General features: G+C 45.6%; 4 protein-coding genes across 4 annotated transcripts in view; 2 read left to right on the top strand and 2 right to left on the bottom strand.

Annotated features, from left to right (window-relative positions):
* Nucleotides 1–3222, bottom strand: part of LOC138748094 (spectrin beta chain, non-erythrocytic 1-like) — a 13446-nt gene extending 10224 nt beyond the window's left edge. Inside the window, exons 1-3 of the mRNA XM_069907784.1 lie at nucleotides 3172–3222; nucleotides 2624–2817; nucleotides 543–694 (exon numbers count right to left, since the gene is read on the bottom strand). Coding sequence (XP_069763885.1) covers nucleotides 543–694; nucleotides 2624–2771 — 300 coding nt within the window. The 5' untranslated portion in view covers nucleotides 2772–2817; nucleotides 3172–3222. The remainder of the gene's footprint in view (nucleotides 1–542; nucleotides 695–2623; nucleotides 2818–3171) is intronic.
* Nucleotides 3223–22866: 19644 nt separating this feature from the next.
* Nucleotides 22867–32417, bottom strand: LOC138747945 (transmembrane protein 229B-like). Its single transcript, XM_069907603.1, has 2 exons — nucleotides 32253–32417; nucleotides 22867–25196 (listed from the first exon to the last, which is right to left on the bottom strand). The coding sequence occupies exons 1-2, from the start codon at nucleotides 32400–32402 to the stop codon at nucleotides 24651–24653; spliced, it is 696 nt and encodes a 231-aa protein (XP_069763704.1). The 5' UTR covers nucleotides 32403–32417; the 3' UTR covers nucleotides 22867–24650.
* Nucleotides 32418–36320: 3903 nt separating this feature from the next.
* On the top strand, nucleotides 36321–37361 carry LOC138748093 (uncharacterized). Its single transcript, XM_069907783.1, has one exon. It carries the CDS (start codon nucleotides 36321–36323, stop codon nucleotides 37359–37361), a length of 1041 nt encoding a protein of 346 aa, XP_069763884.1.
* A 12-nt stretch (nucleotides 37362–37373) lies between these two features.
* Nucleotides 37374–64345, top strand: paf1 (PAF1 homolog, Paf1/RNA polymerase II complex component). The gene is made up of 14 exons (XM_069907486.1): nucleotides 37374–37454; nucleotides 40487–40516; nucleotides 42804–42896; nucleotides 43992–44113; nucleotides 44882–44948; nucleotides 46190–46291; nucleotides 47801–47906; nucleotides 48965–49033; nucleotides 49527–49630; nucleotides 52331–52447; nucleotides 53853–53981; nucleotides 55745–55856; nucleotides 60657–60738; nucleotides 63459–64345. Exons 1-14 carry the CDS (start codon nucleotides 37411–37413, stop codon nucleotides 63869–63871), a joined length of 1590 nt encoding a protein of 529 aa, XP_069763587.1. The 5' UTR covers nucleotides 37374–37410; the 3' UTR covers nucleotides 63872–64345.
* The last annotated feature ends 7091 nt before the right edge of the window (nucleotides 64346–71436 follow it).

Here is a 71436-nt window from a genome sequence, read left to right as displayed (position 1 = left end):
TCTCCAACTCCATCTGCACCCCTTCTCCAACTCCATCTGCACCCCTTCTCCAACTCCATCTGCACCCCTTCTCCAACTCCATCTGCACCCCTTCTCCAACTCCATCTGCACCCCTTCTCCAACTCCATCTGCACCCCTTCTCCAACTCCATCTGCACCCCTTCTCCAACTCCATCTGCACCCCTTCTCCAACTCCATCTGCACCCCTTCTCCAACTCCATCTGCACCCCTTCTCCAACTCCATCTGCACCCCTTCTCCAACTCCATCTGCACCCCTTCTCCAACTCCATCTGCACCCCTTCTCCAACTCCATCTGCACCCCTTCTCCAACTCCATCTGCACCCCTTCTCCAACTCCATCTGCACCCCTTCTCCAACTCCATCTGCACCCTCCCCTTTTCCAGTTCTATCACTCCTGAGATCTGGGCCTTGTTTTCCTCCCAACTCTCTCCATACCCATTCTTTTCTTCCCCCAACCATCTCCTGCCTTCTTCAAGTGCTGCCCCAAGAAAGACACATACACGGAGTCTCAGCATCAACGCACCAGCTGTTCCCCTGATAGAACCTCCAGCAGTTTGGTCAGTGCACAGCCATCGCGGAGGTCCACATAGAGGTCCGTGATCTGGCACTGCACCCGCGCCAGGTGAGAATTCACCCACTTGGTGAAGGTCTTCTTCTGCACGGCGTCACGCTCATCTGTGAGGAAGAGGGACAGAAAGAGAGTGGTTAAAGCACTGGTGCTACACAGAGGGAGTGATCAGCAGCCGACACAGAAGCTGGAGCTTTGACGGTTCACAGAAGTTACCAGCCTCCTGCATATTTCTGGGACAACTGCATTGGTCCCAAACAACTCTGTCACATCCCTCCATTGTAGGCTGAGTGCACCCCAAGACACTGAGTGGCAACTTGAAGCCTGGGGAGAGTAGGTAAATTGGTCACATTGGTGAATATGGGCAGCACAGGCTCATGGGCCAGAAGGGCCTATTTCCATGTTGGATCTCCAAATTAAAATTAAATTAACTGGGACTTGTGTGCATATTTTCATGTTGAAATATTTGCAGTATTAATACCCATGAATCGTGGCGAAGCGAGAGGTGGAACGATCTTCAAAAGTGTTAGTCCAATTGAATGTTACAATTGGATGATAATAATAAACGAACTTGAATATATTGCAAAGAAAGATCAATTTTCACCATCATGTGGAATAACCAAGCAATCACTTCACACGATTAAATTTTCACAAAATAATCTACAGGAGATGATTGTGGACTTCAGAAGGAAGTCAGGGGAACACGATCCAGTCCTCATCGAGGGCTCAGTAGTGGAGAGGGTCAAGAATTTTGAATTTTTGGGAGTCAACATTTCTGAAAATCTGTCCTGGAGCCTCTATGTTGATGCAATCACAAAGGTTTGCTAGTGGCTAATACTCTGTGGGGTGTCTGAGGAGGTTCATTATTTCACCAAAACTTCTACAGGTGGACCGTGGAGAGCATTCTGGCTGGTTGCAACACTGCCTGGTATGGAGGCACCAACTCTCAGGACAAGAATAAGCTCCAGAATAACTAGGCCTGCGACATCACAGGCACCAGACCACTCCATCAAGGACTTGGCCTGCGACATCACAGGCACCAGACCACTCCATCAAGGACAACTACATGAGGCGGTGTCTCAAAAAACCAGCCTCTATCCTCAAAGACCCCCCCACATCCCAGGCCGCACCCTCTTCGTCCTGCTACCATTGGAGAAAAGGTATAGGAGCCAAAAGACGAGCACTCAGCTGTACAAGGACGGCTTATTCCCCTCCTCCATCAGATTCCTGAGAGAGTGCAGAGAAGGTTTACCAGAATGTTACCTGGGTTTAAGCATCTAGAGTATAGGGAGAGATTGGACAGATTAGGTCTTTATTCTTTGGAGCGTAGAAGGTTGAGAGGGGATTTGATAGAAGTATTTAAGATTATGAAAGGGATAGACAGAATGGATATGGATAGACTATTTCCGTTAAGAGGAGGAAAGATTAAAACAAGAGGACATGAGTTAAGAATTAAGGGGCAGAGGTTTAGAGGTAACATGAGGGGGAACTTCTTTACTCAGAGAGTGGTAGCCATGTGGAATGATTTTCCGGGAGAAATAGTGGCGGCGGAGTCAATTGTATTATTTAAGAAAAGGTTGGACAGGTATATGGATGAGAAGAAGATGGAGGGTTATGGGCATTGTGCAGGGAGGTGGGACTAGAAAGGGGTGTTTGGTTCGGTGCGGACTAGAAGGGCCTAATGGCCTGTTTCCATGCTGTAATTGTTATGTTAATAAACTAAAGATACTGCCTTACTTGACTTTTTCTTTTCCTTGCAGTACTTTTATTTATTTTATAAGGTGGTTTCTATAAATATTTGCTCTGTGACGCTGCCGCAAAACAATGAATTTTGTAACTCGTTCATGACAATAAATTCAGATTCTGAAACTGCATTTATATAACTGTAGCCAAGTTAAAAATCCAGTATTTAATGGGACTTAAAAAACTCAATTTTCCTTTCCCAAATATTGAGAATAAATTGACCTAAATGTACGTATTTGTACAGAATTCAAGTTTTACAGAACCAAGTTCTGATTGAATTCCATACAACTTACCAGCTAAGGTTTTTATCCTTGAGGATTCAAAAAGTTTGGAGGAACTGTGCTCCTCTTCCCGATGGCTCTCCGACGATTCCCTGCAACTGTTGACGTTATACTGTCGCTGGACCTCCATATTGTCCAGGTCCGTGGTGGTCGATGACATCTTGTCTGAGGTTCGATTTCTCAGAGTGGAAGGTAGAAATCAGAATCTGAGATTAAAAAGAAAAGACAGTAAAACCCCTGGTATCCGCCACCTCTGGAGATTGGTAGATGAAGACTAAGCGTATTTTCCGGTTGCTTGACACTCACTCTTACAAGGCCTAACTAATACACTTGCATTAGGAATAAACAGTTTAAAAGACAAAAATACTGCACTGTACTTACACTGAACAACTTAATTTGCCTGAATATATAAACTTTAAAGCTTGTTACTTTATTTTCAGTCACATTCTTTGAAAACATTTAACCGTCTCTGCATCTGCAGGTTCCTCCCCCTCCACGGAGCCGCCCGAAAGACAAACAATAACATTATAGATCATAATATAATATAACATTATACTAACCTTCCCCTCCCCCGTTTATGGATAAAGCCTCTGACCGGGGCCTCTCTTCCTAAGCAGGGATAAGGAAACACTTTAAAAGAGTCACCCCAGCGTCGAGCAGCATCAACCAGCTCTTCATCCCGAGTGACGCCATTGCTGTTTCACACAACTTTATTCAAACAGCTGCTATGAGCAAAGCATGAACAAGGCTAAATATTTGTCCCCATCTTCACTCAAGGTTTATGTGTTACTTCAGAGAACATTTACTCTTACAATTTAAAACATATGTGCATTTTTACCTGTTATTTTCTATCTCTATTTATTTGACATTTTTTATTTTCCCTGATTTTTTTTTACCAGTTGCTTGAATTCCAGATAATGGAGATGTTACTATATTTCAAGATATAGAAAGTATTTAAAACTTAGTGAACTCTGCCTTAAATTTACTCTCTGACTTATCCTCCCCCTCACTTCTACCCCTGTCGTCTTCCCCCATCTGTCTCTCTCCCCCTTTTCCCTGTCTCCTTTTGCACAGACATAACCAATTCACTTTTCTCCCCTTAACATATCCAATTATAACCCCTTTTATTGGTCTGGATTCCTCCCCCAGCTGGCATTATCTGTATTCTGTAACATATCCAATTATAACCCCTTTTATTGGTCTGGATTCCTCCCCCAGCTGGCATTATCTGTATTCTGAGATTTCTTGTTTTTTTGCTCATTCACCTTGTACCTGAAAGAAGGCCCAAATCATCGGCAATAAATCTTATGGACGCTGAAAGACCGGCTGAGGTATGTTTTTACTACAATCACAGTGTCAGAAGACTTTCATGTTTCATTCTTATCCAAAGATTCACTACTCTCTGGGCGAAGAAAATTTTGTCTCATTTCTGACTTGAACGGCTGGAATTTATCTTGAGACAAGGCACCAAGTGGAGCATGAACAGAGATCGAGGTCTCTGTTGGTACCAACGTCAAAGGTGGAGAATGACAAAGTAGACTACAGGTAGACTTTAGGGAGTGAAGAAAGGTCCTAATCTCAGGATTAATCTAGTCTCATGCAAAGAAATAGGAGCAAGAGCAGGTGAAGACAGGTTTGTCCCAAATGTCAGCAGACGCTGGAATTCAGGGCAGAAAACTAACTAGACGAAAACATTTGACATTAAACACAAAAATCTACAGTTGCTGCAAATGTAGTAAAAACACAGAAATGCTGGAGGCACCCAGCTGGTCTCGCAACGTCCATAGGATATTTCGGGCCTGTAGAGCTCATTGAAAGAATCAAAGACTTGTTGATCCAAACCAAGGCTTTTATTAGCAAAAGACAGGAGCTCTTCACAGGTGGCCGACCAGTCCGGAATGATCCGACCTGGCTAGGGACACAACCCTTTAAGGCCCAGACAGTAGACGTGGCTAAGCTCTCAGCCAATCGCTGTTAGCACAGTCTAGATACAGTAACTATATACACTATGTACATTGGTGATAAATCTGTACTATTCCAGGGCCTGAGCCCTTCCTCAAGCTATGGCCTATCTAAAGATATATTACCGACTCTTTGGGCGAGAGCTCTTCCACGAGGTATGGGATATCTTTACGCCCTATGCACACATCCTCCGCTCCATCCTCAACATCCATTGGAGCGCTCACACCCCTAACGTCGAGGTACTCGAGATGGCAGAGGTCGACAGCATCGAGTCCACGCTGCTGAAGATCCAGCTGCGCTGGATGGGTCACGTCTCCAGAATGGAGGACCATCGCCTTCCCAAGATCGTATTATATGGCGAGCTCTCCACTGGCCACCGTGACAGAGGTGCACCAAAGAAAAGGTACAAGGACTGCCTAAAGAAATCTCTTGGTGCCTGCCACATTGACCACCGCCAGTGGGCTGATAACGCCTCAAACCGTGCATCTTGGCGCCTCACAGTTTGGCGGGCAGCAGCCTCCTTTGAAGAAGACCGCAGAGCCCACCTCACTGACAAAAGGCAAAGGAGGAAAAACCCAACACCCAACCCCAACCAACCAATTTTCCCTTGCAACCGCTGCAATCGTGTCTGCCTGTCCCGCATCGGACTGGTCAGCCACAAACGAGCCTGCAGCTGACGTGGACTTTTTACCCCCTCCATAAATCTTCGTCCGCGAAGCCAAGCCAAAGAAGAAAGAAAGAAGAAGATGCACACAGTGAGATCTGCTGAGTTCCTCTGGCTTTTCTATGATTTTACAATGGGTAGATGACCTTTTGGATAAAAAGCCCTGCTACAGGAAGTGGCGGATTAACCATTGGGCTGAAGCCTAGGGGCCCGGAAGGGAAGGAGGCCCTGTCACAACCACTGGTACACCAATGTAACTGCTTGCCAATATGGGCTCGCGGAAATACTGTGTTCACCTGTCAATCAGCAGCGGGGTCTCAGTTCTGTCTATCAATTCGGGCACAGCCGGTCTCAATGCTACCTGTCAATGAATGCTCGCATTTGTATGCGCGGGTGAGTCTGAGGTCCGCCTTCTGCAGCAGAGCTCAGCTCATCCAGCGTCGCTCACGGGAGGTTTACTTTTTTAAAAAAAAGAATCTCCTTTATTATTTTGTATTGAGACTGTCTTTTTAGAACTGATTTCATTTATCCTTTTACAAATAACTTTTCAAATTATTCAGGGTGAACAGACGACTTCTGTAAGGTAAAGTTTTGTTTGATTTGAATGAAGTTTTTCCTCCTCTCCTCCAATCAAACACCAGCACATAGAATATGTGAGGACACAATGCCCAAAGGCTAACAAATGGAACAATTTCGCTTTATTTTATTCAACAAAGGGTGGGGGCCATGGGGCAGGGGGGAAAGGTGAGGGAGGCCTTACTAAAGTTCAGCCTAGGGCCCGGGTGGTAGTTAATCCGCCACTGGCTTCAGGCTGGTGCAGAGGGAGGGCTGCAGATTTTGGAGGCAGAGTGAAATGTTGACTAATACAAATTGGAAAGGGACCAATGCCCTTGCAGGGAGGGCTTTCTGGTGCTGTGGGGAGAGTTTCAAGCAGGGAATAGGAAACGTTAAAATGACAAGTAATAAGCTCTGAAGCTCAATGTTCACAACATTCACAGTGGGATAAATAGCAGGGCGTAAATAGAAATAAACAGGCATGATCTCATTGCAATTATGGAAATGTGACCATAGCTGTGAACAAATTATTCCAGGGAATTAGACCCTTAATAAGGACAAGGAACATGAAGGACATGTGTCACTAAAAATAAGGGAGGAGATCGGAGCAATGGTGAGAAATGATCTCGGCTCAGCAGATTGATATGTAGAACCAAGCATCAATCGGGGCTCAGCTTCGAAATAGCTAAGGGCAGAAATTGCACTTCTTGAGAAGAGTGAAGCAGGCAAGGCTAACGGTCACCATCGTGTCAACCTTCTACGGAGCTCTATCAAGAGCGCCCTGGCTGGCTACATCATGGTGTGGTACAGTTGTTGCATAGAATTGGATTGGAGGTCAATTCATAGGACCATAAGAGTGGCAGAGAGGATCACTGGAGTCTCCTTCCCTCCTCCCCTCCCCAATCGATGTGATCTTCTGGGATTGTTGTCTGAAGAGGGTACGCAAAATCATTGAGGACCCCTTCCACCCTGCACACAGCATCTTTCAGCTGCTCCCATCAGGAAAGAGATCCAGGAGGATCAGAGCCAGCCCCACCAGGCTGAGGAACAGCTTCTACCTACAAGCAGTGAGAACGCTGAACGACCAAAGGAATTGCTCACACTGACCCTCCGAGACTCTCATATTCACAAAACAATATTTATTTACTTATTTGTAGATATGAATACTTATTCTGCGTATGTACTGTTTGTGTGTATGTGTGTTGTGTCTGGTTGTGTGTCTGAGTGTTTTGCACTGAGGACCAGAGAACGCTGTTTCGTCGGATTGAACCTGTGCACTCACTTGACTTGACACATTAGTAGGAACTAATTGGAAAAGGCTACTTTGAATTTTGTTTTGTTCAGTGGGATAGGATTGATTGCTAATGTGTCTCCCAAGGGGCCAACATGAAAAGATTGAACACAATATTTACACTGAGCTAAGAGAGATGTACTTCAATGTGAAACCAAGGTCTTTTATCTAAACAAAGGAAGAGATTGAGAAGAGTTAGCAATGATTCTTTGGGAGAATATATTAAACAATGGTGGACACTCATTGCAATGCCAACCTCTGACCCTTCTTTCTTTTCCCCCCATTGATTCTGCGTGGCCTGCACTGTTCTTGTTCTCAACAATTCAGAAGATGCTGGACACACGAGTCTCCTCTGTCAAACCTCACTCATCTCCAAACTCTCAGCCTCCCTCACTCCCCAAACTTTCAGATACCCTCCTCTCCTCTGGTCCCGCTCTAACAGCTCTGGCTCTCTCCTACTGCGTCTCCTCAACCCCAATATATTTCTTCATACTTCTCCCTTCCACTCACCTTGCTAAACCCTGAGTCGCATAAGACGCGAGAATGGTGTTGAGATAGAAAAAAAATCGCAAGGAGCTACTCCCGCTTCTAATTCCCCAGCTCCTGGAGCATCTTTCACTCCACCTTCACGATCAAACCAGAGATTTAGGGCGACACGATTGGCGTAGCAGTTAGCACAACACCTTTACAGCGCAAGCCATCGGGACTGGGGTTCGAATCCCACGCCGACTGTAAGGAATTTGTACATTCTCCCCATGTCTGTGTGGGTCCGGTTTCCTCCCACCCTTCAAAAATGTACCGGGGGTGTAGGTCAATTGGGTGACATGGGTCAAAATGGCCTGTTTCCGTGCTGATTATCTAAATTTAATGAGGGCAGAAGGAGAAAGCAAAGAAATGGAGAGACTCAGTGGGTTAGGAAGTGTCCATGGAGAGAAGTGGACAGTCATCGTTTTAGGTTAGGACCCTTTATCGAATGCAGAGGAACATACCAGGTCCAACTAAGAACAAGCTGCCAGTTTTGAAAAGCCACAACATGGAATGCACGGCAGCCTTTCACATCCCCTAACTCTAGATATAATCTTCTTCCTTCCCGTGTGAGCAAGAATCTCTTCTACCTGCCCTTCTTTAACCCTTGTGGACAGTCTGTCTCGTTACACATCTCCCAGCAGATCTGAGCGACACTAGCCACAAATTCCACAGCCAGAGCACATTATCCCCTCACTGCATGTGTTCACTTTATCAGAAAAAAATCCCTTGCTTTTACCCTCATTCACTGCGACTCAGACTACCTCATTTCTCTCTCTTTCTCAGCTCTGATGAAGGATTCCACCCCTTGAAACTGTAGAAGTTTTTCAAGTTTGGATTGGTGTTGATGAATACATCAAATACATTAACACATTAATTAATTAACCAAAATATTTACACATAAATATAACTTGGTTAATGCTTATGGTGGGACAGTTGCAGATAACTAAGGGGAGGGGGAGGCGGTGCTAGGATGTGTGTTGCCAAGCTGAAATTCTACTCCCCCTGACCATAGGACACTACAACGCTGTACAGGCCCTTCGGCCCTCGATGCTGTGCTGACTCAAATATTGCTTAAAAAATTTAAACCCTCCCTACACCATAACCCTCTATTTTTCTTTCATCCATGTGTCTGTCTAAGAGTATCTTAAATGCCCCTGATGTAGCATCTTCCACTATCATTTCAGGCACCCAAAGCTCTCTTTGTAAATATACTTACCCCTGATGTTTCCCCTAAACTTCCCTCCCTTCACTTTGTACTCGTGTCCTCTGGTGTTTGCTATTCCTGCCCTGGGGAACAGGTGCTGACTGTCCACCCTATCTAGGCCTCTCATAATCTTGTAGATCTCTATTAAGTCTCCTCTCATCCTTCTACGGTCCAAAGAAAAAAGTCCCAGCTCCGCGAACCTTCCCTCATAAAGCTTGTTTTCCAATCCAGTCCACATCCTTCCTATAATGAGGTGACCAGAACTGAACACAATACTTTTTAAGAGTGGTTTTATCAGAGATTTGTAGAGTTTTTGTACTCAATTCCCCCTATTAATGAAGCCCAGCATCCCATAGGCCTAACCAAGGACAGCGCAGGGCTCTGGAATGTGGGTTACTGGCTCCTCGCTCATAACTTCCAACAGCCCCATTTCTCTCTGGAATCATGTGATTTACAGGAATCAGGGGAATCCTGAGATTTACAGGAATCAGGGGAATCCTGAGAGGAGAACACGTCTGTGTGACTGGTCCACAATACGGTGCATCACGTAGATGGACATTGCACAGCTTAATCTGGTGCAATATGCTCGATGCCCAGGAGACGATGGTTTTCAGATTGAGATTGTCAGATAGCATTGGAGAATTTAAATCCATTCAATTTTATGTTCGGACAGCTCCTGGATCCGTTACGGGGGGAGGGTAACGAAACTCCTGTCAAGCTTGCGTACAAATAAAGGAATACCGGGAAACTAAAGTGTCCAAGTCTTCCATTCCTTACATTACGTTTGCTGAAGAATAGAGCACACCCTGGACCGAGACAAACGACGTTGAAAAGCGACCATCTACAAAACATCAACTTTTCTACAGATGCTGTCTGACCTGCTTCACCCTTCCAGCACCCCTGGAACTAGTCAAGAGAAGCTTCAGCTCCGGCATGTCCAGACAAGTCCCTACAACTTTCTACACAAACATCGTAGCTTATGTGCTGTTAACTGGCCACGTAAAGTCATTTTTCACTCATTCAACCAAGAACACGGTTCCTATTTCTACAAATCCCTTCCCCACGTTCCCTCCTGTTGAAAACCTACTTACATCTCTCTCTCTCTCTCTCTCTCTCTCTCTCTCTCTCTCTTCTGATGAGGGACCCAAAATATTGACTCCCTCTTTCCTCAGATCCTGGCTGAGTTTTTTTTTAAACCACAGCATTACATGTTTTTGTTTCAGACGAACCTTCACGTGCGTGCTGAACTTCAAACATCGTCAGCAGTCTCAGATTTAAGATTAGACCAAAGGTTTTGCAATCCTACCACATCTGGTGCTGAGAGCAGGAGGCTTCAAATAGAACACTTCCAAACAATGGCAGGACAAGTGTAGTATCAATGTGCAGCGACTACACAGGATGGTCATAACACCTTTTATCGACAGCCTCATCTTCACCAAAGCCATTCTTCCACCTATTTGGTTCACCTTGATAGAGGAACATCTGAGAACAACAAAGGCTGCAGGACCAGATCTGTCTGCCAGCACTAGCTACATCACCAGCCACTGCTCCAGTGCAGTTACACCACTGGCATTAAGTATTAAGTCAAGTTTACTATATTCTGATTGCACAAGTACAACCTGATGAAACAATGTTCTCTGGTCCTATCTCCTTTAAACATTCAGGAGGATCTAGAACAGTGGTTCTCAAGCTTTTTCTTTCCACTCACATCCCACTTTAAGTATTCCCTGTGTCATCGGTGCTCTGTGATTAGTAAGGGATTGCTTAAGGTGGGATGTGAGTGGAAAGAAAAAGTTTGAAAACCACTGATTTAATCGTCCCTCATTGACTCACTATGTGCACCCTTCTCATTGTATGATGTGACAGATAAATTGCCATTGACAATGCATTCAACTGAACTTTCTGATGACCTGGTCACAGATGCTAAGTCTGGATTCTAACTCACCCACATGTCTCCAGTTGTCAGTGGGCTTTGGACCAAAAAGCTAGCTTCCATTGGTGAGGCAAGACCAACTGCTCTTGGTATGATGATGTCCTCACAAATCTCAAGGGGAACTAGAGGGGGGGGGGGGCGGGGTGTAAACAAATGCTACAGCACAGAAAGCAGGCCCTTCTGTCCATTCCGAACCATTATTCTGCCTAGTCCCACTGACCTGCACCCAGTGCATAGCTTTCCAGACTCTCATATCCATGTACCTGTCCAATTTTTCTTACTTATAATTAAGGCCACATCATCACTTTGGCTGGCAGCTTGTTCCACACTCCCACCATCCTAACCCTGAACTTTTCTAATGTCATCCTTAACCCATGTCCCCTGGTTTGTATCTCACCAAATCTCAGTGGAAAAATCCAACCTACATTTGCTCTATCACTACCCCTCATCATTTTGTATACCTCTATCAAATCTCTCCTCATACTCCAGGGGATAAAGCCCTAACCTGTAACTTAGTTCCTGAAGTCCTGGCAACATCCTAGCAAATCTTCTCTGCTCTCTTTCAATCTTATTGATTTCTTTCCTCCAGTTAGGTAACCAAAACTGCATGCAATACTCCAAATTTGGCCTCACCAATGTCTTATACAACTTCATAGTAAAAACATCCCAATTCCTGGACTCAATACTAAAGGCCAATATGCCAAAAGCTCTCTTTATAACCCCATCCACCCGTGACATCACTTTCAGGGAATTATGTATCTGTATTCCCAGATCCCTCGGTTCTACCGCACTCCTCAGTGCCCGACCATTTATGTCCTATCTTGGTGTGTCATTCAAAAATGCAACACTTCACACTCTTTTTTAATTTAGTAACAGATAACAGACATTTCAGCCCACGAGACTTTGCCACTCAATTACACGTACAACATCCAGTACATTTCGAACAATGGGTGGAACCAGAGCACAGAGGAAACGCATGCAGACATGGGAAGAACGTACAAACTATTGTGGGATTCAAACCCCGGTTCCAATTGCCGGTACTGTAACAGTGCTACACCAACCACCATTGAATACCATTTACCACTTTCAGCTGGTCCAGATCCCTCTACAAGCTTTGAAAGCCATTCTTGCTGTCTACTACACCTCCAATCTCTGTTGCGCCTGCACTGGTTGTGGGGAGGGGAAGGGGGTAGTGACTGGACAGCATTCAATTCCAATCACTATTCGGGCCTATAGAGAGACAAATAAGACCAAGGACATGAGTAATAACCAAGGTCTAGACAATAATAGGCTTGAATTCCCACTACCATCGAGATAAGGTACAAGAGCCTGAAGACAAGCACTCAGCGACACAAGGACGGCTTCTTCTTCTTTGCCATCAGATTCCTGAATGATCATTGAACCAAAGACACTGCCTTACTTTGACTTTTCACCCACCATTTTTTTGTATGGTTGTTTATATAAATGCCTGCACGGTGACGCTGCTGCGACACCAATGAATTTCACGACCTGCTCGTGATTCTGAATTCTGAGGAGAGGACTCTTCCTTGAGTATCGGAGACCAAGGGGTGCCCTTACAGAGGCTTATAAAACCAAGAGGGATACAGACAAAGTGAAGAGACAAGTCATTACCCTTTAACCCTGGGTCAGAGTCAAAAACTAGTGAGCGCAGATTTAAGAAGGGAGGGGAAAGATTTTAGAGGGATCCACGGGGTCTTCACAGAGAGGGTGGTGAGTATATGGAACGAGCTGACAGAGGAAGAAGAGGCAAGTCTGAATCAGACCCAGATTTTACTGCCAAGAACAAGTCACGAAATGTGGTGTTTTTCAGCAGCGTTACGGAGGAACATTGTGTAGACATTTCTACACAAAAAAATACTAGAGCACGACAAGTAAGGCAGTGTCTTTGGTTCATTGATTATTCAGGAATCTGATGGCAGAGGGGCAGAAGCTGAGTGCTTGGCTTTAGGCTCCTGTACCTTTCTTTCCCCCCCCCCCCCCCACCCCCCCCACCCGGCGAGGGTAGCAGAGTGAAGAGAGTGGCGGGGGTCCTTGAGGATAGAAGCTGCTTTTTTTTTTAAAGACACCGCCTCACGTCGACGTCCTTGACGGAGTGAAGTCTGGTGCCCGTGATACCGCGGGCTGAGTTAACGACCCTCTGTGGTTTATTCTCATCCCGAGAGTTGGTGCCTCCATACCAGGCAGTGATGCAACCATTTAGACAGGCAGGTGGCAGGTGGATAGGAAAGATTGAAAGGGATAGAGGCAGGCAAATGGAGCCAGCTCGCTGGGCTTGGTTCAGTGTTGGAGATGTCTGTAACTCGGTGATGGTCATGAGTATACTACCTGGTCGGGAGGTAGGCAAATGCATGTGTAGGGCCTGCATCTTGGTGTGAAGAGACGGAGCCATTCAGGTGTCCAGCATCGCCCTGCTCCAGAGCTTCTCCATAAATAGATGCATCTTCCCCGAATAAGATTCCAGCAACACGGGACAAAATAACAAGACCCAGGGATACTGCAAAGGGTGGGATTGAACGGGGAATAGGGAAAAGGGCAAAGTAAGACAGAGAAAATAAGGAAATGGAATATCTTCACATTACATGCAGGGGGAGGCGAGACCACAAGAGCAGCTCTCGCTATTTCCACCGCCCCAGCCTCCGTTATTATTGCCCATCGGGGGAGAGAGAGAGGCTCCAGCGCAAGATGCTGAACCACCGTGACCGGCTGCCCATTCGGGGGGAAAATTGCGGAGGATTGGATGCGGGGGCAGGGAGGGGGACGTGGGGGGGGGGGGGGGGGAGGGGAAGAGATAAGACCCCGCTTCACAATCCTCGCTGCTCCCGTCCCCTTTGCTTACCCGCTCCGTCCCGCAGCCGAAGATCACTGTGGATTCGCGACGCTCCGGACACGCAGGATTTTGCGGGGACGGCGCTGCAGAACTCGGGATCCGCCCCATCTGCAGCCGGCATTGGGGAGAGGGAGAGAGAGAGAGAGAGGGAGGGGAGAGGGGTGGGGTTTGGGGGGGGGGGAGAGAGGGGTGGGGTTTGGGGGGGGGGGAGAGAGGGAGGAGGGTTGGGGGGGAGAGAGGGAGGAGGGTTGGGGGGGAGAGAGGGAGGAGGGTTGGGGGGGAGAGAGGGAGGAGGGTTGGGGGGAGAGAGGAGGAGGGTTGGGGGGGAGAGAGGGAGGAGGGTTGGGGGGGGAGAGGAGGAGGGGGTTGGGGGGGGGAGAGGGAGGAGGGTTGGGGGGTGGAGAGAGGGAGGAGGGTTGGGGGGGGAGAGAGGGAGGAGGGTGGGGGGGGAGAGAGGGAGGAGGGTTGGGGGGGGAGAGAGGGAGGAGGGTTGGGGGGGAGAGAGGGAGGAGGGTTGGGGGGGAGAGAGGGAGGAGGGTTGGGGGGGAGAGAGGGAGGAGGGTTGGGGGGGAGAGAGGGAGGAGGGTTGGGGGGGAGAGAGGGAGGAGGGTTGGGGGGGAGAGAGGGAGGAGGGGTGCGGGTAGGGGGGAGAGGTAGGGGGGAGGGGGAGAGGGAGGAGGGGTGGGAGGGGGTGGGGGGAGAGAGTGATGGGGAGAGAAGGGTGGGGGAGAGAGGGGGGAGGGGTGGGGGGGGAGAGAGGGGGGAGGGGTGGGGGGGGAGAGAGGGGGGAGGGGTGGGGGGGGAGAGAGGGGGGAGGGGTGGGGGGGGAGAGAGGGGGGAGGGGTGGGGGGGGGAGAGAGGGGGGAGGGGTGGGGGGGGGAGAGAGGGGGGAGGGGTGGGGGGGGGAGAGAGGGGGGAGGGGTGGGGGGGGAGAGAGGGGGAGGGGTGGGGGGGAGAGAGGGGGGAGGGGTGAGAGAGGGTAGGGGTGGGGGGAGGGGTGGGGGTAGAGAGAGGGGAGGGGGAGAGAGAGAGGAAGGGTTGGGGGTAGAGAGAGGGGAGGGGGAGAGAGAGAGGAGGGGTTGGGGGAGAGAGAGGGGAGGGGTGGGGGGAGAGGGGAGGGGGTGGGGGTAGAGAAGGGGTGGCAAGAGAGGGAGAAAAGGGAGGGTAAACGTGCTAGATGGTTTGGAAATAAAAATAGGAAGAAAATAGATTGGGCAGTGACAACTTGAGTTTCTGTAGCACCTTTCCCATCACTGGTGGCAGCCCTGTGATTGTTGCCTTCTGAGACTTGAGTTTCTGTTGGACACTAAGGTTAATGCCCTGCCCCAGAAGCTAGGGGATTTAGTGTGTGGGTGTCATGGAGTGTGTTTCTTCTGCCAACTACACAGGGTTTGTGGCAGTGGCTGGTAACTCATGGTGTCACCACCACCCTCCTCCCAATGGGGGTGGGGTGGGGTGGGCTTGGACTTCTTAGATTATATGAATGCTAACAACAAAATTGTTTTGTAATACATTCAATTACAATGTTATTAGTGACAACAGTATTAGCAACTGAGTGTTTATTTTCTCCTCCTTTTCCTTTAATTACGACTTCATTATCAAAAAATGTTATTGATATTGATTCACAAACACTAATGACCACAATATTGTTCTAAAAGACTGTAAAATTTGAGAAAAGCAGTGACTATAAAAACACCAGCAGCAACAAAAACAACAGCGCTTGCTGATGGCGGGTGGAGACAGAACCACATGATTGAAAGCGTTGTTGTAATTGGCTCATAACGACTGCTCTGACCAGAGCCCATTACAAGGTTGAAAAAGCGAATGAGCATTCAGTTTTAGCCTTGTAGGTATATTGATACATGTAAAGTGGGCTTACAAAAATGTTTTTGTTGTTATAACTAACTACAGGGATATTTTAATTTAAAAAAATCATAAATTTCTGCACAAACATTTTATAGACAGTCATTTTGGTGTCACTCACCTCTGATGGTGTCACCTGGTGCAGTCTGCAACCCCTTTGTGAAGCCTTGTGGTTGGTGGAAAGCATACAGACTGGTTCCATTGCAACTTGGATTAGAAACTTGAGTGCCCAGAAATGCAGAAAATGACAAGTCCATCACCGACCTCCCACCCCCATGAAGACATCAATGCAAGGCATTGCCTCAAGAAGGCAGCCAACATCATAAAAGACACCTATCACCCTGGTCATAACCTCGCTGCTACGTTCAGGCAGAGGGACCACCAGCTCGAAGTGATTTCAGAACAGCCGTTTCTGCAACAGTTCTCAAAATCTTGAGCCTTCCCTTATCACCCAAAACATAAACTAATCCAGTAGCAAAGTTCTTAGAATCTATTGTCATGAACAAGTCACAAAATGCGTTGTTTTGCAATTTCTGTAAGTTCATTAACTTAATCCATGCAGTACAAGGAAACAAGACGCCAACAGTGGCGGTTGCCTTAGACGCAGAGAAAGCCTTTGACAGAGTAGAATGGAATTATTTATTCAAAGTACTACAGAGGTTCAACCTACCAGAGAAATATATTAATTGGATTAAAGGATTACATAATGGACCATTGGCGAAGGTAACAGTAAATGGATATGTATCGAACCAATTTAAATTAAGTAGGTCAACTAGGCAAGGATGTCCATTGTCTCCCTCACTGTTCACTTGAGCAATAGAACCATTGCAGAACTGATAAGAACAGAAAATAAAATAAAAAGGATAAAAATAAAGGAGTATAAAATCAGTTTATTTGCAGATGACATCATAGTATACTTAACAGAATCAGAAATATCAATAAAAGAATTACATAAGAAATTGAAGGAATATGGAGAAGTATCGGGGTACAAGATCAACGCAAATAAAAGTGAAGCGATGCCAATGAATAATGGGGATTTCACAAAGTTTAAGAAAGAATCACCATTTAAATGGCAAACACAAGCAATCCGATACCTAGGTATTCAACTAGATAATAATCTAGGCCATCTATACAAATTAAATTATCAGCCATTAATGAAGAAATTACAAGATGACTTAGAACATTGGAAAGATTTACCACTAACACTGATAGGAAGGGTAAATTGCATTTAAATGAATATCTTCCCAAGGATACAATACCTATTTCAATCGTTACCAATTCCCTTAACAGAGAAATTCTTCAAGGAGCTAAAGAAAATAATAAGGAAATTCTTATGGAAAGGGGGGAAACCGAGGATAGTGCTAGATAAATTAACAGAATGGTACAAACAAGGGGGCTTACAGCTACAAACTTTAAGAATTATTATAGAGCAGCACAATTAAGATATGTACCAGATTTTTATCAAACAAGGGAAAAACCAGATTGGACCAGATTAGAGCTAGATAAAATAGGGGAGAAGGTACCTGAACATATACTATATAAGTGGGATGAAAAGCTGGTGCAACATAGGAATTCACCAGTACTGCACCATCTGTTCAACATTTGGAAGAAGATTCACGTAGAAAGTAAAAAAAAACAAATTACCAACTACCAAAATTAATATTGATGCAAAATCAAGTACTCCCTTTCACAATAGATAACCTTTCCTTTAGAGATAGGAGAGAAAAGGGATAAAAAGAATAGAAAATTGTTTTTTGGGAAATAATTTATTATCTTTTGAACAAATGAAGTACAAATATGGTATAACTCACGGTACAATGTTTACATACCACCAACTGAAAACCTACTTGAAGAACAAATTGGGAAGCAGACTGAGGTTACCAGAAGGAACCAGCTTTGAATATGTGATTACAGACACAATGATAATTAAAAGATTTATTACAAACATGTACATCAAACTCCAAGAGAAAGAGAACGATGAAATAAGCTGTAAACCCAAACAAAAGTGGGAACAAGATCTAAACATAAAGATAAAGAATTAAATATGGGAAAAGTTATGCTCTGAAACTAAGAGAAATACAATAAACACAAGGTTACGCATGATACAATATAACTGGTTACACAGGTTATACACCACATCCCAAAAGTTAAATAAATGGGACCCAACAGTATCAGATAGATGTTTTCGCTGTAAAAACGAAATGGGAACGTGGGCATGTGAGAAAGTGGAAAAGTTTTGGGAAGATCTAAATCAGGTATTAAATAAAATCACAAAAAATAACATCTCAAAAACCCCAGAGATCTTTCTTCTAAGTAATATAAGAAGTAAAGAACTTGGCCTCGATTTGGATGAAGCACAAAAAAGATTTATTGTGATAGCCTTAGCTGTAGCAAAAAATGTATAACGTCAACCTGGAAATCGGAAGAGAGCCTGAGAATACAGCAATGGTACATAGAAATGAATAAATGTATTCCATTGGAAAAAATGACATATAATTTAAGAAATAACATCACAGTATTCGAACAAATTTAGGAACCGTCCTACCGCGGACCTCCACACCTAAAATGACAGAATGAGAAGAAGACGAAATGAAGTGACCCAGTGCGTAAAAGTAGATGACACAATTTTCTTGTTTATTTTCATTGTGTGATGACATTGTTTAATGGGTTTAATGTATCATATGTGTTGAACGTTTAGTGGGTGGGGAGGGGGGTGAAGGAGGGAGGGAAGGGAGGGGGGAAAAAGGGGAGAAAATGACACTGTGTATATCCAAGAGGGAAATGTTTGTGTGTATTTTGGTCAGCATGGTTCATAGTGTGAAAAATAAAAAAAATGTTAAAAAACAAATAAATAGAGAAAGAGATATTCAATCAACTAAGTGCAAAAAAAAAAGTCCCAGATTGAATTTATCATTGAGGAGTCTGATGGTGGAGGGGGAGCAGCTGTTCCTGAACCTGTTGGTGTGAGTCTTGTGGCACCGATACCTCCTTCCTGATGGCAGCAGCGAGAACAGAGCGTGTGCTGGGTGGTGTGGATCCTTGGTGATTGCTGCTGCTCTCCAATGGCTGCATTCCCTGCAGATGTTCTCAATGGTGGGGAGGGTTTTTCCTGTAATGTCCTGGGCTTTTTCAGGTCTATATTCTCAGGAGTATTGGTGTCCTCATACCAGACCATGATGCAGCCGGTCAGCACACTTTCAACCACACATCTGTTGATATTTGCCAGGGTTTCCGATGTCATACCAAACCTCCACAAACTCCTGAGGAAGTAGAGATACTGACGTGCTTTGTTCATGAAGCTATTAGTGTGCTGGGTCTAGGAAACATCCTCCGAGATAATAACTCCCAAAATCCCTCCACTTCTGAACCCTCCCCCCCAGTAATCATTGGATCGTTCACCTCTGGTTTTCCCTCTCTGAAGCCAACAATCATCTCTTGGAGTCACAACAGTGGGGAAGGTAGTGGAAGATGTGGGATCAAAGGGTAGAGGAGAGGCAGGGATGGGACCAAGGGAAGCATGGGGGAGTCAGACAATGGGGAGGGTGGATAAAAGGAAAATGGAAGGAAGGGAGCAAAGGACAAGAGATTGGCCAGATGACGAAGGGTAGGGGATGGTGGAAGAGAAGTAGGAAGGGGAACTGGGAACCAGGAGCTAAGCAGGACCTTATCCTGCAAGAGACGCAAATGACTACTGATGCAGGAAACTGGAGGATCTGTTGGTGGTACCCAATGGGCAAAGAGCATCAGTGGAGGGGAAAAGTACCGTCAATGTTTGGGTCAAATCATGAAGGAAATTGGATATCATGTTCGGCACTGGCAAGTGGGCCGACGGGCCTGTTCCTGTGCCACTTGGGTTTCGACCCAATACGTCAACAATTCCTCTTTCCTTTGTCGGCGCTGCCTGACCGCCTGGGTTCCTCCAGAAGATAGTAGGCTTGTCGAATGAAAGAGTTTCCATCCTGCAAGTTGTTCTCCTACCAGTCAGGGTACTGGGCTCTGTGACAGAACTGCAAGCAGTGTTATCTACCATCCGGAAAGAGGTATCGGTGCCACAAGACTCGCACCACCAGGTTCAGGATCAGCTGCTCCCCCTCCACCCTCAGACTCCTCAACAACAAACTCAGTCAGGGACACATTTATGGTCTCTTGCTTGTGCACTTTACTGATTTTCTTTTTGTTCTCTCTGTATTGCAAAGACAGTTTGTTTGCATGCTTTATCTGTTTGCAGTTCTTTTTTACTTGTTTAGACTGTGTACAGATTTTTTTGCATGACCAATTAGTTGTAATTCTTGCGTGCCAGTGGGAAAAAGAATCTCAGGGCTGTATGTGATGTCTTGTACAGTATGTACCCTGACAATAAATCTGAAGTCGGAGAAAGGAGTGGAGTTTTATCCTCTCCTCAAGTTGCTGTTGGGCCAAACTCCCTCATTCAGCTTAGACAGAACAGTTTAAAATGCCAATATTGATGTCAGCATCAAGTGTTAGTTTACTGATGAAGTTAGAGCCTAGATACAAATTAGAAGGAACATTGCTTAACAATACCAATACTAGCAACTGCTTACACAGTACCACCCAGTTACATTAGACTTAACACTACCAATACTGGCAATGTTTATACAGACTTACATCCAAGGATTACAATACACTATCCGCTGTTCCTTGTCTAACATGGCACAGCTCCAATGCTATCTACAATACTAATGTACAACAGCCCCGGTCCCTATGTGGTTCACAGCTTACCAACAACTCCTCCAATGTTGTCCACAGTTTGCATGCCCTCTTCATACAACGATCCCAGTAGATCACATCCCTTGGGGTGGGGGGGGGGGGGGGCGGGAGAGACTCCATTGATCCTCTCTGCCACTCTTATGGTCCTGTGGATTGACCTCTGATCCTTTTCTCTACAGTAACTGTACTACACTGTGATCCAGCCGGCCAGGACACCATCAATAGAGCTCCTGTAGAAGGTTGACATAATGGTGGCCGGTAGCCTTGCCCACTTCAGTCTTCTCAGCAAGTGCCGTCGATGTTGCATCTTCCTGACAAGTGAAGAGATGTTGTGTGTCTAAGATAAGTCATTAGTTAAGTGAACTCCAAGGAACTTGGTGCTCTCAACTGACTCCATTACAGATTTATTGATGTACAGTGGAGGGTGGTCGTTTATGGTCCTCCTGTACTCCACGATCATCTCCTTTGTCTTCTCCATGTTGAGGCTAAGGCTGCAACTCTCGCACCGTAACATGAGATTTTCCACCTCTCATTCACCTAGGAAAAGCCAGGATGAATTTGATGGTCTGTGAGGAGAATGTGGTTGAAATGGCGTGAATGGTCAGTGGTTGCCTGACATCAGGTCCTGCTCAAATATGGAAAAGATTTGTTATTCAATTAATAATTCAGATATAAGATTCCATAAGTTATGGGAGTCATTATTTATGACTCACTTATCTTACTTTATAATTTTACTCCAATGTATTGAAATTGTCTGACTTGTATCTTTTCCATGTTCCTTTTTTTTTAACCATTTTTCTTTTAAGACTAGTCATAAGTTTGGCTGTGCATTTAGGAAAGGGATTTGAGTTTTTATCCTCTACTATTTTCTTTCCTCTTTTTTTTAATATATTATTAGGTTCACACCCCCCCCCCCCCCCAAAAAGGTAAATACTATTTAGAATATGAATTGTGGATATGATTTACAATTTATGTGATATAAGGAGTATCTTATTTAAGTAACTGTCCACACTGTCTTATTGAATTGTCCTCTTCTTGTTTGTATGTTCTTTATTAAAATCAATAAAAATATTTTAAAAAGAAATGGCATGAATGAATTTCTAAAAGGATGTTGATGAAATATGCTGATGCGAACCAAAAAAAATCATGTTACTTTTGAATTTTATGCCAATTACCTTTGGAGTGCTTGCCCTGTTACTCCTCCAACAGTTTCCTTCTCTCGAGTCTAACTGTTTGACTTCAAGGTCAGGGCCAACAGATTTAGTTAATGCAGAGATGCAGAATTGGCTGAGGAATCGGATACTGGCATAGGGATGGTTTTCAAGTTAGAGGGAAGTGCAAGACTATCACGAATGGCATGTTTTTAAATCAAAACAGGACACAGAACTGTGAGGATTTCCGGAAGATACAGGTGGCCTGGGAGAACACTGTCATTGATTTGTAGGATTTTGTGGAGTTTGGTGATAGTTCAGTGAGTTGAGCTGTCCACTGTAGGTTCAGATTTCTTGTCAAGAGTATATACATGGCATTACATACAAACCAGACTCCTTTTTCCTGCGGGCGCGCCAGAATTACCACTAACTGGCAGTGCAACAAAAAAACTCTGCACAGCGTAAATAGAACTGTAAACAGATAACGAATGTAAACAAACTGAATATGCAATACAGAGAGAACAAAAAGAAAATCAATAAAGTGCACAAGTAAGTCTCTGAATGAGTTTGTCACTGAGGAATCGAGGGTAGAGGGGCAGCAGCTATAACCATATAACAATTACAGCACAGTTTGCAGGTGTGTCAGGTAATGAAAAAGGCAAATGGAATGTTGACTTAATTGCTGGAGGGATTGAATGTAAGAGCAGGGAGATTCTGCTGTAGCTGTGTATAGTGGGATGGCCCCTCCTGGAGAACTGTGTGCAATTCTGGTCTCCTTGCTTGAGGAAAGATATAATGGCTTTCGACGGGGTGAAGAGGAGATTCACCAGGTTTATTGCAGAGATAAAGTTAGTCTATGAGGAGAGACCTGGGACTATTCCCCCCCCCCCCACCCCCCGAGTCATCGAGTGTGCACGGATTCACCTCCAGCTCCAGATCCGAACCTCCAATACGATTACAAACACTTCAGCATGTGAATTGTTTGATTACAAATTTAAAACAGTCAAGAACAGGGGAAATAAAGAAAATATGTGTCTTTGTCCCAAACATTATGGAGGGCACTGTATATTGTTGCATAGTAAGGGAATTAAGGAGGAGGGGGTAAAAAAGAAGGTAAGTGAAGCTGAGGCCATGGCCAGATCAGCCATGATTTTATTGAATGGCAGGCTCGAAGGGCTGGACGGCTGACTCCTGCTCCTATGTTCTTCTATTACACTATTCAATTTATGAACTGATGGCGAGTTCGTGCAGAAGACATTTCCACCTCAATGGAACGAGTGCTAGTAAAACATGTACCCCACTGAGATTCAGTGACTGTGAAACCTGTACAACAATGAATGTAACAGAAGCAAGTGTAGGCTACTCGACCTTTCAAGTCTACCCAAACATTCAAGATGATCCCAGGTAATCTTCCCCTGGGTCATTATCTGGGAGACCTGTAAACTAGTGAAAGTCGAGGGGAGTAAAACGAGAAAGTCTGCAGACACCGTGATTGAAGTAGAAACACAACACTGGAGAACTCAGCGGATCAATCAGTATACTTTATATAGCAAAGATAAAGATACATAACCAATGCTTTGGGCTTGAGCTCTTTATCAGATATGGACAAAAAGTAGGCAGGAGCCCAATCAAAATGGTGGGGTGGTGAGGGGTACCACAGTCCCAAAGGCAGGAGAGTGGGAGGGCACACCAGCAAACAATAGAAGGGGTGGCTCTGTGAATGAAGAGGGAAGTGGATGGAGAGCTAGAGGGAAGAAGTCAGAGGGATGAAGGAGAGGGGAAGAATGGAGAGTAGGCTAGCAGAAAATGTAGAAGTCAACGTTAATGCAATCCAGTTAGAGAGGGCCAAGACGGAAAATTAGGTGTTGGTCCTCCATTTTAAGGGTGGTCTTGGTTTAAAAGTGCATGAGGCCATGGACAGACGTGTCATCATGGGAGTATGGTGCAGAATTGAAATAGTTGGCCACTGGGAGATCCCTATCACTGATACCGACAGAGCGAGGGTGCTCAGCGAAGTGATCTCTCATTCTGCGTCCAGTCTCTCCGATGTAGAGGAGACAACAACGGAAGCATCGGATGTATTAGATGACTCCTGTGGATACACAAGTAATGAGTTGCTTCACTTAGAAGGCCTGTTTAGGGCCCCAAATGGTGGTGAGGTAGGAGGTGTGGGCACAAGTATGGCACTTCCTTCAGCCGCAGGGGTAAGAGCCAAGGGGACGATTAATGGGAAAGGGTAAGTAGATGAGTGAGTCACGGAGAGAGCCAAAGAGGCGAGGAGAGGGGAGGATGTGTCTGATGGTGGGATCATGTTGTAGGTGGCAGAAATTATGGAGAATAATGTGTTGGATGCAGAGGCTGGTGGGCGAGGACAAGGGGAATCCTGTGTTTGTTATTTTAATCCAGTGAGAGTCAGTGTCTGAAGCTGATCTGTCTCTGACAGCCTATTTCAATGGGACCTGCACCCCAGCGAGAGCCAGTATCTACAAGATGCACCACACCAGTGATAACCAGTATATCGGAGACAATTCTATCCCCACCTTCTATGGGACCTGTACCCTAGTGGCCATATGTGCCTGTGGAATCTGCACGGGGAGTGAGATTGGAACCTTTTCCCCAGTACTTGCGGAAAGATGAGAGCTTGTGCTTTTAGAACAAGAGTAAATCCTGGAAACAGTCAGTGATGTCTTGATGGGTTTTATTGTAACAATTGCAGAAAATGTTAATTAGGATGTAGAACTGAAAGTCGCACTTGCACTACAATTGGTCACATGTGGATTCTTCAGAAGTTCACGATCCAAATACACACAATGTTCCATTTGTAATAAGATCTTCAGTTGTCCAGCGATGTAGCTTCAACCTAAATACTGAATAATGTGCATCTCCCAACAACTCTCTGGAACAGTTTGAGGTCATAATGCAAAGCACATGTTTGCAGTCAGTTCGATTTTTACTTTGTAAGAGTAACTTGTCAGGGAAAAGCAGAGCAACTTTCTGAAACAGTGCTTAGCTGGGGAAGGGGAATAGAAGAGATTTCAGGAAAGGAAATAAGTTAGGATAAATAACAGATCTTTTGGTGTTCTACTGGCTTGGCCATGGAATGTGATGATAGAATACTTGTTGATAATCAGTGCATGCACTGGTGGTGTGGACACCACACAGAGTAAATCATCCAGGTCATAGAGCACTGGAGTCTGAATTTGTGAAAAAGCTGTTCCCTTTGCGAGGAGAAGGTACAAAAATAAACGTTTAATGTCATAGTTGTCTCTTGGCCAGTTCTGGAAAACATTGACTGAGGTACAGAGATCTACTCTATTCTTCTTTCTTGAGCCTCAAGTGGTCCCACAGCGTAAATGGGGTAATGGCAAGGGATCGTGGCTCCCCATTTCCATCGAACCTCAAACGCAGGGTGTTCCTGATCACCAGCTTCTCCACGATAAAGGAAGCACAGAACCAGGGCACGGCATACTCCAGTGTAACTAATCCCATGAAGTCATAATCAAACTGGGAGTAATCCCAGGGGCAGGCATTGAACTGACGCAGGATGAATCCCGTCAAGAACTCCCAGATGTAGGTCCAGAGAGTGTAGATGAGGCATCTGACCACACCTGGGCAGCGGTCCTTGAGAGACAGGTACATTCGCTCCACCACCATGATGGATGTGCCATAGATGAACAGAGCCCACACACTGGTAACTCCTGGGAACTTCCAGTTGAAATTGATGACAAACTCCCAGGCAGCAGTAAACATCACCTCGCAGAAGTAACCATGGATGGCGTACAAGTACCAACGGGAGAAGGCACCCAGGGGTTCCAGTGCACCCACCATCCTCCTGCCTTCTCTAGGGTGTGTATTGACCTGAGCAAACAGAGATCAGAGCTTTCCAATAGTGTTCTCAGACCCACATAGTCTTTCATTCCACATCCCATGCAAGAGAGCTCCCTCCCAATGCCCCAAATCCATACAGCTCTCCCAAGCACACCATCACCCATATCCAATCCCCAAACCCAGAGTGGCCCATACTAATCCCTAAAATTCAATGGGAAGGGTTGATCTACCAAATCCAGTGACCAACATGTAACCCCTCAAAATTAGAATGTGTCCATCTAGCCAAACCAAAAGGGGTCGCTACCCATCCATCCATCCAAAACCTGGTGATCCCCACCCTTCCCAAACTCTGAGACAGATTTATCCCACCCCTAAACTCCAAATACTTCCTATCCAACCAACAAAACTCTGAAGAATCCCATCTAACCAAGGCACCAAGATGTTGGAATGGAATGTTTTGGCTATGAAGAGTAAATGGATAGGGTGGTGTAAACGTAAGGCTGGAGAAACTCAGAAAGTAAAACAGTATACATTAATTATGTAGCAAAAATAAAAGATACATAACCAATGTTTTCAGGCTTGACCACTTCATCAAGGTATATCTTTGCAACATAAAGGACTCTGTTTGACCTGCTGAGTTTCTCCAGCCTTGTGCTTTTATTTCAATCATGGTGCCTGCAGATTTTTGTGTTTTACAATTGGATAGGCTGGGTTAGTTACTCTTGGGAGTGGAGAGGACAGGGATGATGGGGGGTGGGGTTGGTGGGAGTGTTGGGAGCCTTAGCAGAAGCAAGACAGATGTTGGTGTCAACTAAATCCTGAGGGCCAAGGTTTAAGGTGAGGAGTAAGGGGGTTACAGGGAAAATATCTTCACTCTATGGTGTCAGCAATCTGGAAATCTCTGCCTGAGGAGCCAAAGACTCTCTCAATATTTGAAAAGCACCTGGATGAGCACTTGAATTGCCAAGTCATAAGAAGTATATTGATGAGTATTTGATGGCATGAACTTGGGGGTTGGGGGCAGCAATTAACCTCCCTCCAATGCCAGAGAGAACAACACCAAAACTAATGCAAGGGGACCAATAAAGGTAGGCCAGATACCCCATTATCCATCACGAGCTGGCCCTACACCTCGTATCCCCAATGTAGAGAGACACAATACCTCTCTCCAATTTGTGTGGTCAAGACCCAGAGTGTCCTATCCAGAGACCTAGCAAACACCCAAGACTATCAAAAATCTCTCTGCACTACTGAAACAGTATTTTTTTTGGCACTATTTGTAATTGTGAATGTTTATTCTTTAATATTCATCTTTTTCTCTCTTGACATATTCTGTTCATTTAATTTATATTTATTAATTTAATTTATATTTATTATTTGTTAGTACGTTTAATGCACCTGTATAGTTGCAGCAAGCAAGAATTTCTTTACACTGTAATCATGTACATGACAATCAAAGCTCATCATTATCCTTCAATTTTTTGTTGTTTCTCAAATCTACTGTTGGCAATGTGACCATACTAACACTAGGAGAGAGGATTAATCTAACCAATACTGAAGCGTCAGGGATTCGAACACCTAGTCCTATAAATCAAACTTGCCAGTGCATCTGAGTGTAACTGGGGCTTCAACACTGAGAATACAGGCCTGGGAGAAACATGGATGAAGGTTTGCTTCTTCTTCCAGTGAGTTTGCGGTGTTCTGTGGCACACACGTCCTCCTTAATTACAGACAATAGGACTTAGGCTTCTGTAACCAAAGTTTGCTAATGGTACAAAGTGGGAAAACAAGTTCTAAGAGGTTACGTGCACAAGGAAAAATAATAGGCAAATAGAGTGTTACGTGGAGAAAATTTAGGTCATCCACATCAGTCACAAAATAGAGAAGTCGCAACATGTGGATCATCGTAATAGGGCGGGAAAAGACTCACGAATTCAACTGAACCAGGCGGCCCAGTTAGCGCAACGCTATTTACAGTGCAGTGATTGGGTTCAAATACAGTCCCATCTGTACGGACTTTCTCCCCATGAGTTACTTCCGGGTACTATGATTTCCTCCCACCTTTCAAAACATTCATAGGTTGTAGGTTAATTGGTGTATTTTGGGTTGGGGCATGGACTCAGGGGTCTGAAGGCCCTGCTCCCATGCTCCGCGTATAAATTTACTAAAGGCTCTCGGAGTCCACATGGTTCAAACACCAAATGTTAGCACACAGATACGGCAGATTAGGAAATCAAATGGCTTCATTACACAGAGGGCAGAGTACAAAAGACGAGAACTCTTGCTTCAACATTAATGATGTGGGGACGTAGATCTCGATTCTCATCAATACAACGACTTGGAGGACAATGGAGTTAGCATGCTTAGTAAGTTCTAAAGCAGACATAGAGGTTTGGTGAACAGGGTAATTAGGTCTAGAGTAGGGCTCGCCAACCTTTTAATTTTACATTTTAAATTTAGACCTACAGCACGGTAACAGGCCATTTCGGCCTGTGTATCCGTGGCGCCCAATTAACCAATACTCCTGGTACGTACACGTGTCCTGTTACCGTGCTGTAGGTCTAAATTGAAAATGTAAAATTAAAAGGTTGGCTACCGCTGGTCGAGTATAATGTGAAAATGAGGTTATCCACGTCAGTTGTTAAAAAATAATGGTAGAATTTCCCTAGAATTGGTGGTATAGTGGACAGTGAAGAAGGTTATCTAAGATTACAACAGGATCTAGAAGATTAACTGGGAAAATGGGCCATGGATTGGAAGATTGAATTTAAAATTGAACAAGTATGAGGTGTTGCACTTAGGTAAATTAAACCGTGGCAGGACTCACATGGTGAATGGTTGGGCCCTGGGGAGTGTTGTATAACAAAGAGATTTGGAGGTACAGTTACATAGTTCTGTAAAACTGCAATAGCAGTAGACAAGGTGGAGAAGGTGGTGTTTGGCACTCTTACTTTAATTGGTCAGGGCATTAAGTACAGGAGCAGGGATGTTGTAACAGAAAACTATGTTACAAATGTTCAAGACTCTCGAAATTGAACAAGATATTATGTGTAGTTTTTGTCTGCCAGCTACAAGAAAGGTTGAAAAAAAATTCATGAGAATGTTGCTGGGAACGATGGGCTTGAATTGTAAGGAGAGGCTGGATAGACTGGAACTTTTCTCCTGGGACTTGGGAGGCTAAGGGGGGAGGGGCGGGGGAACCTTATAGAGGTTTATAACATCGTAAAAGGCACAGATGTGGTACATTTCCCAATAGATGTGGTACAGTTGAACCTAAAATGAGAGGCCATAGATTTAAGGCAAGAGGGAAATATTTAAAAGGAACCTGACTGGCACCTTCTTCACACAGCACATGATAGGTATGTGGAATGAGCTGCCAGAGGAAATGGTGGATGCAGGGACAGGTGGAACTTTCAAAACACATTTGAATAGGTACATGGAGGTAAGCTCCAGAGCAGTGGTTCTCAACCTTGTTTCTCCCTCCCCCCCCACCCCCACTGGCATCCTATGCCGTAGGTGCTCTGAGGTTAGTAAGGGATTACTTAAGGAGGTATGTGAGTGGGGAAAAAAAAGATTGAGAACCATTGGTATAGAGGGACATGTGCAGAACACAGGCAAGTTGAACTTGCTCGGCATGGACATTGGCTTGAAAGGCCTGTTTTCATGCCGTATGATTCTATGAATACTCTATACCGCCATTTTCTCTGGATAAAGAAGGTTGATTCTTGGAATGAAATTGTTCACCAAAATAAAAAGAGAAGATTGGAAGACAGGTCAAGCATCTTCTATACACGCAAAAGGTGCAAGTCGACATTCTGGGTTGAGGCCCTGCAATAGGGCCCAGAGCGAACAGGAAAACTTCCAGCATGCAGAGGAGAGGCAGTATACTGAGTGAGTTGATGCAAATATGGGAAGAACAGGTTACAGGGAAACAGGATTTTCCTGTGAGCTGGCATTGATTTTGTGGGCTGAATGGCCTCTTTCCATTGCAGAATGAACAGAGCAACCATGACCTTAGGACATAGAGCACTACAGCACAGAACAGCCCTTCAGCCCACAATGCTGTGCTAACCTATATAAACCAACTCAACAATCTAAACTTCCCTACTTCACACCCATAACCCTCTATTTTTGTTGCATCAATGTGCCTATGTAGGAGTCTTTTAAATACTCCCTATTGTACCAGCCTCCACCACCCCTGGCAATGCATTCCAGGCACACACTTTTCTCTGTGTAAAAAATAAAAGCTTTCCCCTGACTTCTCCCTTAAACTTTCTTCCCCTCACCTTATTTAAAATTGAATGTATGGCCAACTCTTCTTCCCATTTAACCTTGTAAATAGTCTACCCCTCCCATTTTTGGCCCAAAAATCAGCTGTTTTTGTATGACCCATGTAAAGGTCGACCTCCCCATATTTGGCCCTAACCGCCCACCCATCCGAGATCCCGACCACGGACTTACCACCTGGACCCCAGCCATCTGGGCTCCCAACACCTTGAATGATATAGGTACTAACCGAGATCAAAAGTTTGACCCCGCCCTCCCCCACTTTTTGGCCTGAAAAAGGGATCCAAAAATTTGATGATTACAAGTACATATGGTAGTTATTCTCTGTCCTCAGTCTTCCGATGCTCTCTCTTCACGATATTTCAGAGGTTTATCCCAATTCTGATATTATGAAAGTTTGCCAAATTGATTTTTTTTCAAGAATGAAGAGAGTGCACAGGAATTGAGTGCATTTTCTACCACATGGCTCAACTTTCACATCTTAAACAACGGCTCATTTCAGCTCTGGATAAAACATGCTGTCATGGGAACCCACGTGGCTTTAACCACATCACGATCTTTGTTCAGACTACTCACTAGCCACTTCCTCCATCTATGAGGATCCAGCTTCTCTCTCAGGGACGCCCCTGAACTTCCAGAAGCTTCTCTGAACCTGCTGAAATGTTTCTGTATAATTGGCGCGCCTCTGAACAAATGCAATGAATGGCTTTTGTGAAAATTTTCAATGTCGTTGAACCTTGAGGCCCAGAGTTTCCAATCCCTACAAAATTCTCACATTCCCTTCTCCATCTCTGAATATGAAGTCCATGAACCATTAAAAGATCATGTGCTCACTTTGGTGGTCTCTGCTATCGATCCTTACTCCTTCCCTGATCATTAAACCTGTAATACACTACCTTCCCTTCCATAATGGCCCCTTATGCTTAACTCTAATCCTGTCTGCCACAAAAAATTACCCCCTATCCTTAACCCTTATCCTTATTCTGCCGGCTGTCTTCACTTTTCTTTTTGTACTAAATGCAACTGTGAATATTTATTTATCTCTCCTTTTATATTGATTGTCATCTTTTGTGACTTTGCATGTTGTGGCAAATTATTCCAGTACAGCAGTAAGATTTTTTTTGTATTTGACAATAAACCCTCATCTTGCACTCGGTGTGCCGAGCTCCATTTTTAATTTTAAAAAACATTTAGGCAGATGGCATGGTAACAGGCCATTTCACCCCACAAGTCCGAGCCACCCAATTTACAACCAGTTAACCTAAACCCCCGGTTCATTTTGAAAGGTGGGAGGACCAGAGCCCTCCGGGGAAAACCCATGCAAACATTGGGAGAACGTACAAACTCCATACAGACACCGCAGGATTTGAACTCGGGTCCCAATTGCTGGCCCTGTAAAGGTGTTGCACTAACTGCTACGCTAATCCTGCCACCCTTTATTTTTCTCTCTATCTTTCACAAATGCACTCTATTTCTCCAAGCCTCTTCCCCTCACTCTCTCTCTCTGTGCACATTGCTTTCAGAACATTCTCTAATTTTCCACTTGTGTATGTAGCTCTCCCTGACACTCATCCAATACTTTCTTGTGTCTGGGTGGGTAGGTATGTATGTTTGCATTCTCTATTTCAACATATTTTTAGAATGCCCAATAAGCACATCAAACTGTATCATTTCAGGATGATGGGGGAAACCAGAGAGAAAGCCAAAGGTAAGAACTTGCAAACTCCTCACAGATGTTAGGAATGGACCAAGGGTTTCTGGAGCTGTGGGACAGCAGCCCTGCTAACTGCTCCTTCATTCTCAACGTCTGCTGCCCCTCAACCTCACCTGGTGTCAAGGTGCCCCTCAACCTCACCTGGTGTCAAGGTGCCCCTCAACCTCACCTGGTGTCAAGGTGCCCCTCAACCTCACCTGGTGTCAAGGTGCCCCTCAACCTCACCTGGTGTCAAGGTGCCCCTCAACCTCACCTGGTGACGAGGTGCCCCTCAACCTCTCCTGGTGACGAGGTGCTCCTCAACCTCACTTGGTGGAGGTGTCCCTCAACTTCTCCTGGTGACGAGGTGCCCCTCAACTTCACTTGGTGGAGGTGCTCCTCAACTTTACTTGGTGGAGGTGCCCCTCAACCTCACCTGGTGACGAGGTGCCCCTCAACCTCACCTGGTGACGAGGTGCCCCTCAACCTCACCTGGTAACGAGGTGCCCCTCAACCTAACTTGGTGACAGGTGCTCCTCAACCTAATTTGGTGGAGGTGCCCCTCAACCTCTCCTGGTGACGAGGTGCCCCTCAACCTAACTTGGTGGAGGTGCTCCTCAACCTAACTTGGTGGAGGTGCCCCTCAACCTCTCCTGGTGACGAGGTGCTCCTCAACCTCACTTGGTGGAGGTGTCCCTCAACTTCTCCTGGTGACGAGGTGCCCCTCAACTTCACTTGGTGGAGGTGCTCCTCAACCTTACTTGGTGGAGGTGCCCCTCAACCTCACCTGGTGACGAGGTGCCCCTCAACCTCACCTGGTGACGAGGTGCCCCTCAACCTAACTTGGTGACGAGGTGCCCCTCAACCTAACTTGGTGGAGGTGTCCCTCAACCTAGCTCGGTGACAGGTGCTCCTCAACCTAACTTGGTGACAGGTGCTCCTCAACTTAACTTGATGGAGGTGCCCCTCAACCTAACTTGGTGACGAGGTGCCCTTCAACCTAACTTGGTGACCGGTGCTCCTCAACCTAACTTGCTGCTATGAAGGCCGAATCCGTCGGTATGCCCTGCTACCATTGGTTACCCTCGACGTCCATCAAACCGTACCTGGCGCGCCTTCAGCTCGGCTCCGCACGTCGCTCGTTCACCGACGTTACCGGGAGAGAGTGGCGAGCACGGCTGACCGACCAAGCTCAGCCCGACATCGCGTCCTCCCTCCCGGCTCCGTCCCCCCTCTGGCTGAAGAAACGTAAACATTGCGTCATGACGTCACGCGGCCGCCGTGGAAGGCAGGAGTGCGCAAGCGCATCGAGCGATGCGGGAAGATCCGGGACGGAGGAGTGATTGACAGCGATGTGAGCCCCAGGAACTGGTGCCGATCGATGCACATCTGCAGGTCTCCTGCATGGGACCAAATAGGAATCGTCGACGCTTCGGATCAGTCAAAGGACTGGTGTTGGCGCTGCTCCACCTCTTCAGAGGAGCAGAAAAGGCAGTGCAGAGGGTGAAACAGTGGCCAGGAATGGGGAGGCGAGGGGACTTTGAAAGTGGAATGGAACCAATGGATGCAGGATGTTGGAGAGCATAGAAGCAGCAGTACCGTCTGCAGTTTTCCTTGTGTCATTATTTCACTGCACTGCAAAGACTGCAAATGGAGCTGTCCCTAGTTACAGCAGGGTTAGGTTCCCAAAAAGTCAAGTTTATTGTCATCAAGAAGAACCCAACGAAACTCCGATCCAAGATGCAAAACACACAGCCAGGCACAAACACACATATACAAACAATACACATGAAGGACAAGTATTCAAATAAATATTGTTTCATGAATATGAGAGACGCAGAGGGTTAGTGTGAGGAGTTCCCTTGGTCAACCTGCATTCTCACTGCCCGTGGGAAGAAGCTGTTTCTCAGCCTGGTGGTGCTGGCTCTGATCCTCCTGTTTATCTCTCTCTACCGGAGCAGCTGAAAGATGCTGTGTGCAAGGTGGACGAGGTCCTCAATGATTTTGCACAACTTCCGACAACGACCGCAGTAGATCAAGCCAGTGGTGGGGGTTAAGGGAAACTCCATTGATCCTCTCTGCCACTCTCACATTGTCCTGTGGATTGACCTCTGATCTATTACCAAACTGTGACGCAGCAGGACAGGATGCTCTCCTTTGAGCTCCCATAGAAGGTTGACAAGATGGTGGCCGGTAACCTTGCCTGCTTCAGACTTCCCCAGAAGTGCAGTCGCTGTTGTGACTTCCTGACAAGTGAAGAGATGTGAGTGTCCATGATAGGTCACTAGTTAAGGGAAAGACAAGGAATTTGGTTCTAAAGGAGGTAAAACCAACGTTTCAGGCCCAAGCCCTTCTTTGCAGGCCTGAAACAGAAGAATCTATTAATCTCTGCCTTAAATACACACAATGACCTGGCCTCTACAACCACCTGTGGCAATAAATTCCATAGATTTACCACCCTCTGACTGAAGAAATTCCTCCGCATCTCTGTTCGAAGCGGATAACCTTCAATCCTGAAGTTATGCCCTCTTATCCTAGATTCTCCCACTATGGAAAACAGCTTTTCTACATCTACATTCAACGGATCTTGTTTTAATGCCCAACATCAGAAGACAGAAACATATTCTAAGCTTCATCGTGGGCAACGATCAGCAGATGGAGAGAGACATGAGACTCTACAATCACAGCATACTGATTGTTTCATGTCATTAATAATATATCCCAGTATCATTGATGCAGTGTTCAGTGGTGAAGCTAAACGAGTACAGGAAGAGCCTTCCCCTCCACCCCCCCCCACTCCGCTGTCTCTGCCTCCACCATCCCCCCCACGACACCGTGCCCCCCCCAGCTCCGATGATGCCACCTCTCCTGCTCCAATGCCACCAAAGACTCAGTGTGGCCCACCATTCAACTACTGACTCATTATCTGATATGTGCCATTGCCCCCTTTTTAATTTGCTCACTCCCCCTAACGTTAGAACTGGGCTATGCCCCTGGCAGGGCTCAATATGCTCTGAAACTGCTGCTGCACTACAATTATTGCTCATTGCAGTCACAGACTGAAATTGTTACATGCTAAGAACACCCTTTTCCACTTCTGTACCATCACTGGATCATAACCATAACTGCCCAGCTGTTGATATCTGTATCATACCTTTGAGCTCTTGCCTGATCAGAAGAACTGCTATTTTAAAGAGTACTCTGGAGATCTAGGAAGGAAACTGTGCTGTCCGTGCAGAGTTTGCACATTTCCCTTGTGACTGTGTGGTTTCCTCCCACATCTCGACAGCGTGTGGTTGGTAGGTTTCTTATCCATTGTCAGTTGCTCCCTGAATGGTCAAACTTAAGGGTAAGGAAATTGGAATGGGTGGAGAATAAACTGGGATTAATGTTGGCATGGAACAGCTTCTTCCCACAGGCAATAAGATGCTGAATGACTGAATGAACTACAAACCATCTGAGACACTACTATTGATGTAACAGTATTTATTTCTGTTTATACATCTACTGCATCTAAATCGCCTGTAAATATGTGTGCCATGGCTTGCAGGCTGTGGGCTCCTGGTGATTGCGGTCAAGGGACTCTCACCAGGCTGGAGACTGGCTCGAAACTGGCTGACAGGATACCAGCTATCAAAGCCGGGATGCGAGGGGGTGCCGACGGCGCGGAAGGGTTCCTGATCGTGACCTGACCTGGAGCTCGGATGGCCAGTGGTTTGGACTGGACCTTTGTGTGGCTGTGGAGGCTTCAAGTGCGCTGAGGGCGAATCCACGGACCCTCAGTGACTTGGTGTGGGGGGGGGGGACGACTCTCTTTTGTTTCTTTTTTTGACTGTAGGGGGCACTTCAGGCAACTTATGCCGATGGCAAATCTGTCTGCCTTACAGCAGGCAAAAGCAATTTCGTTTAACATGACACTGTTTTTATTACATGACAATAAATTGAATCTTGAATCTTTATATGCATTTGCATATTTTTACAATGAGGGCGAAAGAACACTTTTATTCAGTTGCAATTAGATAATAATATTGAACAATCAAAGGCAAAAGTGCAGATGCCAGTATGAAAGTGAATACTGGAAACATTTGGCCATCCAAACAGTACACAAGGAGATAGAAGCAGATGTAAGGTTTCAGGTCAATGACTGTTTGTTAGAACTAAGACTGCAAATAAGCTGGTTTAAATTGTAGAGAAGTGTGTGGGGGTTGGAAATATCAAAGGAAACATCATAGAGACATGCAAACCCAGACTGAATCGCACTAGTGTTAGGACCAGAGATGAACAATCCAGTGATCATTAAGGGATCAAAGGTGGAGAGGGTGAGCAAATTTAAGTGCTTGGGAGACACTATCTCGGAGGATCTTTCCTGGACTCAACACATAAATGGCATCGTGAAGAAAGCACGTCAGCGCCTCAGGAGTTTGCGGAGGTTTGGCATGACATCGGAAACCCTGGCAGATTTCTACAGATGGTTGGTGGCCGGCTCGTTCACGGTCTCATGTGGGGACAACAATAGCCCAACGCGGAAAGCTCTGCCAAAGGTAATGGACACAGCCTAGGACATCACAGACAAAATCCTCCCCACCATCGAGAACATCCACAGTGAAGGCTGCCGTAAGAGAGCACCAGGACAGTTTGGCATCTGCAATTTGGCGCCGGACATTTTGCCGCCCACAGTTTGGAGTTGGACATTTTGGTGCTAACATTAGCAAATGTTACTGTGGGGAGAGGGGAATGCAGAGATGTCACCGCGGGTGAAGGGAGTGCAGAGATGTTATTCCAATATATTTACTTAAAATAATAAATTAATAATCTTATATTCGTTATATTTAATTAAATGGCATGTCCGGCACCAAATTGCAGATGCCAAAATGTCCAATTCCAGCAGCGATCATCAAGGATCATCAGCGCATGCTCTGTTCTTGCTGCTGCCATCAGGAAAGAGGTCTCGGGGCCACAAGACTCGCACCCACCAGGTTCAGGAACCGCTGTTCCCCCCTCCACCATCAGACTCCTCAATGACAAACTCAATCAGGGAGTCATTTAAGAACTCTTTGCACTTTATTGATATTTTCTCTCTCTGCATTGCACAGTTTGTTTACAGTTCATTACATGTGTTCATGATGTACAATTATTTTTGCACCACCAATAAGTGACAATTCTGCCATGCCCATATGCGATATCATGTGTGTTCTGACAGTAAATCTGAATCGGATCAATGGCCAGATGATGCTGAAAGATTGATCACCATCCTCCTATGCACCACTCACCTCCCCAATCCCCCTCTCATTCCCTGCCCCCATCCCCTCACCCCTCCCTCATCCCCAACCCCTTCAAACCCCCACAGCTCCCTCATCCCCCAAACTCCTCCATCATCCCTCCCTCATCCCCAATCCCTCATCTCCCCTCTCCTCCCTCATCCCCATCCCTTCAAACCCCCACAGCTCCCTCATCCCTCCTACCCTCTCCCTCATCCCCCAAACTCCTCCATCATCCCTCCCTCATCCCCAATCCCTCATCTCCCCACCCCTCCCTCATCCCCAACCCCTTCAAACCCCCACAGCTCCCTCATCCCCCAAACTCCTCCATCATCCCTCCCTCATCCCCAATCCCTCATGCCCCCACCCCTCCCTCATCCCCAACCCCTTCAAACCCCCACAGCTCCCTCATCCCTCCTACCCTCTCCCTCATCCCCCAAACTCCTCCATCATCCCTCCCTCATCCCCAATCCCTCATCTCCCCACCCCTCCCTCATCCCCAACCCCTTCAAACCCCCACAGCTCCCTCATCCCCCAAACTCCTCCATCATCCCTCCCTCATCCCCAATCCCTCATGCCCCCACCCCTCCCTCATCCCCAACCCCTTCAAACCCCCACAGCTCCCTCATCCCTCCTACCCTCTCCCTCATCCCCCAAACTCCTCCATCATCCCTCCCTCATCCCCAATCCCTCATGCCCCCACCCCTCCCTCATCCCCATCCCTTCAAACCCTCACAGCTCCCTCATCCCTCCTACCCTCTCCCTCATCCCCCAAACTCCTCCATCATCCCTCCATCATCCCTCCCTCATCCCCCAAATCCCTCATCTCCCCACCCCCTTCCCTCATTCACCCCCCCCCTCCCCGTTCCTGGAGGCGGAGTCAGCTCCAGCGACGGTTGTCACTCACCTGGAGGCGAGCGGCGGACTGGGCGGCGCGGGGCATTATGGGACCTGTAGTTCGCCGCCCACCTCTCCACTCCCAGGATCCCACGCGCGGCGCGGTGCCATGGCGCCCACAATACAGAGCGCGCAGCGCGATGATGGCCACAGGTAGGCCTGGGGTTCGCATTAAACTCACCGTGGCTCGGTCTTTCCCAGATGCGGGGCCTGGGTGGTCGCCCCCCTCCGCCCCTCACACTCCAATCAGCAGTCTCCCCACCTCCCGATCGCCCGTCTTCACAGTCTCTGGTTTATCTCCGGGGGATGTGCCCCCCCCATCACAGTCTCTGGGGGTATCTCCCCCCTCCCACAGTCTCTGGGGGGGTATCTCCCCCCTCCCACAGTCTCTGGGGGTATCTCCCCCCTCCCACAGTCTCTGGGGGTATCTCCCCCCTCCACAGTCTCTGGGGGTTCCCCCCCCATCACAGTCTCTGGGGCTATCTCCCCCTTCCCACAGTCTCTGGGGGTATCTCCCCCCCCTCCACAGTCTCTGGGGGGATGTTCCCCCCCCATCACAGTCTGTAGGGGGATGTTCCCCCCTCCCACAGTCTGGTGGTTTCTCTCCCCCCCCCCATCACAGTCTCTGGGGATATCTCCCCCCCTCCACAGTCTCTGGGGGATATCTCCTCTCCCCTCCCAGTCTCTGGGGGGGGATGTTCCCCCCTCCACAGTCTCTGGGGGTGTCTTTCTCCTCCCCCCCCCGCCCCCCCCACTTCCACAGTCTTGGGGAGTGAACATCCCTCCCTCTCCACAGTCTCTGGGTGTGAACACTTCTCCCCCCCCCCCCCCCCCCCACAGTGTCTGGGTGTGAACATTTCCCCCCCCCCCCCACAACAATTGTCTGAGTGGGAAACATCTTCCAACCCCACAGTCATCTGGATATGAAACATTTTTCCTAACCCGCCCCCCCCCCCCCCCTCCCCAAATCATCTCTGGGTCAAACATTTCCCCCCTCTCAAATTTCTGGGTGTGAAACATCTACCCCCACCCACATTAATCTCTCTCTCTCCAAAATTGTCTGTGTGTTAAACATCTCCCCCTCACACAATTGTTTGACTGTGAAACATCTCCAGCCCTCTTCCTCCATAATTGTCTGACTGAAACATCTCCATCCCCACCTCAATTGTCTGTATGAAGCATCTTCCCACTCATTTCAAAATTGTCTGGTAAACAATTCTGCATGCAAAGAATTGTAGAATTTTGGAACTTCATTCCTGAAACCACGGTGGTTACTCAATTAATTGTGAATTTACATTTTTTTAACTATACATATTTTAATTTTAATTTTTCACACTGTGAACCATACTGACCAAAATACACACAAACATTTCCCTCTTGAATATACACAGTGTCATTTTCTCCTCTTTCCCCCCCTCTCTTTCCTCCCTCCTTCACCCCCCCCCTCCCCACCCACTAAACGTTCAACATATATGATACATTAAACCCATTAAACAATGTCATCACACAATGAAAATAAACAAGAAATTTGTGTCATCTACTTTTACGCACTGGGTCAGTTCATTTCGTCTTCTCCTTCTGTCATTTTAGGGGGTAGAGGTCTGTGGTAGGCCCTCTCTGTTGTGTTCCATGTACGGTTCCCAAATTTGTTCGAATACTGTGATGTTATTTCTTAAATTATATGTTATTTTCCAATGGAATACATTTATTCATTTCCATGTACCATTGCTGTACTCTCAGGCTCTCTTCTAATTTCCAGGTTGACATTATACATTTTTTTGCTACAGCTAAGGCTATCATAATAAATATTTTTTGCACTTCATCCAGTTTGAGGCCTAATTCTTTACTTTTTATATTACTTAGAAGAAAGATCTCTGGATTTTTTGGGATGTTATTTTTTGTGATTTTATTTAATACCTGATTTAGATCTTCCCAAAACTTTTCCACTTTCTCACATGCCCAAATTGCATGTACTGTTGTTCCATTTTCCTTCTTACAGCGAAAACATCTCTCTGATACTGTTAGGTCCCATTTATTTAACTTTTGGGGCGTGGTGTATAGCCTGTGTAACCAATTATATTGTATCATGCGTAACCTCGTGTTTATTGTATTTCTCATAGTTCCGGAGCATAGCTTTTCCCAAGTTTCATTCTTTATCTTTATGTTTAGATCTTGTTCCCATTTTTGTTTGGGTTTACAGCTTGTTTCCTCGTTCTCTTTCTCTTGCAGTTTGATGTACATGTTTGTAATAAATCTTTTAATTATCATTGTGTCTGTTATCACATATTCAAAGCTGCTTCCTTCTGGTAACCTCAACCTGCTCCCCAATTTGTCCTTCAAGTAGGTTTTCAGTTGGTGGTATGCAAACATTGTACCGTGAGTTATACCATATTTGCACTTCATTTGTTCAAATGATAATAATCTATAACTATACATATTTAAGGATTTTCAGGAAGAAGAACACTGAGTTAGGTCACAAGTCAGCCACAATTTTATTTAATAGGGGATTAAACTCAGGGTAAAATCATTTATGCCTTATTCTCTGTTTTCAACTTTCACCCCTTTACAGGAAAGCTGTGGAAGTTTTGGAGAAAAGGTGCAAAGGAAATTGACCAGGATGTTTCGTGAATTGGAGAATGTATCTTATGAGGCAATGTTAAAACAGAGCTAGGGATTTCTTCAGAACGAAGAAGGATGAGAGGTGCCTTAATAGAGGTCTCCAAGCTTCTGAGAGACATGGATAGGGTGGACAGCCAGCACCTTTTACTTGGGGTAACAGTAGCAAGTACCAGAGGACATCTGTATGAGGCGAGGGGTGGAAAGTTTCGGGGAGACATCAGTTTTTTTTTACAGAGTTGTGGGTGCCTGGAATGCATTGCCAGGGTAGTGGTGGAGGCTAAAACAATAGGGACATTTAAAAGACTCTTAGACAGTTACATGGATGCAAGACAAATAAAGGGTAATGGGTATGAGGGAGGGGAGGTTTAGATTGTCGAGTAGGTTTATATAGGTCAGCACAACACCATGGGCTGAAAGGCCTGTACTGTGCTGGAATGTTCATTGTTCATTATAGGCAAATCTGAGTGAGTGATAAGATTGAACGACTATGCCGCTGTCCTTTCATTGGTGCAAACTGAAGATTTGTTCTAAGCTGAAGCTCATTCCTCCTCACTGTTTTGTTTCAGGTCCAATGCACACAGGGCGGCACCTGAGAGGTAAGTGATGCAGCGCAAACCATGACATTTTCGCTTGCCGAACAGGGCTGTGCACGTTTACGTATGCAGGTGCTCCTCTGCCTACGATTTTCCCAAAGTTACGATGGTACGATAGCGAATCGCATTGGGTAGAATCCGTACTTGGGATTATGAATTTCGATCTGTTCCAGCGCTTGCGATATGCGGTATGATGTTCTCTCCCAATGCTGGGCGATGGCAGTGAGCTACACCATCCACTCAACCAGGATCGCGGTCACTGCAGCAATCACATGAAAGCTTTTTTTTAAAAAAAATTTGGCTTTGTGTTACATGATTTTTCCCTGCTGTAGATTATGGTAAGTTTTCTGAGCATATTTAAGGTCGGCTCGGCTACGAAGTTTAGTAGGCGCGGTTCAGTTTTCTTTCTCAGACTTGCACAGATATTTGGATAGCAAGAGAACCGAGGGATATGCATCAACACTGAGGTGAACCATTAGGGGCATTTAAAAGACTCTTAGACACGCGGATGAAATTAAAATGGAGGATAATGAGGAAGGAAGAGTCATTCGACCCTTCTCCGCCATTCAACGAGATCATGGCTGATCTTAAAGTTCAGTACCCCGTCCCCGCCTTCTCTCCGTAACCTTTAATACCCTTATACTGAAGAAATAGATCTAATTCCATTTTAAATAGATTTAACGAACCTGCCTCTACTGCCCTCTGTGGCCATGAATTCCACAGATTCACCACCCTCTGGGTCAAGAAATTCCTCCTCATCTCGGTCCTAAATGGTTTGCCTATTATCCTCAAACCATGGCCCCGGGTTCTGGATTTTCCCATCCTTGGAAACATCCCATCTGCATCCATTCTGTCCAGTCCTGCCAGAATTTTATATTTTATTTGTAATCACAGTGCGGCTTTCGTGCAAACAGAGGAACTACTGACATGGTCTTTGCCCTCAGACAGCTCCAAGAAAAGTGCAGAGAACAAAACAAAGGACTCTACATCACCTTTGTTGACCTCACCAAAGCCTTCGACACCGTGAGTAGGAAAGGGCTTTGGCAAATACTAGAGTGCCTCGGATTGCCCCCCCAAGTTCCTCAACATGGTTATCCAAAGCCTTTGACACCGTGAGTAGGAAAGGGCTTTGGCAAATACTAGAGTGCCTCGGATGCCCCCCAAAGTTCCTCAACATGGTTATCCAAAGCCTTCGACACCGTGAGTAGGAAAGGGCTTTGGCAAATACTAGAGTGCCTCGGATGCCCCCCAAAGTTCCTCAACATGGTTATCCAACTGCATGAAAACCAACAAGGTCGGGTCAGATACAGCAATGAGTTCTCTGAACCCTTCTCCATTAACGATGGCGTGAAGCAAGGCAGCGTTCTCGCACCAACCCTCTTTTCAATCTTCTTCAGCATGATGCTGAAACAAGCCATGAAAGACCTCGACAATGAAGACGCTGTTTACATCCGGTACCGCACGGATGGCAGTCTCTTCAATCTGAGGCGCCTGCAAGCTCACACCAAGACACAAGAGCAACTCGTCCGTGAACTACTCTTTGTAGACGATGCCGCTTTAGTTGCCCATTCAGAGCCAGCTCTTCAGCGCTTGACGTCCTGTTTTGCGGAAACTGCCAAAATGTTTGGCCTGGAAGTCAGCCTGAAGAAAACTGAGGTCCTCCATCAGCCAGCTCCCCACCATGACTACCAGCCCCCCCACATCTCCATCGGGCACACAAAACTCAAAACGGTCAACCAATTTACCTATCTCGGCTGCACCATTTCATCGGATGCAAGGATCGACAACGAGATAGACAACAGACTCGCCAAGGCAAATAGCGCCTTTGGAAGACTACACAAAAGAGTCTGGAAAAACAACCAACTGAAAAACCTCACAAAGATTAGCGTATACAGAGCCGTTGTCATACCCACACTCCTGTTTGGCTCCGAATCATGGGTCCTCTACCGGCATCACCTACATTTCTGCAAAGCTGGATAAATGCAGGAAGGAAGAAATCCTGAAACAGTTGTAGCACAGGACGATGCCATTCAGCCCATCGTGTTGCCTCAGCGCTCCACCAGAGCAACCTGAGTTGTATCTCCCAGCCCTTTCAATGTCGCCTTGCAAAATCTTTTCCATCGTGTTTGAAGGCTACCTTAGAATCGGACTCCACCATGCTGCAGGCAGTCGATTCCTTATTCCAACCACTGGCTGCATATGAATGTTTTTTTTCATGAGACCCCAGCCTCTTGGAGTTTTGGAGTTGGCTTTATGTTTCCCATGACTGAGTGTTTCTGTTTCTTTACAGATCTGGCGTTGTATGCAGGGTGAAATATTGCAATTCTCTGCCAGATATTCCATTTGACCCAAAATTTGTGACATATCCATTTGATCCTAACAGGTACGGCAAAGGATTTTTTAACATTTATTTCAACATGGGAGAAGCTGATCCCGACCATTGAAACCCGTGCCACCCAATTAACCTACAACCCTGTATGTTTTGGAGAGGAAGGGTGGGAGGAAACTGGAGCACCCAGGGGGAAAGCTCAGGTAGATCACGGAGTGAATGTTGAAACTCCTGACGAACAGTGGCCGATGCGAACTAACAACCACACTAACCGTGCCGAACAGGTTATTTCTGTTGCACTTCAGGTTTTTCACTCTTCCGCCTTATCTCCTCCTTTTCATCATTTGCCATATCTGAGCTGTGGTTCATGTGACGTTAGAAAGATAAATGTCATGGCTTGAAGTTCAGCCTATGCTATCCTCATTTAGCATTGTTAATGTAGGTTGTTGACTACCCCATGTATCTAGGCTTTAACTTCACCAGTAAACTATCACTTGATGCTGACATCAATATTGGCATTTTAAACTGTTCTGTCTGAGCTGAACGAGGGAGTTTGGCCCATCAGCAACTTGAGGGGAGCCCAAAACTGCACTCCTTTCTCCGATTTCAGATTTATTGTCAGGGTACATACTGGACATGACATCACATACAGCCCTTTTTCCCGCAAGCGCGTGAGAATTACGACTAATTGGTAGGGCAAAAAAAACTACACAGTGTAAACATGTAAACAAACGAACTGTAAACAGATAATGCATGTAAAGAAACGGTGCAATACAGAGAGAACAAAAAGAAAATCAATAAATGGCAAAAGTAGGAGTCCCTGATTGAGTTTGATGTTGAGGAGTCTGATGGTGGAGGGGGAGCAGCTGTTCCTGAACCTGGTGGTCCAAGTCTTGTGGCACCGACACCTCTTTCCTGGTACTCAAGCCTTGCTTCAGTACAGGACCGCTCTCAGACACAGCCATGATTGGTTGGAGGAATGGTTCTCCGTCCATGCAATTGGCCATATTTCAGCGATATAAATGAGGAAGGAAAGGGATAGGAATAAAAGGATTAATTGTAGATCATCCTGGGCTGATCTGTTCCCCTTCTGCAATATACAGTGTTTTACCATGACGACACTGAATATTTTTCCAATGTATTTCCCAGATTTGTACAGTATAAAGCTACCTCTCTTGAAAAACAGCATAAACATGAACTGTTAACGGAGCCAGATCTTGGAGTAGTCATTGACCTCATCAATCCAGATACGTACAGGATCGATAACAATGGTAAGACCCATCCCAAAGTGGATAACCTCGCGGTTTACTGCCTCTCCCATTTGCCCAGTCTACATCACTTTGGAAACTTCCTCACAGCTAACAATCTCATGCAGTTGTCTGCACATTTGAAGATTTTGCTTTTTAATTTCCTAATCTAAATTTTATTTACAGTTAAAACCCTGTTATCCAGAATTCAAGCAACTGACAGAAAAAAAAGTTGCGTTAAATGCGTACAATATATGCAAGTTTAAAATTGCACAACTCTCCGTTAGTTCACCAATCACACAATACGCAGTCTTAAGCAACTGGAAAATTCACTTATCTGGCATCTACCTATCCTCATAAGGGGTTTCACTGTGTATATATATAAAACATAAGCATTAGAATCTCCATTATCCGCACCTACAGGAATTGTAGATGTGGCACGTTCAAACTTTCCAGTTGTTGACTGAGCCACACTAGGCCCCTTGAAATGGCCTTGTAAAATGGGGTTATCAGGGAAATTTACACGCACGCACACACACGCGCGCCTGCAGACGGTTAAAAAAAAGTTTAAAATTGCTGCCCCCTAGTGCTCTGTTTTGCCAATCACACAACACACAATCTCATGCAACCGGGAAATTCACATCCAGCATTTACCAATCCCCATAGATGCCGGATACTGGGGATTTTACTGAATTATAAGAAGGTACAGCTTTATTATTGTCAACAATCTTGCCTTCTTGCAACTGGCAAAGAAATGCGATGCCCTCTGATTTTGTTGCCTTCTCTCCGCAGTAATCCTCGACATCGCAGATGAGAAATTACTCGAGGAAGAAATTCAAGCGCCGTCCAGTTCGAAAAGGTAGGTGATCTGCTGTAATTCTGGCCCAGGAATGACTAGTCAGTGGTTGGTACTGATCCATTTGTCTTTACTGGAAGTCTGAATGGGTGTGAATTGGACTTGCCTTGCTGTGATGTTCAGGGGCTAAAGGGCAGAGGGTAACGAAGGGGTGAGGAATTCGATCTGCCCCTCTGTGCTGTTAATGTGCAAATCACCTGATCTGTTTCAAGAGGTTCTCTTTGTAATTCTTTTATAACACTAGTCAGTTTACAAAGGAAAATGAGCTAGATCCTGATATATTTTTATTAGGGAACATGCAATCATTAATTGATTTAGGTTTAGAGGATTATCAGATTTCATTTATCTATTTAGCTTTAGTTGTGGCTAAGAAATGTATAGCACTTACTTGGAAAGATAAAAATATATTAACTTTAGATAAGTGGTATTTGGAAATGAAATTTTGTTTGACTATGGAAAGGATATCTTTTTCAATTCAGGATAAGATGTCTTTTTATAAGTTAAAGTGGACTCCGTTTGCTAATTATATGCATTTAAGTTTGATTTAAATATATGTTTATGTGTGATATTTTAGTATTGACAATTTTTTTTGTTGTTAGAATTTTTTTTAGGTTAAGTTTTATCTTTTTTTTGTAAGTGGGTATTTTTTTCCATATATAATATTGTCAATTTTATTAACTCTTCACTCTTTGTTTTTGGGGGGGAGGGTTGGACTAATTTTAAGTTAGATTACTAATATTGTGTTACAATTAACGGGGGGGGGTTATTTTGTGTAGTTTTTTGATGTAATATTGTAATCATACCTTTTTTAATTTTTTTCTATTTTTCTTTAAATGTAATTCTCTATTGTATTCATGTTATAAAATTTTAAATAAAGTCTTCAAAAACAAAGGAAAATGAGGATAAAATATAATGTTCAAAATAAAGTATTAAATTGGCACCAAATTGGCATAAAAGCGATGAACGAAGAATTAAGAAAATAAGTTAAGGAAATCAGTTAAAATAAGTAAGAATAAAATAACAGCTAAAAAAATACACGTTTAATATTGTAAAAGTAAATGTTTCCTGAAGTAACACAAATCTTTGATGAAAATGAGAGCAAATATTCAGACGGCAGAGAGCCTTAATCCCCATAGGTGCCGGATACCAGGGGTTTTATTATATTTGCCCTGTAATGCAAAACAACAAACTTTGTGACATGTTCATCAGAATAAATTCTGATTCTGTATAATCTCTGGGTTCAGGTCACAACAGCATGCCAAAGTCGTACCATGGATGAGAAAAACTGAATACATTTCCACCGAGTTCAATCGTTATGGCATCTCGAATGAGAAACCTGAAGTCAAGTGAGTAAAACATGGTTGTGCTGTTATGTCTCTCGAGGATTGTTTGAGAGCAGTTTTTAGTGGGTGTCCAAAGCTAATAAGAACACAGGAAATAGGAGTGGGAGTCGTCCATCTGGCCCATCAAGCCTGCTTTGCCATTCAATGAGATCATGGCTGATCTGATGATAGGCTCATTTCCACCTACCCTGCCTTTTCTCCATATCCCTTAATTCCCTACAGGTAAAAATATATCCAACTTCCGCTGGTTCAATGGGCAGCAGATTCAGTACCCTCTGAGAAAAGCAGTTCCTTCTCATCTCTGTCCTAAATCTAGTACCCTAGTTCTAGTCTCCCCCACCAATGGAAACAACTTACTGTACCTACCTCTATCTTATCTTGTGAAACAGACCCATCTTGGAGGCAGCCATGAGATGTACAATTAATTAAACAGTTGTTTAAAATAATCTGTGGCCAGATGGTTAGCACTGATTGTATTCAGGGGAAATGTAGGTGGGTAAGAGAGGAATGAAGAATAGTATCCTGAGGTTCCTTCAGGGTACATTGTTCAGTTGTTACAACATTGTCCACTTTCCTGTTCTCCAGACAGATATGGGGAAACTCCCAGTTCCAATTAGTTTTTTGCCAAACCCAGGTTTAGTGACCTACGGGTCCATGGGCTCCTATCAAGCTCTGCAGAGCCAAGAAGGCAAATGGGATGTTGGCCTTCATCACTGGAGGGATTGATCTTAAGAGCAGGGAGGTTCTGCAACTATACAGACTACTGGTGAGGCCACACGTGGAGTACTGTGCGCAGCTCTGGTCTCCTGCCCTGAGAAAGGATATATGAAGTTTGGAGGTGGTGCAGAGGAGGTTCATCAGGTTGATTCTGGAAATGAAGGGGTTACCTTACAAGGAGAGATCGAGTAGCCTGGGGCATTGCTCAATTGGGTATTTCCGCTGGTCCTGAGACAAGAACGAGGGGACACAAGCCTCAAGATTCGGACAGCAATGAGAAAGAACTGCTTCACCCAGAGAGTAATGAATCTGGAACTCACTGCCCAAGAAAGTAGGGAAAGTTGTCTCGTTGAATGTATTTAAGTCACAGAAATTTGAATAATAGGGGAATTAAGAATCATGAGGAATAAGCAGGTAGGTGGAGCTGAGTCCACGCCCAGATCAGCCACGATCTTGGGAGTGGTGGAGTAGGCTCGACGGGCCAGATGGCCAACTCCTGCTCCTGTTCTTCTATTAAAGATTTAGTGCAGTCCTGCAAAACTGGTATTCAAAGTAAGGCCTTCTTAGCTCATAGTGTTATCCACCACAGATTATAGCTTTGTTGAAGCTTCAGGTTGATGAAATTCAAGTTTAAAATTTGTGGAATGTCAGGTAAAGGTAGACATGATATTCTTATTTGTGTGATTTCTTGTTTGGATTTAGAATTGGTCTTGTTTCGGTGTTTGAGGTGGATGCTACTTTCTGCAATCATAGTGTTGCTTGTCCGCTTTATCTTCTCTTTATTCCAAAACACAGGATTGGTGTGTCTGTCAAACAACAGTTTACAGAAGAGGAAATATACAAGGATCGTGACAGCCAGATAGCAGCAATCGAAAAGACCTTCCTGGATGCAAATAAGGAGGTAGAACAAAAACATTCAGATAGATAGCAGAGAAGAATACTGGATACTTCATCCCTGACAGCTTTAAAGCCTCTAGTAATTCTTACTGAGCTGCACTAAGCTATTTCCTGATTTCCCTCCTGCAGTTAGTGCAACGCCTTTATAGCGCCTCCAATCGGGACTGGACTGGGGTTTGAATCCCACGCTGTCTGTAAGGGGTTTGTATGTTCTCCTTGTGTCCGCGTGGGCTTTCTCTGGGGCCTCCGGTTCCCTCCCACGCTGTCTGTAAGGGGTTTGTATGTTCTCCTTGTGTCCGCGTGGGCTTTCTCTGGAGCCTCCGGTTCCCTCCCACCCCTCAAAAACATACTGAGGGTGGTGGTTAATAGGGTGTAAGTTGACCTGCTATATGTATGTCTAAAATTTAATGGTTTACCATTTAAAATGTCTTCCCTTCAAACTATCCTTTTCTTGGGGTTGAATTGGACTCGCTTCTCGTTCTGAGGGTGCCATGTGACCTTCAAGTTCCAACAGAGGTGCAGAACAGATGCTTGAAGTGACATGGGTGGGTGTTAGGGATGTCATTCAGTGATTTTCTCCAGCATTTCTGTTTTTTTAAGACATCGATTTCTCCCACCAATGATCCTGGTATCCATGTCCTCCCAACACATGGATTTGAAGTTCTCTCTGCCATCTGAAAGCTCTTTCTCCACTTTAATCAGTCATCTAGGAGTCGGTGGGGATATAGCATTTCTTTCAAGGAAGCTTTGAGAACTTGCTTGAATCCTTTCTTTCCTCCACCTGATATAACTTGGAATAGAGTGTCTATTTTGGGTGTCTGGTGTTGGACGTGAATGATTGGGCATGCCTGATCTTTCCGGTGGGTTTGGAACAAATTTGGGATTGAAACAGATGACTTGCTAATTCTGCAGTAAGGAAACAAAGGAATGTATGTTTACGATGTGCTGTACAATTGTCTGTGCAGTCAAGTTGGACCCCTCTCAGCAGGATTGTTGTGTTCTCGTGAACTGGTTTGGTTTATACATAGGTTGTTGTTTACTCAGCCTCTCTTTGTTCCCCAGGTCACTCAACATTACAGCAAACCTCGGGTCATTCCTGTGGAAGTGATGCCTGTCTTCCCTGATTTTAAGGTCTGTGGATGTTCAAAGTTTCCTTTTATTGTCATGTAATAATAGGTTAAAAATATAATCTACTTCAACTTTTGTCCGCCGTAAAGCAAACAAAGAGTTACCGTGAGCTGCAGCCACCTGGATTTGATCCTGACCTCACATGTCATGATAGGAAGTTTGCACAGGTTCCTCATGATGGCATTGGTTTCCTCCCACATCTCTAAGATGCATGGGTTAGCAGAATAAGTAACCATAACTTTCTGCCGGTGTGTTGGGTAAATGGAAATCTGTCGAGAATTAATGGCAATATGAGCAAAATCAAACAGTTAGTGCAAGATGTGCAAATGGGTGTTTGATGATCAGAATCGATTGAGTGGCCTAAAGAGACTGTTTCTGTGCATTCCTATGTCCGTTTACACAGGGATGTGGACTTGGTGATGCACTTCTCAATGTTGGCTCCATTTAGACCATTATGAATGATTGTAAATCTCAAATTCCCTTCTCTTTCTCATAGATGTGGATTAACCCATGTGCTCAGGTCATATTTGACTCTGACCCAGCACCCAAAGATGTCACTGGTTCAGGCGCTGTGGAGATGATGTCCCAAGCTATGATCAGGTGAGGCATTTTGGGGTGGTGGGTATGTCGGAAACTGTTGGGGTTCAAGGTTCCTCTGTTCTTCCACTGTGGACCTTTGGGACCAAATCCATGCATCTCCCAAGGTCGCCGCACAGGTTGATAGGATAGTTAAGAAGGCCTATGGGATGCTGGGCTTCATCAGCCCAGAGGTCAGGTTGCAACTCTACAATTCTCTCTGGTGAGACCACACTAGAAGGATTGTGTTGAGTTTTGGTTGGCTCGTTATAGGAAGGATGTGGAAGCTGTGGAGAGGGTGCAGAGGAGATTTACCAAGATGTTTCCTGGATTGGAAAATAATTCTTATGAGGCAAGGTTAGCAGAGCTGGGACTTTTGGAGCATAGAAGGATGAGAAGTGATGTAATGGAGGTCTACAAGATTATAAGAGGCAGAGATAAGGTGGACATCCAGCGCCTTTTTCCAAGGGCTGGAGTAGCAAACATCCGTACAAAGTGAAGGGAGGAAAGTTTAGGGGAAACATCATGAGTAAGTTTTTTTTTAACACGGAGAGGTGCGGGGGGCCTAGAATACTTTGCCAGGGATGGTGGCGGAGGCTGGAACATTATGGGCATTTAAGAGACTCTTAGGCAGGCACATAGATGAAAGAAAAATAGAGGGTTATAAGGTGGAAAGGGTTTAGTTTAATTTGGTAGGACAATGCCGATGGCCTAAGGTCCTGTACTATGCCGTAATGTTTTATGTTTTCAGACTACAAACCATTAAAATTCTGGAGTTCTGAGTTTATGTCTGATAAATACAAAGTCATTGTTTATCAAGAAAAGGATGCAATAGCACGAGTTCTCAGTGGGACTGCTGCACGGTGAAGGCCAAGCCGACAGCAGCTGCTGTAGTTGTGAGCTTTTAGAATTTAAGGTCAAGGAATTATAAAGCCATGGCCCAGCTTGTGCATGCGGACCAAGCTGTCAAACTGAGCAAGGTCCATCTGCCTGATTTTTTTGGTCGCATATCCCAATAAACTTTCCCTATCCGTGTATCCAAGGCGATGAATCTAGCCAGTGGCAGGCTGGTGACTGGATTCTTGAGAGAAAGCGATCGTTGAAGAGAGTATCTGGAGGAACGGCGCACCAAGATGGTAGAATATCATGGAGGGACAGTGCCGTGAGGGTCACTGGAGGATACACACGTCTCCTGGGTGAAGGGAGTTGCGTATCCTTGGGTGGGGAGGTCAGTGTGTCCTGGGAGGGGTTTGTGTGACCTGGGTGGGGGGGTGTCAGTGTATCCTGGAGGAGTCACTGGAGGGTTTGTTTATCTTGTGAGAGTGGCTGGAGGGTTCATGTGTCTTGGGGGGTGGATAGTATGTGTCCTGGAGGGGGGCGGCTAGTGTCCTAGTGGGAGTGACTCACTCATCCACGCGTCTTAGGTGTGAGGGATGGCTGAAGGGCTCCTGCATCTTGGGGAATATTTGGAGGGTCTATGAATCCTAGGGGAGGGCCATGTTTCCTGGGGGGGGGGGATGGTGTGTGTCGAGTGGATGGGGTTATTTAGAGGGTGTGTTGCCTGTTTTTTTTGGGGGGGGGAGTAGTTGGAGGATCAGTGTTCACGACCAATGTGCTGGATTTAAAAAAAAAATAAATGATAGAAGTAGTGGCCAGTTTTCTGTGCTGTAGTGTTTGTTCCATAATTCTGTTCAGTGGGACTAGCAGAATGATGTTTCGGCACAGACTAGAAAGGCCGAATGGCTTGTTTTCTGTGCTGTCGTGTGTTAGGATTCTATTCAGCAACTGCAGAGGTAATTTTTCGTCAATGTCCTCGGCCTGGAATTCTTTGACATTGTAACAAATACTGAGGTAGAAAAAGGTGAATGTGTGGAAAGGAGGCAGGAAGAGCAGGAGAGTTCTCTGATGGGATGGAAGAGATGAGAAGGTCAACAATGAAAGGGTGATGGGATGAAATGGAACCTGTCCAGAAACAACAGAGGGTAGATGTGGCACAAAGGGTCCCAAGGAATGCGTTACCAGGATCTGAAAGAGGAGCAGAGGTTTTGAAATGAAATAGTTAAGCACCAAGTTAAGCCTGCAAGTCCATGATTGGGAAGTAAAACACGAAAGTCTGCAGACACCGTGGACGATGCTGGAGAAACTCAGCAGGTCAAACAGTGTCCTTTATATAGCAAATATAAAGATACGTACAGTAACCAATGTTTTGGGCTTGAGCTCTTCATCAAGGTATGAGCAAAAATTTAGACAGGCCCCTGAACAAAATGGTGGGGAGGAGGGGCAGGGGGAACAACGTGTAATTTTTCTGTCAGGTCACTCTCCAACCAGATGGCATTAACATCAAGTTTTCCGGTTTCTGCTAACCTGCTCTCCTTCGCCCCCTCGCTCTCCTTCGCCCCTCCCTTCCCTTCCCCCTGTCTTCTATGCCTCAACTCTCCACCCCCTTCCCTCTCTATTCACCTAGCCATCCCTCCACCCCCTGCTTGCTGCTGTGCCCTCCCTCCCTTCTTCACCTATTATCTCCTACCTTTGCAACCACACCACCCCAATTTTTTATTCGAACACCTGCTGACATTTTTCCATACCTTGATGAAGGGCTTAAACCCGAAATGTCATCCCTTATATAAAGGATATTGTTTGACCTGCTGAGTTTCTCCGGCATTGTGTTTTTATGTTAGCCCATGATTGGAGTTCATTCAACTATAACCATTTCTCTCCACTCAGGGGCATGATGGACGAGGAAGGGAACCAGTTTGTCGCTTACTTCCTACCCAGTGAAGACACCACCAGGAAACGGAAGCGAGACAGCGAGGAATGTATTGACTACATGCCTGAGGATGTGTAAGTTTACGCTTCTTGTGTCAGAATTCAGAGAATAAAGCTTTTTTTTTACCTGCGAGACAAATTTTGAGAGCAAAGAATTAGTGAAACGTAAGTGAGGCTATAGTATTGTTACACCAACAGCTGATTAAAGCATCACTGGTTGGAGACCATATAATCTGACTTCATACAGTAAAACCTCTGTTAACCGGAATTCAAGCAACTGGTAAAAAAAAAATCAAGGAAAATAAATAGGTAAAAAATCCTGAAGTTTAAAATTGGGGTGCCTTGCCGTTAGTTCGCTAATCCACACAACATGCAATCTCAGGCAACCAGAAAATTCACTTTACTGGCATCTACCAATCCCCATACCTGCCTGATATCGGGGGGGGTTTTACTATATTGTTCCCTAAGTAAAATAACATGAAAGTCTGCAGACGCCGTGGTTGAAGTACACACAGTGCTGGAGAAACTTAGCAGATCAAACTGCATACTTTACATTGCAAATATAAAGATGCATAACCAACGTTTCGGGCCTGAACTCTTCGAGCAAAATATAGGCAGACGCTGGAGTTAAATGTTGCAGGAGGTTGGGGGGGTGGGGTGGTGGAAGCACAGTCCCACAGGCAGGAGGTAATGTGGATAAGGTAGGGGGGGCACACCAGCCCGGGAGGGGGAATGGCTCTGTGCATGGAGCGGGAAGGGGGAATGGCTCTGTGCATGGAGCGGGAAGGGGAAATGGCTCTGTGCATGGAGCGGGAAGGGGGAATGGCTCTGTGCATGGAGCGGGAAGGGGGAATGGCTCTGTGGATGGAGCGGGAAGGGGGAAATGGCTCTGTGCATGGAGCGGGAAGGGAGAATGGCTCTGTGCATGGAGCGGGAAGGGGGAATGGCTCTGTGCATGGAGCGGGAAGGGGGAATGGCTCTGCATGGAGCAGGAAGGGGGAATGGCTCTGCATGGAGCAGGAAGGGGAAATGACTCTGCATGGAGCGGGAAGGGGGAATGGCTCTGTGCATGGAGTGGGAAGGGGGAATGGCTCTGTGCATGGAGCAGGAAGGGGGTGGAGAGCTGGAGGAAAGAAGACCGAGGGATGGGGAGGAGTGGGAAAATGGAGTGTGCCAGCAGAAACCAGAGAAATCAATGCCATTGGACTGGAGAGTGCTTAGACAGAATATTAGGTGTTACTCCTCCAATTTACGGGGACGCTGTTTGACCCGCTGAGTTTCTCCAGCATGGTTTTTTCTACTAGCATGGATTAAGTATTGGGTATGCCAAAGAAAGCTTTTCTCTGTGTCTCGGAGCAGGTGACAGTGATAAATAACTTTCATACGGCTGTGGGTGCTGGGTGCTCCTCTGTCCCTGTGAGTCTGAGATGGTTCTGAATCCCATTGCTTTGCCTGACCTGGTTTCATGCCCGATTTGCAGATACGAGTACAAAATATCCAGAGAATATAATTGGAATGTAAAGAACAAAGCCAGCAAAGGATATGAGGAAAACTACTTCATCATCTTCCGTGATGGGGACGGAGTCTACTACAACGAGCTGGAGACAAGGTGGGCAGAATGTTGCCATCCCTCCCCACCACTCTGTCGGTGGCAGAGGAATTTGGGAGCCCCTTGACATATAATGTACTCCGTGCCCTTTCTTCTCCTGGAACCATAAATCCATCCAACAGTACAAGCTTAGAAACAGACCCATTGGTCCGCCTAGTCTGTGTTGAACTATCGTTTGACCTGCACCCAGATAATAGTCCTCCATTCTCCTCCCATCCATGTACCTATCCAGATTTTTCTTAAATATCAAACTTGAACCCACCTTCACCACTTCATCTGGGAGCTAGTTCCACGCACTCTGCTTGAAGAAATTCCCCTTTTAACATTTCTCCTTTAACACATGTCCTCTAGTTCTTGTCTTGCCTAACCTCAGTGGAAAAAGCACGTTGGCGTCACTCTATACCCCTGATAATTTTGCATATCTCCCCTCCTTCTTCCATGGAATAAAGTCCTAGCCTATTTTACCTTGCCCTAGAACTCAGTTCCTCAAATCCGGGCAGCATCTTTGTAAATATTCTCTCCTCTTGGCCTTCTTTTGATGTCCCAGATCAAAGGCCATTTTCTCACTTCTTGAGCAACTTTAGACTGAGCGGATTCCAATCTGGTGATTTTATTCCATCTCCTAAGTTATTCTGCCGTTCTCCAGCCACTTGCATCATCACCGAGCCCATCAGTCCCTCCAGCTTCCATTCCACAGGCTGCCCTGTTGATCCTACTGTCTGCGGAGCATTGATATTGCTCATCTGTCCAATTCTTGCCCCCAACATGTTTCCTAAATGACCAGCTATCTTTTGCATCATTTTGTTCCAACCTGCCTCATTGCTGGCAACAGGTCTCCAGCTTCCTCTGGTCTTTTTGGCTTCCATTTGCTCCTCACTATGGGTTCCTGTGCTGAGGCAAGTTACTATTAATTAAATGAGATCAGGGCTGGCCTGATGATCGGCTCGTCTCCACCTACCTGCCTTTTCGCCATCTCCCTTAATTCCCCTACTTTGTAAAAAATCTATCCACCCTTGTCTTAAATACATACACTGAGGTCACCTCTACTGCTTCAGTGCACATTGAATTCACTGTCCTCTTGGTAAAGCAGTTTTTCCTCATCTCGGTCTTAAATCTACTATCCTCAATCTTGAGGCTATGTCCTCTAGTTCTAGTCTCCTCGACCAATGGGAACAACTTTCCTACCTCTATCTTATCGATACCTTTCATAATTTTATATGTTTCTATAAGATCCCTCTCAGTCTTCTAAATTCCAGCGATTACAGTCCCAGGCGACTCAACCTTTTCCCATAGGTGAAACCCCCCCCCCATATCTCTGGAATCAACCTGGTGAACCTCCTCAACATCCTTCCTCGAGTAAGGATAACTGCGGCTTCCAGATCACCAGCTGCCTTGTCCATTTAACCTATCTACATCTCATTAACGTGATCCTGATAACTGCGGCTTCCAGATCACCAGCTGCCTTGTCCATTTAACCTATCTACATCTCATTAACGTTATCCTGATAACTGCGGCTTCCAGATCACCAGCTGCCTTGTCCATTTAACCTATCTACATCTCATTAATGTGATCCTGATAACTGCGGCTTCCAGATCACCAGCTGCCTTGTCCATTTAACCTATCTACATCTCATTAATGTGATCCTGATAACTGCGGCTTCCAGATCACCAGCTGCCTTGTCCATTTAACCTATCTACATCTCATTATCGCGATCCTGATAACCGCGGCTTCCAGATCACCAGCTGCCTTGTCAATTTCCACAGAGTGCGTCTCAGCAAGCGCCGTGCAAAAGGGGGCCACGGGGTTCAGTCCAACACCAATGCAGTACTCGTGGTGAAGCATAGAGAAATGAATGAGAAAGAATTAGAGGCTCAGGTAAGTGAAGCTGCTTAGTTCAGCACTTCTTTAGTACAGTATGATTTTAAAAAAATGTGCATTATGCTTTCCTGCAACATTGCCGAGTCGGAGAGAGAGAGACATAGCAACATACCCTTTGGCCCATCAAGTCTGCACCAACCACTTGGTTAATCGTATTACTGTACTTCCATTTATTTTTATTCTCCCAATATTCTCATCATCTAGATTCTACCACACTGATCTACTTGGGGCAATATACGGAAGCTATTTAAACTACCCACCTGTTTTCTTTCTTTTCTTTGGCTTGGCTTCGCGGACGAAGATTTATGGAGGGGGTAAAAGTCCACGTCAGCTGCAGGCTCGTTTGTGGCTGACAAGTCCGATGCGGGACAGGCAGACACGATTGCAGCGGCTGCAGGGGAAAATTGGTTGGTTGGGGTTGGGTGTTGGGTTTTTCCTCCTTTGCCTTTTGTCAGTGAGGTGGGCTCTGCGGTCTTCTTCAAAGGAGGTTGCTGCCCGCCAAACTGTGAGGCGCCAAGATGCACGGTTTGAGGCGATATCAGCCCACTGGCGGTGGTCAATGTGGCAGGCACCAAGAGATTTCTTTAGGCTGTCCTTGTACCTTTTCTTTGGTGCACCTCTGTCACGGTGGCCAGTGGAGAGCTCACCATATAACACGATCTTGGGAAGGCGATGGTCCTCCATTCTGGAGACGTGACCCACCCAGCGCAGCTGGATCTTCAGCAGCGTGGACTCGATGCTGTCGACCTCTGCCATCTCGAGTACTTCGACGTTAGGGATGAAAGCGCTCCAATGGATGTTGAGGATGGAGCGGAGACAACGCTGGTGGAAGCGTTCTAGGAGCCGTAGGTGATGCCGGTAGAGGACCCATGATTCGGAGCCGAACAGGAGTGTGGGTATGACGACAGCTCTGTATACGCTTATCTTTGTGAGGTTTTTCAGTTGGTTGTTTTTCCAGACTCTTTTGTGTAGTCTTCCAAAGGCGCTATTTGCCTTGGCGAGTCTGTTGTCTATCTCATTGTCGATCCTTGCATCTGATGAAATGGTGCAGCCGAGATAGGTAAACTGGTTGACCATTTTGAGTTTTGTGTGCCCGATGGAGATGTGGGGGGGCTGGTAGTCATGGTGGGGAGCTGGCTGATGGAGGACCTCAGTTTTCTTCAGGCTGACTTCCAGGCCAAACATTTTGGCAGTTTCCACAAAGCAGGACATCAAGCGCTGAAGAGCTGGCTCTGAATGGGCAACTAAAGCGGCATCGTCTGCAAAGAGTAGTTCACGGACAAGTTTCTCTTGTGTCTTGGTGTGAGCTTGCAGGCGCCTCAGATTGAAGAGACTGCCATCCGTGCGGTACCGGATGTAAACAGCGTCTTCATTGTTGGGGTCTTTCATGGCTTGGTTCAGCATCATGCTGAAGAAGATTGAAAAGAGGGTTGGTGCGAGAACACAGCCTTGCTTCACGCCATTGTTAATGGAGAAGGGTTCAGAGAGCTCATTGCTGTATCTGACCCGACCTTGTTGGTTTTCGTGCAGTTGGATAATCATGTTGAGGAGCTTTGGGGGACATCCGATGCGCTCTAGTATTTGCCAAAGCCCTTTCCTGCTCACGGTGTCGAAGGCTTTGGTGAGGTCAACAAAGGTGATGTAGAGTCCTTTGTTTTGTTCTCTGCACTTTTCTTGGAGCTGTCTGAGGGCAAAGACCATGTCAGTAGTTCCTCTGTTTGCGCGAAAGCCGCACTGTGATTCTGGGAGAATATTCTCGGCGACACTAGGTATTATTCTATTTAGTAGAATCCTAGCGAAGATTTTGCCTGCAATGGAGAGCAGCGTGATTCCCCTGTAGTTTGAGCAGTCTGATTTCTCGCCTTTGTTTTTGTACAGGGTGATGATGGTGGCATCACGAAGATCCTGAGGCAGTTTTCCTTGGTCCCAACAAAGCTTGAAAAACTCATGCAGTTTGGCATGCATAGTTTTGCCGCCAGCCTTCCAGACCTCTGGGGGGATTCCATCCATACCTGCTGCTTTGCCACTTTTCAGTTGTTCGATTGCCTTATATGTCTCATCCAGGGTGAGGATCTCATCCAGCTCTAGCCTTAGGGGCTGTTGAGGGAGCTGGAGCAGGGCGGAATCTTGGACTGAGCGGTTGGCACTGAAAAGAGATTGGAAGTGTTCTGACCATCGGTTGAGGATGGAGATCTTGGGGAAACACCTGCAGTCAAAGGGAAAACATGCAGACAAAATGTAAAGGCAAAGTTCAGATTTATTGTCAGAGTACGTACATGACATCACATACAACCCTGAGATTCTTTTTCCTGTGGGCCAGGTGGAGTTTCTACTTACCAGTAGTGCAACAAAAAAAACTGAACTCAAGAAAAGATACATATACAAAAGAAGAAAATGTAAACAAGGTGGTAGTGCCAACCAACTGTGCCATACAGAAAATAAATATTCAATAATAAATAGTGTGCAAAGTAAGAGCCCTGATTGAGTTTGTTATTCAGGAGTACATCATCAAACCCCTCAAACACCAACTCAGTCAGGGACTCATTTATTGACTTGCATTTTATTGATTTTTTTTTCACTCTGTATTGCACAGTCAGCTTGTTTACATTATTTATTGACATGTGTACATTGAGTACAGTTAATTTATTTTTTGCCCTACCAATAAGTAGTAATTCTGCCTCGCCCACAGGAAAAAGAATCTCAGGGTTGTATGCGATGTCATATATGTAGCCTGAGAATAAATCTGATAGTTAAGGGGGTAACTGTTCCTGAACCTGGTGGTGTGAGTCTTGCGGCACCGATACCTCTTTTCTGATGGCAGCAGGGAGAACCGAGCGTGTGCTGAGTGGTGTGGGACCTTGACGATTGCTGCTGCTCTCCATGTAGATGTCCTCAAAAGGGAAGGGAGTTTTGCCTGAGATGTACTGGGCCTGTGTCCACTTCTGTTTTTAGGGATATTGGTGTCCTGCTCAAGGGCAAGATTGAACCTGAGTATCTGCCACTGTGAGGCAGTGGGTGCACTCTCTACTCACCGTGCTACCCCTAACTCTTGCTTGGCACAAATTTAGTAGGTCTATAATGAGAAATGGGAGGAAATGACTGCTAGGATGTTGGCAAATGCGGTAAAGGCTCGTGAAATTGTCAATACCGTGTAATAGTTGACACCCCGCACACCCTTTTTAATACCCCAAAATTGTTGGACCTGAGTAAAAGTTGACCCCCCCCCCCCCAATCAGTGGCCTCAACCACCCACCCATCTGACCTCTTAACGCCCCAACAGCGGACCCTCACCCCGGATCTCCGATGTCCCAGCTGCCCCCCCCCCCCCAATCTAAACTCCCAACGGCCCAGCACCCACCCATCCAAACTCCCGACGCCCTGGCCACCTACCTATTACAAACTCCCGATGCCCCGGCCGCCGCCCATCCGAGCTCCCGAACCCCCGGCCGCTGCCCATCCGAGCTCCTGACACCCCAGCCACCCATTCATGGATCCTCGCCCTGGCATCCCGCCCATCCAAGCTCCTGACACTCTGAATGCGGACTTCTCACCGAGTGCGGGCCATCCGAATTACTGTCGCCTTGAACTAAGCAGGTCAAAAGTATAACCCTCGTAAAAGTCAACCCCCCCCCCCCAACCCTTTTTGGCCCCAAAATATTGAACAATTACACAAGTATATACAGTAGCCCTTAACATTTGATTTAGTCCTCATGCCATTTTGGCATTTAGTCTGGTGAACCTTCATTACAATCCTTCTTGCAACCATATCTTAGAAGAGACCAAAATACTCCAGATGGGGTCTGATCAAGACCTTGTATAATTGCTGTAAGGCATTGATGTTTCTGTGCACATCAGTGTCTGATGAGCCTTCAGGTCCTTCTGCACATACCACTTCCCTGAATCTGTCACCATTTGTATAACACTCTAATTTTTCCCAAACTAAATTCCACCAACCTTACTTGGTCCATATCAACTGATGTACGTGTATAAAATTTCAACAATAGGATGACAAGGTAATTTTTAATCAGAATAGGGTGGTATTTACAGGGGCTCATGAAAGCTCCTATTTTGTTAGACCATAAGACACAGGAGCAGAAATAGACTATTCAGCCCATCGAGTCTGCCCCACCTTTTAATCATGAGCTGATCCATTTTTCCACTCGGCCCCACTGCCTGGAAAATCAAGAACCAGTCAATCCCTGCCTTAAATACACCCAATGGCCTGGCCTCTACAACCACCTTTGGCAACAAATTTCACAGATTCACCACCCTCTGGTTGAAGAAATTCCTCCGCATCTCTGCTTTTAAGTGGATGCCCTTCAATCCTGAAGTTGCGCCCTCTTGTCCTTGACTCTCCCACCATGGGAAACAATCTTTATACATCTACTCTATCCACGCCCTTTACCATTCTAAATGTTTCAATTTGATCTCCCCTCATTCTCCTAAATTCTAATGAATACAGGCCAAGAGCTGTCAAACACTCCTCTTACGATAACCCTTTCGTTCCCGGAGTCATCCTTGTGAACCTCCTTTGAACCCTCTCCAACATCAGCACATCCTTTCTTAAACTAGGTGCCCCAAACTGCTCACGATGCTCCAAGTGAGTTCTCACCAGGGCCTTATAAACCTTCCCGGTCCTTTATTCTATCCCTCTTGACAGTTATTGATTTCCATATTAGAGCTGCCCTTTGTCTAACAATCAGGGGAAAGATTGCTGTTGGCAATCTTCACAGGGACCGGAATCCAAAGGGAAACCATTCCTGAAACAAGTTTCCCTAAATATTTGTTATCCCACAGGAAGCCAGACGAGCCCAGCTGGAGAATCACGAGCCAGAGGATGAAGAAGAAATGGAACAGAGCAAAGGCATCATGGGATCAGGTGAGGGCTTAATAGCCAGCCAGAATTCCTTTTCATTAATCAGCTCCGTGACAGGGAAATGGCACAGAACCTCTACACAGCCTGGGAACACCAGGTGCTGTAGTTTTCTGTGAGGGGCACTGGACAAAGTGGCGACTCTCTGTCTGCTTTATGGGAGACAAAGTTAAAGGATTTCATGTATGTTACATTCTAAATGGAGTATCACATGTCAATAATGGAACCTTAACGATTTACCCATGGCAAGAAGTGGTCAAAGTTCATCACTCCAACTTGTTCAGTCGTTATTTTCAAGGATTGCTTGGTGCCTCTTTAAATTGCGTGAATGCGTTGACATTTGCTGCCCTGTCTTAATGAATACACGCTTTCTCATACTTCATCAAAGAAATTGGAGTTGATTTGACTTCGCAATGGCAGTGCTACTATCTTATACTTGATCTGCCTTCTTGCACGACTGTGGCCTTCTCTTCCATCACTTCTGAATCGCTTCTCCCAGCTCGTGGTGTTCTCTTTTAAAAAAAAAATTAAAAAAAAAATTAGTCAGGCATGGTAACAGGTCCTTCCGGCCCATAAGCCTGTGCCACCCAAGTACCCCAATTAACCTACGCCCCTGTATATTTTGGAGGGTGGAAGGGAACCAGAGCACCCAGAGGAAGCCCGTGCAGACACTGGGAGAACGTACACACTCCTTGCCGACAGCGAGGATCACTGGTGGTGTAATAACGTTGTGCTAACCGTGCCACCCCGTGGTATAGCCCCACACTGGTCATATCGTGGCCTCGTGCTCAACCGTCTTACTTTTCCCCACTACACCCTTAAAACTGTTGCATGCAGCGCAAGGACAGCAGCTGCTTTCCAATCATCGTTCCATCAAGTGAACCTCGAAGACGTCTGTCAATTCAATCAGCCAGCTCAGCATGGACAGGACACCTTTATCTTGCTCAGGTCCAAGGTGTCTCCAATTCAGACAAAGCAGAGCTGATGGCTCTCAATTATCAGGATCATTTCATCATGTTCCCATAATTCCCTACCACACCGAAGGCCACTATTCAGACGGTCACGTCTGCCACCTGACAGAGCAATCCTATTCTCCCACTCATTTTCCCCGTAATCTATCCCCCCCCACTTTTCCACTGTGTAAATGTCCAGTTGACCCACCTGTCTTGATGTAGTTGGGATGTCTTATAACTAGCAACTCAGGAAACCAGAAGCCCATGTAGTCACAGGGAGAACATGCAAACTCCACATATTTGTTTAAAGTAGAAAACAAACTAAAATACAGTAAAACCCCTCATATCTGGGACCTCTGGGGATTGGTAGATGCCAGATAGTGTATTTTCCAGTTGCTTAAGACTTACAATGCCTAACTAAATCACCTGCATTAAGAATAAACAGTTTAAGTTTTACACTGAACAAACTTCACTTGCATGAATATATAAATCTTAAAGCAATTTACTTTATATTCAGTCACATTCTTTGAAAATATTTATCTGTCGCTTCATCGCAGGTTCCTCCCCCTCCATGGAGCTGCCCGAAAGATGAATTATATTATAATAAAGATGAATTATAATTATAGATCATTAACCTTCCCCTCCCCCCAGTTTACAGATAAAGCCTCTGACCGGGGCGTCTCTTGCTAAGCAGGGATAAGGAGACACTTTAAGAGAGTCGCCCCAACGGCGAGCAGCACCAACCAGCTCTTCATCCCGGGCGACGCCATTGCTGTTTCATGCCACTTTATTCAAACAGCTGCTACAAGCAAAGCCCGACCAAGGCCCTCCTCTTCACCAAAGGTCTATGTGTTACTTCAGAGAACATTTACAATTTTAAACACACATTTTTTACCTATTATTTTGTTCTTACTTATCTTAATTTTAATTTATTTTGTGTGGTTTTTTTTTGCTCTTGAGACTGCCTGAATTCTAGATACCAGGGGTATCCCTGTTCATGACATACATCAACCACTGGGTGTGAAATAGGTGTCCCTCAGGTCCATTTTAAACCTTCACCCTCTCAAATCATTCCGCTCTCCTTAAATTTATGTCCTCTAGTTTTAGATTCCCATCCCCTGGGGGAGGGGCAGGGGGTGGGGAGAAAGACTAGTGATTATTAATTGAGAGGAGTAAAACGTGAATGTCTGCAGATGAAGTGATTAAAGTAAAAACACAACGCTGGAGAAATTCAGCAGGTCGCACGGTGATACAGTCATATAGCAAAGATAAAGATACATAACCAACATTTCGGGCTTAAGCCCTTCATTGTGATCTGCTCCCACCTTCACCAAAGGTTTATGTGTTACTTCAAAGAATCTTTTACAATTTTAAACTTTTAATGTTTATTTTAATTTTTAAAATTTAATTTCCTCAAATTTTTTTGCCGGTTGCTTGAATTCCGGATAGCAGGGTCACTGTCAGACCTGCCTCCCCCCCACCCCCCCCATGTCATTAGCCGCTTGATGCAGGCCAACGACTCTCCACATAATAAAAGCAGCACTTTTGGCTGCTCCATCGGAGGAACGCAGGAGGTTAATGTTCATCCGGCAGGTAGGTACCAGCACCCCCCTGCTGAACGAGTCTACAAGTGTTGGACTGTGCCCCCCCCCCAATACCCTATTGGACCTGCCGTGGTATAAACTTTTTAATTTGTTGTGCATGCTGAACCTTCTGCGTGAGAGGGAGTTGTGAGATCAGAGCCTTTTGTCTAATGTTCCCTTTTCTTCTTAGATGATGAAAAGGATAAAGAGAGTGGCAGTGAGAAGGCGGCCAGCGGGGATGAACAGTCGGGCAGCGAAAGCGAACGGGAAGAGGAGGAAAAAGCCAGCACCAGGAGTGGGGGAGAAAGTGACAGTGGAGATGAGCGGCATGCTCGCGAGGCCCGTGACGAGGAGGAGATCTTTGGCAGTGACGAGGACGGTGATGATGAAAACCAGCAGAACGAAAGTGGACAGGAGGACAGCGGCAGCGACGAGGAGCAACCGAGCGAGGAGGAGGAGGAGGAGGAGGAGCGGCGGAGCAGGAGCGGCTCCAACAGCGGCAGCGAACACTCGGACAACGAGAACCAGCGCCCTGTGCAAAGTGGCAGTGAGCAGGGCACGGATTCGAGTGAGAATGAGGAGAGCGGCAGCGAGAGTGACTGAAGGGCTTGGCCCCAAGCTGTTCCTTGCTGTGGATTCCAATGGACGGTGGCACAATCTTATTAACTCACTGAGACTTCTGTGATCTCCTTTCCTCTTCCTTCTCCCCTCTCCCCATCCTCTCCATACATCAGGTGAGTATTAGACAGTAAGCTAGATTTTGATCCTGGAGCGATTGACCGAGGTGTTTCGAGAGATGGGAGACTGTAAACATCCAGCTAATTGCTGGTGTTCACACTTTTTTTTATAAGAATTTGTATAAAACTGCATCATTCTCTCTAAATAGAGGTTAAAAACGCACGCGTTAAAGCTGACACAGTGGTGACAGTGGAGAAGGTGTCTGGTCATGTGTGCAGTTAGAAACTAGACATTGGACTCAAATGAAATATATTACTTATCTGATCTACTTTTGTACTTTACATTTCTGAAATTTGTATAGGCCTGAACTTCGTGGAACATTAAATGTAATTGGGACAAGCTTGTTGCACATTCCAGTGTAGTTAAAAACACAGTAAATGCTAGAGTACCCCAGCCGGTCTCGCAGCATCCATGGATGGGCCTGAGCCCTTCTTCAAGGTAAACGCTGGTAATTTGTCTTTACCTCCTATGGACGCTGAGCTCCTCCAGGGTTTCTGTGTGCTTTTATGACAAACACAGCGTCTGCGGACTTCTGTGTGTCGTGCATATTCCATTGTTAACGAGGCTGTGGTTTTGGGGGAGGGGGGAAACATTTTCATTAGTTTTATGTGATCTTTGCAGCTTTGCAAATTTGATAAAGCTCTTCACTGAGATTAGGAAGATCTAGGATAGTTTTGAGGTTTACACTGGACAACCCAGATTTTGCTTCCTGAACACTTTTAGGTGTATTTTGAGCTTCTGATCATGAAAATAAGCATCAAAATGTTCTTATCACTTACCTTTCCTCACTATAACCTATTTTTGTGATTTTTCTTTTCCCCCAACATATTTTAAGTCTACTTCAAGTATACAAAACCACGAGGTGCCACATGTAATTGAAAATTCATTTTTCTGCATTTGCACTTGGTGATCTCGGAGCAGACAGTGAAAGGTTTCACCAGGGCATTGCAACCGTGCAAACTGGAAGTGAAACACAAAAGTCTGCAGACACCATGGTTGAAGTCAAAACATAATGCTGAGAGAAGCTTAGCAGATCAGTGCCGGCCGCCTATTGTTGGACACTGACCCGAGAGGCATCAGATGCTGAGTACAAACGAAAATCAGCGGCAAAACATTTTTAGGGCGGTCGAACTAACGCAACGTGTCACCATCATGATGCGACTAAACATGCTAAATTCAATAAAAGTTAATGTTTCTCCAACTTCCTATGTGATACAGCATATCGTGTTCAGCTTGAAGTTGTCTATCATAAATCCCATTTTTATTTCAGGAAGCAAACCTTTTTTTAAAAAAAATGTTGTCCAATGTTATTTTAGGCAACTCCAGATGATTTCCCTGATGGGAATGGGTTCATTCCAGTCAGCACTTCACCCTACCATTCAAAGCCAGAGCTGATTGATTAGTTGTTGATAGTGTTAACCAAGTATTAATTGTATCAATTTAGTAATGCAATATAATACTGATTGTAGATTCATTTTACGTAACAAACTCTTTGACACCTCACTGACAAAAGACAAAGGAGGAAAAACCCAGCACCCAACCCCAACCCACCAATTTTCCGCTGCAACCGTGCCTGCCTGTCCCGCATCGGACTTATCAGTCACCAACAAGCCTGCAGCAGACGTGGACATACCCCTCCATAAATCTTTGTCCGCAAAGCCAAGCCAAAGAAGAAGAATTGTACCAATTTAGTAATACAATATAATACTGATTGTAGATTCATTTTAAGTAGAAAACTCTTTGGAATTGGAGAAAGTTTACCTCTGAAAGAAACACTCAGCAGGTCAGGCAGCCTATATGGTGAGAGAAGCTGTGTTACTGTTTCAGGCTGAAGATGGGAAAGAGAATTAAAAAAAAAAATTAGACATACAGAACTGTAAGTCCAATTTGGCCTCACAAGTCTGTGCCGCCCCAATTAACAGCTCATTAACCTACTCCCCAGTACGCTTTTGAAGGGTGGAGGGAAACCGAACTCCCGGAGAAAACCCACACGTGCAAGCTCCTTTCAGGCAGCGCGGGTTTCGAACCTAGGACCGGTTCCAATTGCTGGCGCTGTAAAGGCGTTGCGCTAACCACTACGCCAGCCACGCCGCCCTTGCCAAAGTAGGAAGTGCAACTGCGCTCTCTCCCGTTGCTGGGGACAGACGGGGCTGAGTTGCAACTCCAATTCTTAGTACTTTCCAGCGGTGCAGACAAGCAATAGCCATCGCCTGGTGGCTCTTCAGATGGTGCGGTGCTGCCTTCTCGTCTACCTCAATTTCCCCAAAACCTCCTTATTCCTTGCCAAACTCTGTCAAGGCACCAAGTCCCAATTTTCTCAAAAAATCCTTTTTCCCCCCCCCCCTCAAAAGACCTCTTTATTCTGTGGATCTGAGTCCTTAGCCTTCTTTGCCAGTCTCTGTCAAGGCATTTCAGACTTTGTCAATATTTTCCTGAAAGTAATCTTTATAAGTTAGCTTTAAGTTGCAGAGAACCATACAACAAGACAGCGCAGAAAACAGACCCTTCTCGTCTGTGCTAAATTATTATTCTCCTTCCTCACCTTTTTTTGGTCTAAGGCCCACTTGGCTTTCAACCTAACATGCCAAGGCTCACTAGTGGCAACAGCTGAGCAATATTTTCAAGAAAAAGGCAGCTCTGTAAGAAACACCCCTTTAGCTGATTTAAAATACAGGTATTCCCCGACTTACCACTGTAATTGGGTTGAAGGATCGGTCGTATCTTGAAATGGACGCGTCGGAATTTTGCCTGTGCACGTGGAGTACCAAAATCTTAAAGCAAACTTTTTAATCAAAGGTTGTATTTGACAAATTATAACCGGGATATGGGGCATATAAGAGCCAGAATGTGTATGCGTATTTTATACTTTTTAATATTTTATTTTGAGAATTTTCAATCAAAATCCAGTCCTCAGTAGTGGAGAGGGTCAAGAACATCAAATTCCTGGGTGTCAGCATCTCCGAGGATCTGTCCTGGAGCCTCCATGTCGATGCAATGACGAAGAAGATTCGCCAGCGGCGACACTTTGTGAGGAGTTTGAGGAGATTCGGTACGTCATCGAACACTCTCAAAACTTCAACAGGTATACCTTGGAGAGCATTGTGGCTGGTTGCATCACTGTCTAGAATGGAGGTGCCAACGATCATGACAGGAAAAATTCCAGAGAGTCGCTAGTCTTCATCGAGGACATCTGCAAGAGGCCATCTCTTTAGAAAGCAGCCTCTATCCTCAAGGACCCCCACCTCCCAGGCCAGGCCCTCTTCACTCTGCTACCATTGGTGGAAAAAGGGAAGACGAGCACTCAGCGGCACAAGGACAACTTCTTCCCCTCTGCCATCAGATTCCTGAATGAACAATGAACCAGAACCCTCCCTCACTTTGACTTTTTTGTGCACTATTTTTTATTATTTTGTAAGGTGGTTTCTGTAAATGTTTACACAATGACACTGCTACAAAACAACAAATTTGGTGACATGTTCATACCGATAAATTCTGATTCTGTACCCTGAGCCCGTGCAAGTTCCCATAGCTGAATCTAATCCGATGACAGTGAGTGGAGTTAAAGAAGTTATTCAATGTGAGGACCAATTCCGCTAGGAGGACGGGTGAGTTGGTGGAAGGGAACAGGTTGGGATTTTGTTCAAGGAAGAAGCTGTCAGACATTTCTCAAGGAACTTGTTTGGACCAGGGAATGGAAAACAGGTAATTTAAAAAAAATTTGACACCCTTCCGGCCCATGAACCCGTGCCACCCAATTGACCCAGTATGTTTTTGAAGGGTGGGAGGAAACTGGAGGAAATCCATGCAGACACGGGGAGAGCATACAGACTCCTTACAAGCAGCGCGGCATTTGAACCCGAGTCACTGGTGCTGTAACAGTGTGGCGCTAAACATTGCAGAGGGCATCAGAAATATCACAGACTTACTGTGAAGGGTCAGGCCGGGAGCAAATGGATGACACCGAGGTAGGAAGAACTAAATTCAGCGAGATAAGAATAAGCCAATACAATGGGTTTGCCTAAACAGTGCGGTTATAAATGAATTCAGGATTGATTGCAAGTGAACAGAGTGCTTCAAGTTCGGAAGGTCGGTTGGAGTGAGAGAGGGGAACTGAAGAATCAGGATGGTCAATGTCCCATCCGCAGTCAGCAACAAATCAACAGTGTGGTGGGAAGAAAACTTGTTGGAACCCCATTTTCTTTCAGGAAGAGCTGAAGTGTCTGCACAAATACCTTACAATATAATTAAAAACATTGCACAAAAAAGTCAGTGAGGCAATGACGAGGGCTCATTTATTATTCAGGAATCCGATGGCGGAGGGGAAGAACCTGTCTTTGTGCCGCTGGGTGCTCGTCTTCAGGCTCCTGTACCTTTTTTCCCGATGGTACCAGAGTGAAGAGGGCATGGCCTGAGTGGTGGGGGTCCTTGAGGATGGAGGCTGCTTTCTGAGGATTGTTTGCTGCCACCAACTCTCTCTGATTCACAAGGTGCATCCTAATGTCTTGACAGAGTCCCATTTGGGTGAGTCTTGTGATCCACTTCAGTTGTGAAGATCCAGCCATTCTCAACCTTTTTTCTTGGCTATGGCCCTTTGAGGGCTCTGCTCAAAGTTTATGAGCCCCCTTCCCTGTGAAGCATTGTTCAGTTAGATTCTTCCATTCTTCACTCCTACTGACTACAAAATTTTTTTTATTATTTCAGTCCTTGCTTGTCCTCAAATGTGCTCTGGGCCCCTCAGAGGGGAGGGTGTGTATGGCCCCTTTTGAGAATGGCTGGTGTACATAAATATAGCTCAATGGGCTAGACTTAGACCACTGATGGGACAGTTTGCAAACAGCTTCAAAGGTCTCAGGCTGACTCACATCTATATCAAGATCATTTGCGTCCCTAAATGAAATTGGTTGGGGGGGGGGGGGGGGCAGAGGTAAAAATACAAGTGTTACATCTCGTTTGATTGCACGGGAAAATGCCCTGAGATGTGGAATAAGACCACAAGACACAGGAGGAAAAGTAAGCTATTCAGTCCATCGAATCTTTCCCTGTCATTTAATCATGAGCTGATCAATTTCTGATTCAGCGCCACTGTCTGGCCTTCTCTCCAGAACCTTTGATTCCCTGGCTAATGAAAAACCTTTGGCTTAAATACACCCAGTGATTTGGCCTCCACAACTGCTTATATTAACAAATTCCATAGATTTACCACCCTCTGGCTGAAGAAATACCTCAACATCTCTGTTCTAGGCAGACGCCTTTCAATCCTGAAGTTGTGCCCTCTTGTCCCAGACTCTCCCACCGTGGGAAATGACCTTTCTGCATCTACAGTGTCTATGCCTTTCAACATTCAAAATATTTCAGTGAGGTCTCCTAAATTCCACCTGATATGATAACCCTTTCATTCCTGGAATCATCCTTTTGAACCTCCTTTGAATCCTCTCCACTGTCAGCATATCCTTTCTTAAATGGAGGAAGCCAAGATTGCTCACAATACTTCAAGTGAGGTCTCACCAGTGCCTTATAAACCCCCAACTTCACATCCCTGTTCTTATATTCTCTTCATCTTGAAATGAATGCCAGTGTTGCATTTGCCTTCTCCACTGCCAACTCAACATGCAAGTTTACCTTCAGGCTATCCTGCACGAGGATTCCCAGGTCCCTTTGCATCCAGGCATTTTCAGTTTACTCCTCATTTAAAATATAGTGTACCTGTCTTTTTTTTCCTACCAAAGTGCATGACTGTACAGTTTCTGACACTGTATTTCATTTGCTACTTCCCTGCCCCTTCTTATAATCTGTAAGTCCTTCTGCAGCTTCTCTGTTTCCTCAACACTACCTGCTCCTCCATCTACCGCTGTATCATCTGCAAACTTTGTTTCAAAGCCATTGAAATAATCAAAATCATTAATGTACAACATAAAAAGAAGTGGACCCAACAATGACCCCTGTGGAACACTACTTACAGCTGGCAGCCAACCAAAATATGATCCTTGTATTCCAACCATCTGCTTCCTGCTAATCAGCCAATGTTCTACCCATGCTAGTATATTTCATGGACTCTTCTTTGGAGGGAAGATGGGGTGGACCAGGGAGTGACTAAGGGAACATAAATTCTGAAAGAGGAACAGAGGAGAACTGGTGGTCTAATTTTGTTGCAGCTGGCAGAAATTAAAGAGGACCATTGAATGCAGATGTTGGTGGGGGATGGGGTGAGAATCAGGGGAACCATGTTGTGGACAGGAGAGGGCACAAAATTATAGTCCAAAGAAATAGATGAGATGTGGTTGAATGGCTCAGTCTGTCACGGTGAAGGGGAAACCATTTCAGAGGCATCTCTTGCATTCCATAGATCCATGGAACTTGCAGGCTTGTCCAAGAAACAAATATAATCTCCTCTACATTGAAGAGGCAGAGCTCATGGGAAAAATTCAGGACTGGTGATGAAGTTCCCCCCCCCAACCACCCCACTCCCACCAATGTGATGCCCAAACATCAGAAGCTTGAGTCAGGTGTCACCGGAAGTTGATGGTTCAGAGCAGGTACTCCAATGAGCTCTTCATTCTCTTTGAGTAGGTACTCCAATGAGCTCTTCATTCTCTTGGAACAGGTAGTCAAATGAGCTCTTCATTCTCTTGTGCTCTGTGCAGACATGGAGCGTTACTAGGGATTTAGGAGCACAGATGGGTCATGTAAGGAAAACCAGAAGTTGATGGTTCGGAGCAGGTACTCCAATGAGCTCTTCATTCTCTTGGAGTAGGTACTCCAATGAGCTGTTCATTCTCTTGGAACAGGTAGTCAAATGAGCTCTTCATTCTCTTGTGCTCTGTGCATACATGGAGCGTTACTAGGGGTTTAGGAGCACAGATGGGTCATGTAAGCAAAACCAGAAGTTGATGGTTCGGAGCAGGTACTCCAATGAGCTCTTCATTCTCTTGGAACAGGTAGTCAAATGAGCTCTTCATTCTCTTGTGCTCTGTGCATACGTGGAGCGTTACTAGGGGTTTAGGAGCACAGATGGGTCATGTAAGCAAAACCAGAAGTTGATGGTTCGGAGCAGGTACTCCAATGAGTTCTTCATTCTCTTGGAGTAGGTACTCAAATGAGCTCTTCATTCTCTTGTGCTCTGTGCATACGTGGAGCGTTACTAGGGGTTTAGGAGCACAGATGGGTCATGTAAGCAAAACCAGAAGTTGGTGGTTTGGAGCAGGTACTCCAATGAGCTCTTCATTCTCTTGTGCTCTGTGCAGACGTGGAGTGTTACTAGGGGTTTAGGAGCACAGATGGGTCATGTAAGCAAAACCAGAAGTTGATGGTTCGGAGCAGGTACTCCAATGAGCTCTTCATTCTCTTGGAACAGGTAGTCAAATGAGCTCTTCATTCTCTTGTGCTCTGTGCATACGGCGTTACTAATGTTAGAAATAGAAGTACCTTTAAAG

This window comes from Narcine bancroftii, chromosome 13 (assembly GCF_036971445.1).
Source record: "Narcine bancroftii isolate sNarBan1 chromosome 13, sNarBan1.hap1, whole genome shotgun sequence".
Taxonomy (NCBI): domain Eukaryota; kingdom Metazoa; phylum Chordata; class Chondrichthyes; order Torpediniformes; family Narcinidae; genus Narcine; species Narcine bancroftii.
The sequence above is the reverse complement of the archived record's forward strand: the minus strand, read 5'-3'. Positions and strand labels throughout refer to the sequence as shown.

Coding starts and splice junctions, on each gene's coding strand:
- paf1 (XM_069907486.1), top strand. CDS start 37,411: ATGGCGCCCACAATACAGAGCGCGCAGCGCGATGATGGCCACAG. Junction 46,292..47,800: donor AATGAGAAACCTGAAGTCAA/GTGAGTAAAACA, acceptor TCCAAAACACAG/GATTGGTGTGTCTGTCAAAC. Junction 47,907..48,964: donor TCCTGGATGCAAATAAGGAG/GTAGAACAAAAA, acceptor TTTGTTCCCCAG/GTCACTCAACATTACAGCAA.
- LOC138748093 (XM_069907783.1), top strand. CDS start 36,321: ATGCGATATCATGTGTGTTCTGACAGTAAATCTGAATCGGATCAATGG.
- LOC138747945 (XM_069907603.1), bottom strand. CDS start 32,402: ATGTTTACGTTTCTTCAGCCAGAGGGGGGACGGAGCCGGGAGGGAGGA. Junction 25,197..32,252: donor CCGAGCTGAAGGCGCGCCAG/GTACGGTTTGAT, acceptor CTGTTTGCTCAG/GTCAATACACACCCTAGAGA.